At 39.6% G+C, this 72089-nt stretch overlaps 1 protein-coding gene across 1 annotated transcript; it reads left to right on the top strand.

Moving 5' to 3' along the window:
- The first annotated feature begins 42635 nt into the window (after window positions 1-42635).
- Window positions 42636-71639, top strand: LOC133539870 (homocysteine-responsive endoplasmic reticulum-resident ubiquitin-like domain member 2 protein). Its single transcript, XM_061882140.1, has 9 exons — window positions 42636-42742; window positions 43041-43250; window positions 52733-52810; window positions 54663-54776; window positions 54944-55059; window positions 60691-60804; window positions 60892-61170; window positions 64059-64179; window positions 70943-71639. The coding sequence occupies exons 2-9, from the start codon at window positions 43101-43103 to the stop codon at window positions 71114-71116; spliced, it is 1146 nt and encodes a 381-aa protein (XP_061738124.1). The 5' UTR covers window positions 42636-42742; window positions 43041-43100; the 3' UTR covers window positions 71117-71639.
- The last annotated feature ends 450 nt before the right edge of the window (window positions 71640-72089 follow it).

Genomic DNA, 72089 nt, shown 5'->3' with positions numbered 1-72089 from the left:
CAATATTAAAAACAATATTCAAAAACTATCCTGAGCGCCACCAATAACTGAAAGAAAACAAAAGATAAAAATAAAAATAAATATAGAACCAATATAAATGATTAAAAACGATTTGAAAGGGTAAAACCAATTAAAGGCCTACTGAAATGAGATTTTCTTATTTAAACGGGAATAGCAGATCCATTCTACGTGTCATACTTGATCATTTCGCGATATTGCCATATTTTTGCTGAAAGGATTTAGTAGAGAACATCGACGACAAAGTTCGCAACTTTTGGTCGCTAATAGAAAAGCCTTGCCTTTACCGGAAGTATGTGCACGTGACGTCACGAGTTGCAGGGCTCCACACCCCGCACATTGTTTATAATGTGAGCCACCAGCAGTAAGAGCAATTCGGACCGAGAAAGCGACAATTTCCCCATTGATTTGAGCTAGGATGAAAGATTCGTGAATTAGGATATTGAGAATGAAGGACTAGAAAAAAAATTTAAAAAGCGACGGCTCCGGGTGGCGGCAGTGTGAGCGTTTCAGATGTAATTAGACAAATTTACTAGGATAATTCTGGAAGATCCCTTATCCGCCTATTGTTTTAATAGTGTTTTAGTGAAATTGTAAAGATTGTAAAGTATACCTCAAAGTTGGATGGCTGCGGTGAACACGCAGTGTCTCAGAGAGAAGCCGAGGAGCCAAGCTCACAGCTGCCTTTTTTGACAGCTGCTGCAGGACGACGAATAATCCAATGATGTGTCCGGTAAGATATATATCAACATTTTCCCATCCAAAAACATGCTGGTTGACGTAGAGAAAACATGTTTGCTTGACTTCTCTGTGTTAAAGCTTCACAACAAACAAAGAAACACCGGCTGTGTCTCGGTGCTAAAGACAGCTGCAATCCACCGCTTGCCACCAACAGCATTGTTCTTTATAGTCTGCATTATTAAATGAACAAACTGCAAAAGATTCAGCAACACAGACGTCCAGAATACTGTGTAATTATGCGATTAAAGCAGACGACTTTTAGCTGCGAGTGGTGCAGCGCTAATATTTCCTGACAGTCCGTGACGTCACGCGCACGCGTCATCATTCCGCGACGTTTTCAACAAGAAACTCGCGGGAAATTTAAAATTGCAATTTAGTAAAATAAAAAGGCCGTATTGGCATGTGTTGCAATGTTAATATTTCATCATTGATATATAAACTATCAGACTGCGTGGTCGGTAGTTTAAAGCAGTAAATAGAAATCAACATTTTAAAAACACAGAGGACAACAGAGGACCACACAAGTCACGTAGTGTTAAAAGCCAGAGAAAAAAAAAGGGTCTTAAGACGAGACTTAAAACACTCCACAGTGGGAGCAGTTCGAATATGAAGGTGCAGGGTGTTCCAGAGCTTAGGGCCGACCACAGAGAAGGCCCTGTCTCCCCCTAGTTTTAAGTCTGGTCTTGGGCACCACGAGCTGGAGCTGGCTCTTGGACCTCAGAGCGCGCGCAGGATTATAAGTTTGGATGACGTCCGAGATATAATGAGGTGCCAATCCATGTAAAGCAGGGGTGCCCATTACGTCGATCGCGATCCACTGGTCGATCTCGGAGAGTGTGTCAGTCGATCTCAAGCCAGGCATTAAAAAATATACATAAAAATGAGCAATCATCAATCATACCAAGACTTCACTTTCGTCAGTTGTTTGACATTCTCGGCTCCCGAGGATCTTGTGAGATGACGCTGGCTGCTGCGAGCTCATATTTAAGAAAAAAATCACTAACAGGGCGGACGCAGAGAAACACATTTTATTTCTAGAGACTCCGTACCTACTGTCAAAACTCTAAAGACCGACTGCACAGTTCCTGTCTTCACCATAAAAGACCTGTTTCATCCTGCCTGTGCTAACAAAATAAGAGTCTCAGAAAGCTAGCGTGCACAAGCTAGCAAGCTACGGAGTTTGATGCCAATGTATTTCTCCCCCGCCCTCAGCGACCGCTTTCTCACTTGCTTGCCCACCCGCACAGTCACTGACGTCACTCACCTGCTGCCAGACATTAAAGGGCCACACACATATGCTACTCTCATAACAAAATGTTTAAAAACGAGTATGCAAGTTGGACAAATGAGATGCCAAATCCAACCACTTTCATGTGGTATTGGACAGAAAGGAGGACTTTTTTTTTCCTCCATTTGAAAATGCGGACGTTATCAGCACCACTGTCTAATTCCAATCAATGCAAGTCATCAGAATCAAATACACCAACTTATATTCTTGTCTTCATGAAAGAAAGGAATCTATGTGTGTTAAACATGCTTGTATTATCATTAAACACCATTAACTTGTTAACAAAAATGTCTCTTTCATAAATACATAAATATAAATTATAAATAGGAATGAGGTAGATCTCCTCGACTTGGTCAATTGAAAAGTAGCTCGCCTGCAGAAAAAGTGTGAGCGCCCCTGATGTAAAGCTTTAAAAACAAAGAGCAAGGTTTTAAAATCCATTCCAAGATGGACAGGGAGCCAGTGCAAACTCTCAAGGATTGGGGTTATATGCTGGCGTTTCCTTGCCCCTGTTAAAAGTCGTGCTGCCGCGTTCTGGACTAAGAGGAGCTTTTTGGCTAATGCCAGCATAAAGTGCATTGGAGTAGTCCAGGCGACTTGAAGTAAAAGCATGCACGACTTGTGCAAAAAGGTTAAAGGATAAAAACGGTTTCACCTTTGCTAAAAGACGAAGATGATAAAAAATACGATTTTAAAACGCCATTGACTTGTTTGTCAAATTTAAAATCGCTTTCTATAGTGACGCCAAGGCTGATGACCTTGGGACGCACATCTTTTTGTACCACTAGGTGTGGCAAAATTATTCTCTGCATTCGACCCATCGCCATTGATCACCCCCTGGGAGGTGAGTGAGCAGTGAGCAGCAACGGTGGCCACGCCCGGGAATCATTTTTGGTGATTTAACCCCCAATTTCAACCCTTGGCAGGGAGTTAATGGGTCCCATTTTTATAGGGTTGTATGGTTTTAACCTGACTCTCGCCAGATCCTTGTAGTTCGCTGAGGTCCACACATGGATCTGGGTTCAAAGGCAATGCAAACTCCTTCAAGACAGCAAAAAAATAATGAACCAATCAGGATCGCCAGGCAGCACAGTGGAACAGGGGTTAGTGTATGTGCCTCACAATACAAAGGTCCTGAGAGTCCTGAGTTCAATCCCCGGCTCAGGATCTTTCTGTGTGGAGTTTGCATGTTCTCCCTGTGACTGCGTGGGTTCCCCCCGGGTACTCCGGCTTCCTTCCACCTCCAAAGACATCCACCCAGGGATAGGTTGATTGCCCAGTAGTATTAGATACTGCTTTCGAAAAATACTGGTACTTTTTTTTTTTACGGACATGACTGTAAGGCGTCGTCACATTGATGGCAAAACGAGCAGGAGGCACTTGTTAGGCTCTGTAAGAGGTGCTTTAAAGGAGAACCAGCTAACTGCTAACGTCCATCCGTAGTGTGAGAATGAGATATGTTTAAGTCTTCTTTTTTAATCCATAGTCATGTTTGAAGCAGCTAATATTTTCCCATGTGAACACTTAGGGTCTTTATCTAATGTCTGCTAGTAAACTCTTTGTTTCACCTTGAAGGTACCGTACTGTCCTCTAGGAGTATACCATACTTTCTGTGGATAAGGCCTTATCTGTTTGGAACAACAGCTGTATTTCTCTCTGGGCCAGAGGGGCTGTTTTTGCTATTCATAAGCTGACCATTTTTGTTTGGGGTAGAGTAACCTACCACCATACTTGCCAGCCTGGAGTCCTCCGATTTCGGGAGGTGGGGGGCATGGTTGGGGGTGGGGCGTTGTTGGGGGCGTGGTTAAGAGGGGAGGAGTATATTTACAGCTATCCATAGTCTAGTAAGGTAGGTGACCAAGAACCCGATGGTCACTCTGTCAGAGCTACAGCATTCCTCTGCGGAGAAAGGAGAACCTTCCAGAAGGAAGCATTTCACCGATCACGCCTGTATAGTAGTGGCCAGACAAAAGCAATTTTTAAATAAAAAGTTTGCCAAAATGCACCTGAAAGACTGTCAGACCACGAGAAAGAAAGTTATCTGGTCTGATGAGACAAAGATTGAACTCTTTGGCATGAGTGGCAGGCATCATGTTTGAAGGAAACCCAGCCAATACCATCCCTACAGTGAAGTATGGTGGTGGCAGCATCATGCGGTGGGGATGTTTTTCAGCGGCAAGAACTAAGACTAGTCAGGATAGAGGGAAAGATAAATGCAGCAGGATGATCCATGGTTCTCCCGAGGAAAAAAGTGGAGTGCCATCTCTGGGTTGGGGAAGAGATATTGCCCCAAGTGGAGGAGTTTAAGTACCTCGGAGTCTTGCTCACTAGTGAGGGTAGGGTGGATCATAAGATCGACAGGTGGATCAGCGTGGCATTTAAAGTGATGCAAACTCTGTATCAATCTGTCGTAGTGAAGAAGGAGCTCAACCGAAAGGTAAAGCCCTCAATTTGTCGTTCAATCTACATTCCTGTCCTCACCTATGGTCATGAACTTTGGGTTACAACCCAGGGGACAACATCACGGGTACAAACAGCCAAAATGAGTCTCCTAAGGACTAAAGCCGCTGCTCCTTCACATCGAGAGAAGCCAGATGAGGTGGCCAGGGTGAACCCCGGACACCTCCCTGGGTGTCCAGGCACGACTGGCCGGTAGGAGACCACAAGGAACACCCTGGACTTGTTGGGGGGCCTATGTCTCCTAGCTGGCCTGGGAACTGCTCGGGATCCCGGGGGAAGAGCAGGACAAAGTGGCTGGGGAAGTTTTGTCTTCTCTGTTTAAAGTAGGCCGCTGCCCCCAACACCTAACCTCGGATAAGCGGAAGATGGATGGATAGTTTTGGGGGGTGTCCAAACACCAATTATATTGATTTTAATCCATGTCATGGTGGGACGCCGTATCGCAATACAAGTTTATAGAAGTACAAATGCGTCAAAGGACTAATTATACATATCTTTATATATTTTGTCCTACATCAGGTTGGGTTTCTGTGATGAGCCTATCTCAGCTGCCCGAATGCAGCTGAGATAGGTTCCAGCGACCCCTAAAGGGACAAGCGGTAGAAAATCAATGGATGGATGGGTTGGGTTTAGCTTGTTTAGACAACAAAGTTGCCCCCACACCTTTTTTTTCTGAATGTGACCCTTAATGGAAAATGTTTGGACACTCCAATTTTATGTGAATAAAAATGTACCGTATTTTCCAGACCATAGGGCGCAGCGGATTATAAAGTTAAAATTAAAGTACCAATGGTCGTCACACACATACAAGATGTGGCGAAATTATTCTCTGCATTTGACCCATCACCCCTTGATCACCCCCTAGGGGATGAGGGGAGCAGTGGGCAGCAGCGGTGGTGCGCCCGGGAATCATTTATGCTGACATAACCCCCAATTCCAACCCTTAATGCTGAGTGCCAAGCAGGGAGGTAATGGGTCAATGACTCGGCCGGGATTTTAACTCAAGACCTACCAATCTCAGGGCGGACATTCTAACCCAGGGGACGGTAACCTTTTTGGCTGAGAGAGCCATGAAAGCCAAATATTTCAAAATGTTTTTCCGTGGGAACCATAAAATATTTTTTAGCACTGAACACAAGTAAATGCGTGCATTTTTAAGTAAGACTAACATTTTTAGAGTATAATAAGTCTCTTATTCTTTTTAACAACATTGTTATGCTAAAATTAATCAATATTTGATATAATACTTCTTACCATTAATGCAACATTTTGAACAGGTGCGATAGAAAATGGATGGCTGGATTAAAATGCATGAGAATGTTTTATAATTTGAACGTTATTTTTAGCACTGTGATTACCAGCGGAATTATTAATTACTTATCGTGTTGAGCAATGTCAGCTAAGATTTATCTGAGAGCCAGATGCAGTCATCAAAAGAGCCACATCTGGCTCTAGAGCCATAAGTTCCCTACCCTTGCTCTAACCGCTAGGCCACTGAGTAGGTAGTAAGGCACACTGCCGAAGAATGGTCTATTTTCAAGCTTTTTTCACATATAAGGGGCATTAAAGGAGTCCTATTTTTTATTGTTTTTTCTAAATGTAAAACACTTCCTTGTGGTGTACATAACATGTAATGGTGGTTCTTTGGTCAAAATGTTGCATAGATTATGTTTTAGACTAGTGGTTCTTAACCGGGGTTCGATCGAACACTAGGGTTCGAGGAGTCGGTCTCAGGGGTTCGGCGGAGCTTCCGCCACGGAGGGCAAAACACACCCAACTCATCGTGTCAATTCTTGATGACACGCCCCGCTTGGCCATCCCTGGCTGCATATGAGGATGTAGCGGCTGGCTATGGGGGGTTAGCCAATAGCTTTTGCTGGGGGGAATGGACTTCCGGGGAAGTGACATTGTCGATAGGAAGTGGGGATTCAAGTTTTGCCGGGAAAGAGGAGAGACGCACATTGGGGCTGTTGTGTGGTTAAATTGCATCTTGTACAAAAAAGACAAGACAAATAAAGAAGAAGTATGAGCCTACATTCCTGGGATTATTAAAATACATTGTTTGGCCAATCAGTGCTGCGGGGAATTTATTACACTCCGTAGTCAACGTGTGACTGTCAATTCGTGATGACATTACTGGCTGCAGGTGATACATTGATTGGCCAATCAGTGCTGCGGGGAATTTATTACACTCCGTAGTCAACGTGTGACTGTCAATTCGTGATGACATTACTGGCTGCAGGTGATACATTGATTGGCCAATCAGTGCTGCGGGGAATTTAATCCATACTAACTATGTCGAGCAAAAAAAGAAAGTGGTCGGACGAACATGTACAACATGGATTCACATGTATCACGGAACGTGATGGGACCCAGCGTCCTATCTGCACGATTTGCAATGTCAAGTTGAGCAACTCTAATCTCGCACCGGCACGAGATTAGACGCTGCAACGACACGACACGACAGGAGCGACAATACAATACAGAAGCGACATGCAAACGTGGCAATAATCCAGCAGTGACTGGAGGATCAATGCAGGTACTAATAGGAGCGGGCTGATTGACACCAGGTGTGGCCAGGTGCCAATCAGCCGCAGCTGAGGGTAAACAGCGTCCAGGGAGACACACAGGAAACAGACGAAATAAGAGCGCTGACGGGAAACACTACACACACAGGAAACAAAGACAAATGCAGAGGGAAAAACTAAAACATAGACAAACTGTCAGGGGCAAGCCTGACACAGATTGCTTCAAAAATTCTGAGTTCATTCTCATTTTAGCATACATGGCTGATATATTCGCAGCTCTCAATCATTTCAATCAGCAGATGCATGGTGGTGGAGTCAACATCATGGAAGCGGAAGAAAACCTGTAGGTTTTTCAAAAAAAAGCTACCGTTATGGAAACGACGAACAGGGAACAATAACTTCGCAAACTTTCCCCTTCCGGACGACTGTGTAAGTAAGATCGGAGATGTGTCTGGATACGGAGAGATTTCTGTGCCCATGGAACTGAAGCAAACAATTGCTACGCACTTAGATGAGCTTGCAAAGTCTCTCGACAGATACTTCCCTACAAGAGAGTCATATGCAGCATGGGTGAGACAACCGTTCACGTTTGCTGTTGAGACAGCAGATGTCAATGATGAATACCTCGACGAAATCATTGAAATTCAGCACAGCCAGTTTCAACAGCAACACTACAGAACAACAACGCTCTCAACGTTTTGGTGTCAACAAATGGAAAAGTATCCAGTTATTGCTAAAAAAAAAGCCCTGGAGTTTTTTATACCATTTTTTTTACAACATATCTTTGCGAGCAATCATTTTTGAGGATGCTGGACATAAAAACGAAGAAAAGGAACAGACTTTGCTGTGAGAATGACATGAGAGTGGCACTTGCCAAGGTGAAGCCACGCATATCTGAACTGGTCTCTGAAAGGCAAACGCCAAAGTCACACTGATTTGCAGGTGTGTAATTTGTTGTGAGTTCATTCACTGTGTTGGTTTTGTTCTTTGAACAAGGTGATATTCATGCACGGTTCATTTTGTGCACCAGTAAAAAAACATATACCTATGTCTTGAATTTGAAAAAAATCCTTTTTTATATTTCACTAAAGAAGGGTTTGGTGACTGTGCATACGAAACTAGGTGGGGTTTGGTACCTCCAACAAGGTTAAGAACCACTATTTTAGACCATCTTCAAGCTGATTTATTAACCTTCCTCTTGTGTTAGCTTTCTGTTACCATCTCTTATGTTAATGGGTCGGTTTCGACCCATGTCTTAAATCAGCTGTAAAATACACTAAAAACAATGATCTATCATCCAATTTTTTTCTCATCTCTTGGTTACCTCGTTAGGCTTCCTTATCCTTGAAAATATTGGTTTTAATATTTTTGGTTTGGGCGGTTGGGCCTTTTTTTGTCAGTATACCCCTCGATTTCAATTTTTAAAAATGGTAAAACGAACCCCAAGAGAATCATATACATAAAAAAAAAGGTTGTTGTGTTACCTAACTATTACTAAGGGGTATTAGAACACATCTCTTAAATAAATGTGTTTTATTTATTTTTTCATTTTAAGAATTTTAACTATAGTAACATCTATGGTGTTACGGGTCAATTTCGACCCATATATATTTACTTCAAGAAAAAGGGTAAAAAGTATTTTTTTCAGCAACGGAAATCCAACATCAAACAAACAACCACCAATCAAACAAATGAAACCAAGAGAAATAGATTACTAGTTCTAAAACTAATAAAAAAAAAAAATCAGAGTGGCAAAAAGTGACACTTTTAGTGTCCGTCTTTTGTTTGTGTTTGTACAGGATAACAAGGTAAAATGAGAATCCACTAAAGCTTACATGATTTGGTGAGGAGCTGGCTGTCAGTGTGTTCAGTTTTGGCTCTTATCATTGCTTTATCATCTTATTTTTATAATCGGGTCGAAACCGACCCTAACAACACCAAGGGCATAATTTCTACCAGAGCATTTTATAATTCAGTGAAACAAATTAAAATGTTTTATTTTGTTGACAAAGAGGTTCCTGACAAAGTCAAAAAGCTTTGATGGAAAAAAATAAATGTATGTGGTGTTTTTATGCATTTAAAAACTAAAGCGGGTCGATGCCGACCCTAACACAAGACGAAGGTTAAAGTTTTCTTCAGGCTGTTCTGAAAACATCCTCGCGGCCACCTCAATGATGACGGTTTTGACCTCCCTCCCTCCTCGACACCTGGAGTCGAACTTTTGCTTGCATGCAGAACGGCTCCAGGCCTATGAACACTATATCATCACACCCAAGACAATGGGGATATACACACACAACCCCCCTCCCACACCCAACGCCTTCACCACTGCTTAATTTCCCCTCGGGGTGATGGATGGCTGGCACCGCTTCATAGCAGCAGTCGACCTCCAGAGCCCCAACTCCCCGCCACTCTGTTGCGAGTTGTCGTGATTATATGTAACATGGGAATGTGTGCATGGCATGGAGGTTTTTTCCCCACTCCAGACTAGGCACCCTTAGGGGCCCAGTCTAGATTGTATTTTTTTACTCATCTTCTTCCCCGGTGTTTTACGTTTTTCTCATCTTTTACGGGGCGCCTTTGACGACCCATCAGCGTTCCTGTTCTGTAACCCTCTACACTGTTTGTTTGTCTAATCTTCATTGGGTTTGTGCTGAAAACATAGTTTCGTTGTACTTCTGCCATAACAATGAAGTTCTATCCTATCCTATCCTATCCTTTCTGGAAATGTGTCCCAAGAAAATAACTTCTGACCGTAACTCTCTAATAACTAAAGTTCCTTGGGTGAATAATGTAAACTCACTACACATGTTTGAGCGCTTTCCTGGTAGATATAAGTAAGAACTTTACACTACTAGTAAGTGGTCATGTAAAAATACCCTATTTCCTCGTTAAATTGTTTCATACTATTGTCAAAAATGGAACCATTGAGCCTTAAGATTACACCTGTACATCGTCTTTTACAGGCGAGTGTGAAAGGAGCTTTAGACGCCATGCTCCAATAAATTATCAGGTCCATAATTTACTATATTTTGGTAACTTATCTACTGACATCCTGGCTTATTTAAAACATTTAAAAATGTGATGTTTTTGTAAGGATATTAAATACTCAAGTCTGTCAATCAAATAGTCAAAACAATCGTGTGAATGTATTATATTGAGCTTGCAATCGAAGTGGCATTTGAGGGGGAAAAAATGCCCATATATAAGTAAAAATTAACAGTTAATTTATTTATTTTTTAACTCCACAGAGAAGAAAAGTGCAGGCACACCATGGTAAGCGACGTAGCAAAAGTGCCGACTGACATGACTCTCAAGCAGGGGTGGGCAAACTTTTTGGCTCAGGGGCCAAATTGGCTTTTGAAATTTGACAAACGGGCCGAGCCAACACATGATGCAATTTAAAGCATATATCTGTTGGAACTAAGAGTAGACATTTATTTTCAATAATATATCAGAACCTCAAAAAAAAATAAGGTATTACAGGGTTAACACTAGGGTACGAGCATCGGTACCAAAATGTATTTAGATACTTTTTAAATAAAGGTGCCCACAAAAAATTGCACTACTGGCTTTAGTTTAACAAGAAATATTTCGGTACATTAAGCATGTGCTTTGTCCTTAAATAAAATAATGAACATGCAAGACAATTTGTCTTTTTAGTAGTAAGAGGCGAGACAAAGCAAATCACAAGTGTCTTCAGATGCGTCCTGACTCAGAACTATTTAACTGGTTTGGAGTTTGCCCATGAAGAAAAAAAAATACTTGTAAAAAAAATTTGGAAAGCAGCAGAACACTATAGAGCATATTTGTTTTGTTATTGACAAACTAACAGAACAAACACTAGTGTTTTAAAGTCAGTTCTTAAAAACAGCAGAGCGCTCCTGTCAAATAATCTTTGAAAAACAAAAAAATATATTTTTTTGACTATACTGTATTATCCATTTGATGAGATAAAAACTTGGAAGTCTTACCTTACATGTACAATTTTATTTATTTTTTAATACTTGAGGTTAAAGTCCTGCCTCCTATTCTCGGTCCTAACCCTTCGGAAAAAAGCTGTTCAGTTGCTTAGTCCCTGAAACTAGAATTATACTGTATATATTTTGATGTATTCTTTTTATATTTTATCATGTTTTTAATAAATTTGAATTTTTGTTATAGTTTTTTCACTTTTATTTCAATAGGATATTGTGTTTATAAACATTTGTGATTAAGGACTATACGGCGTGGCGCAGTGGAAGAGTGGCCATGCGCAACCCAAGGGTCCCTGGTTCAAATCCCACCTAGTACCAACCTCGTCACGTCCGTTGTGTCCTGAGCAAGACACTTCACCCTTGCTCCTGATGGGTGCTGGTTGGCGCCTTGCATGGCAGCTCCCTCCATCAGTGTGTGAATGTGTGTGTGAATGGGTAAATGTGGAAGTAGTGTCAAAGCGCTTTGAGTACCTTGAAGGTAGAAAAGCGCTATACAAGTACAACCCATTTATTTATTTATTATTTACTACTTTATATTAAAAATGGCAACAGCGGAGGAAGAATGTCCCATAACAAGAAGATAGTGAAAAAGAAGAAGCTTGTCAACTACGGTGTCAACACGGACTACAAAGGCAGAGGCGCACATTTTTTCAGGAATTATGCAAATCCCAAATACAGATCAGCAGGTACCAGAAGGTAAGAAAGGTTGCCTTTGCAAAAATATTGCGAAACAAAGTGTCAGATAATGTCTTACCTTATACACACACTATAATACTGTTGAAACACAGTACAATTCATCAAGCGGTGCGGGTTCATAGCTTACCAAAGTCGCACTAAACATGTTGATTGATTTTTGAGTGCTGTGTGTAATGTTCTATACTTTCAATGGAACATATAGAATGTTGGTGTTGTTGACTTGAGTCATATTGCAGTCTACACCTATCTCTTGTTTGTGGCTGCCATTATATTGCAGTCTACATGTATCTCTTATGTGTGACTGCCATCTACTGGTCACATTTACCATTACACCATGTACCAAATAAAATAGCTTCGAGGTCGGTAAGCAAAACTAGAATTATTCCTCACATTAGGCGCACCGGGTTATAAGGCGCACGGTCAAATTTTGAAGAAAAAAAAAAGGGATTTTGAGTGCGGTTTATAGTCCAGATTATACGGTACTCTTCCAATGTCCAAACAACGTTAAGCATGTTTTTTTCAGGAGCTGTTCCCAGCCTTGCATTTATATTCCTGATGAATGACATTGTAATAATTGTTCATCTTCAAAGAAGTTTGAATGTGTGACATTTTGTTTGTGAATAAACATTTGCTCATTGAAAGTGCTGTCTGCAGGAGGTTTACAACTTGTCACGCTTTCTACTACCAACACACTCGGTGGGTAAATGTTTTATTCATGGAGAAGAAAGATGGTAAACAAATTTATCGTGGTGATATTATTCATTTAATCAACTAAGGTACAGCCAAGTCATTTAAATGGAACCTAATACGACACCTAACGTCACCCACTGTTTATTTTCTGTACAGACCAGTGGCGTTTATATGCCTCTGTCTTCACCAAAGACTGAATTCACGCTCTAAACAATGCATTTAGATGTATACAGTCGTGGTCAAAAGTTTACATACACTTATAAAGAAGATAATGTCATGGCTGTCTAGAGTTTCCAAAAATTTCTACAACTCTTATTTTTTTGTGATGGAGTGATTGGAGCACATACTTGTTGGTCACATAAAACATTCATGAAGTTTGGTTCTTTTATGAATTTATTATGGGTCTACTTAAAATGTGACCAAATCTGCTGGGTCAAAAGTATACATACAGCAATGTTAATATTTGGTTACATGTCCCTTGGAAAGTTTCACTGTAATAAGGCGCTTTTGGGAGCCATCCACAAGCTTTTGGTAAGCGTCTGGTTGAATTTTTGACCACTCCTCTTGACAAAATTCGTGCAGTTCAGATAAATTTGTTGGTTGTCTGACATGGACTTATTTCTTCAGCATTGTGCACACATTTAAAGGCCTACTAAAACCCACTACTACCGACCGCGCAGTCTGATAGTTTATATATCAATGATGAATTATTAACATTGCAACACATGCCAATACGGCCTTTTTAGTTTACTAAAATGCAAATTTAAATTTCCCGCAAGTTTCTTGTTGAAAACGTCACGGAATGATGACGCGTGACGTCATGGACTGTCAGGAAATATTAGCACTGCACTACTAGCACCTAAAAGTCATCTGCTTTAATCCGATAATTACACAGTATTTTGGACATCTGTGTTGCTGAATATTTTGCAATTTGTTCATTTAATAATGGAGACTATAAAGAACAATGCTGTCGGTGGAAAGCGGTGGATTGCAGCTGTCTTTGTTTGTTGTGAAGCAGAGCGGTCAAGCGAACATGTTTTCTCTACGTCAGCCAGCATGTTTTTGGACGGGGAAATTGTGATATATATATCTTACCGGAGACATCAGTGGTATATTCGTCGTCCTGCAGCAGCTGTCAAAAAACGCAGCTGTGAGCTTGGCTCCTCGGCTTCTCTTTGAGACACTGCGTGTTCACCGCAGCCATCCGACCTCGGGGTATGTCTTTATAATCTTTAAATCTAACTAAAACACTATTAAAACAATAAGCAGATAAAGGATCTTCCAGAATTATCCTAGTAAATGTGCTAAATTACATCTGAAACGCTCACACTGCCGCCGCCCGGAGCCGTCGCTTTTTTTTTCTTTTTCTTTTTCTAGTCCATCACTATCAATATCCTAATTCACAAATCTTTCATCCTCGCTCAAAATAATGGGGAAATTGTCGCTTTCTCGGTCCGAATTGTTCTTACTGCTAGTGGCTCCCATTATAAACAATGTAAATATGTGTGGAGCCCTGCAACTCGTGACGTCACGTGCACATACTTCCGGTAAAGGCAGGGCTTTTCTATTAGTGACTAAAAGTTGCAAACTTTATCGTCGATGTTCTGTACTTAATCCTTTCAGCAAAAATATGGCAATGTCGCGAAATTATCAAGTATGACACATAGTATGGACCTGCTATTCAAGTTTAAATAAGAAAATCTCATTTCAGTAGGCCTTTAAGTCAGCACTTTCGGAAGGCCATTCTAAAACCTTAATTCTAGCCTGATTTAGCCATTATTTTACCACTTTTGACGTGTGTTTGGGGTCATTGTCCTGTTGGAACACCCAACTGCACCCAAGACCCAACCTCCTGGCTAAAGGTTTTAGGTTGTCCAGAAAAATGTCATTGTCTCGTTTACTCACTGTAAAGCACCAGTTCCATTGCCAGCAAAACGGGCCAAGAGTATAATACCACCACTACATTGCTTGACGGTAGGGTTGGTGTCCCTGGGATTAAAGGCCTCACCTCTTCTCCTCCAAACATATTGCTGGTATTGTGGCCAAATTGCTCAATGTTTTTGTTTCATCTGACATCACATGGACAAGGATAAGACCTTCTGGAAGGAAGTTCTGTGGTCAAAAGAAACAAAAAGGTATATTAACGTTTGATTACGACTGAATATATATTATATATATTATTTCAAAAGGTTCTGATAATTAAAAAACACATTTTGACAGGAATTTCAAGGATTAATCCAAAACAGAAATTATTCAGAACGGCAAAGCTCATTAAAAGCTGTGACAAATTGATAATGAACCTCATGTAGGTTTAATACGAAGAAGCATGTTTTGTGTTTGATTGCGTTTTAATTGTTTTACTGTATGTAAAAATGCTGCTGAAGTGGCAACTAGTGACGACTGTGCTCATGTTATCCTTTTTGTCTACTTTAAAGGGAAACTGCAACTTTTTCTTCAATTCTGCCTATTGTTCACATTCCTTAAATGTTGCCTATTGTTCACAATCCTCATGAGAAGAAGACAAAAGGTTTTGTCAGGTTCTGCTTTTAATTTTTAAAAATCGTATCATTCGAGGTGGCTAGCAATGTAGGAAATGTGTTTATTGTTTTGCCGTTTATATGTTTTGATCATGTTTTGTTTTAGACTTGGCCAATTCCTGTGTTTGTGCACTTCCTGATGTAGCTCGTTGCCATGGTTTCTTACCATTCCTTTGTCGCACACCTGATGGCAATTTTTAGTTGAGTATATAAGCCCGCGTTATTCCTTAGTTCGTCCTCGGCTCATTGTTTGCTTTCCGCAACATGTCACGGTTTGCATATGGTATTATAGATTATTTTGTGCTAAGTTCCGCCTTAGCTTCACGTGCGTTCGGCACGTCGTTTAGTCACTCTTCTGTTTCCTGCTAAGTTTTAGTATTAGCTTCCCGTGCATTGGCACGCGCTTTGTTTTTCCACTTTTGCACCAGTGTTCTTTTGTTTTATTATATTAAACTCCATTCTTACCTGCAATCCTGCTGACTGGTCGTGTGTGCATCCTCGAAGTGGCTACTCCGCACAGCAAGTGCGCCGTCGGACGCGTGACAGAATTAGCCGAGCCAAAAGCCACTTCGCACTCCTCCAGCCCCAGCCAGAGCAGGTGTTCCTCTCCGAGGAAGAAAAGATGGAGATCTTCAGGGAGCTCCGAGCAGAGTCTTGTCCATGGGAGAGCGGGGACGACATTGAGCTGCCGGAGGAGGATCTCCTGGCCGAAGCAGTGGTGGCCTGGGAGCTATTCATGGCGAGGATAGCGGACGCGGAGGAATGCTTTCGCTCCCAGTCTCAAACCACCCCGACGTTCCCCTCAGCGCGTTGCATGCTGCGCGGTGACGTCGCACCACCCAGGAGGAGAGGGCTCCAGCGGCGACCAGGCGCCGCGCAGGTACGTGCACAAAGAAAGTGCAGGACTTTTCCCCCAGCAGCGACTGCCAGGCGCTTTCCATGCGGCTTCTCCTCCCCGGCACCTGCTGTCAATCTACCTGAGGGACGCGTGCGGCGCACACGCACAAGGCCAACTCCCAGGCTTCCAAGCGCCCACCCTCCCATGCCCTCGACAGACTCCAAGTTTGCACAAATGCCCCCCCCACCCGCTCCTTCAGGCATCTGGAATCTGCTTCCTGAAGGGGGGGGGGCAAGGCTAATGGCGTGTCAGTGGGACAGGCAGACCTCCTCCCATCGAGGTTGCTGCCTGCCTTGCCACTGGCTCCGCCCGGCCCAACAGACGAGCCACCTGCACCAGAGATAACTCCCACGCCTGCGCCACGCCGAGCTCCCACGCCTGCGTCACGCCAAGCTCCCACGCCTGCGTCACCTTGAGCTGGACCGCCTAGTCCAGGTCTAAACCGGCCTTCAAGTCCAAACCGGCAACCTAGTCCAAGCCGGTCTCCAAGTCCAAGCCGGTCTCCAAGCCCAAGCCAGTCTCCAAGTCTCAGCCGGCCTCCAAGCCCAAGCCGGCCTCCGGGCCCGAGCCGGCCTCCAAGTCCACGTCCTAGGCCAAGTCCACGTCCAAGACGACACCCGGGTCCAGCTCGACGTCCGAGGCCAGGTCGACGTCGATGTCCAACTCGGGGTCCAGGTCCATGCCGAGCGTCAGGTCGTCCTCCTCACCGGGCGCATCTGCCTCCACGTCGGCCGTGGGTGTGGCCGTGCCCAGGTTGTCCTCCTCGCTGGGCGCTTCCACCTCCACGGGTGTGGCCGTACCACGGGCGTCCTCCTCGGCGGGTGCGCCCACCCCCACGCCGGCCATGGTGGTGGCCCTACCCAGGGCGTCTTCCTCCCGGGACGCGTCCTGGTCCTCGTCAGCCACGGATGCCTCTGCGGGCCCGCCCGCCTAGACTTTTGTGGCGGCGCCGCCTGTGGTGTCCTTGGTGGATTCGAGGACGCCGGACATGTCAGCCCTCCACCAGGTCCTCCCTCCGCCCTCCCTTCTCTTTTGGACTGTCTCGTTGTGGGGGGGGTGTTTGTACTTTGGGATTGTTGGGGATCTGCCCTTTGGGGGAGGGGTAGTGTTTTTTTTTGTTTTTTTTGTCCTGTCCAGCTTCTCAAGCAAATCATATAGTTGATGTAGATGCCCATATCGGCTGTTCAGATTTACTTTACAAAAGAGATGTGTAGGATACTTCTCTTGTTGCCTTATTTGAATTTGACTTTATTAAATGTATTTATATTATCATTTGGTGCAGCCGGGCCGGAGCAGGAGGGGATAGAAAGAGAAAAAAAGGAAGACAGAGGGGGAAATTGTGGGGATAAGAGGGGGATTAGACAGAGAGACAAAAACAACAGCAATCACAACAATAACAACAAAAACAACAACAACAATAGAACAACACCAGCACATACGATATGTACAAATATGATCGTAAAAGTGATAGCAAGGAAGCAGTTAGTGAAATAAATAATAATACAGAAATGACAATGAGCATTTTTACACTACAACTGGAGCAATACAAAAATACCAATAAAAAAAGCGCTACTGATCATGAACAATATCAATATTTTACCTCTATGATCAACAATACAGTTGTTAAAATGCAACAATACGTATACATAATGATAACTGCAAAGATTAAAAAATAAAAAAGGAATACCGAAAGATGGAGGGGAAGAGAGCGAGGCAACCTATATTAATCTTGTAGATTGTTATAGCAACAATGGGTTAAGCTTTGTCAGTATGCCATGTGTTACCCAGTTTACCCTAGGGCAACAACGTTGATATATGTTTGATGAAACGTGATTATGTGCATGAGTGTATGTATGTATATGTACTTGTATGTGAACATAATGTGTATATGAATGTTTGTACAGTAAATGTATATGTACAGTATGTGTATGTTTGTACAGTGAATGTATATGTACAGTATATGTATATTTGTACAGTGAATGTGTGTGTCTGACTCCAATCAATGCAAGTCATCTGAATCAGGTAATACTCCAACTTATATTCTTGTCTTCATGAAAGAAAGGACTCTATATGTGTTAAACATTATCGCCTCGGGATCCCCCGGGAAGAGCTAGACGAAGTGGCTGGGGAGAGGAAAGTCTGGGCTTCCATGCTTAGGCTGCTGCCCCCGCGACGCAACCTCGGATAAGCGGAAGATGATGGATGGATTATTGCATTATCATTAAAAACCTTTAATCTGTTAACAAAAACGTATGTTTCATAAATAAAAACATATAAATGATATATATGAATGAGGTAGATCCCCTCGACTTGGTCAATTGAAATGTAGCTCGCCTGCAGAAAGAGTGTGGGCACCCCTGATGTAGGGGGTGTATTTTTACATGATGGAACTACTAATTTAGCTGTGCAAGAGCCATTTCCTGTTTTAATGGTACATGTCCGCAGCCTGCTGACAACACTCTTCTATGTTCTTAAAAGGTTCCATTAGGACCAGAAATAGCATAGCACAGTTTTGCTGCGGCACGTGCTACACGGCTCGGTAATGGCGCCTTTGTACGTATTTTGCCTGGGGGTCGCCCTGCATTTCATGTATGACCCACTGCAAGATGTACCAGTCCAATACAGTCATCGTGATTAAAAGGTTATACTCACATCTTCACTTCCTTTCCATTTAAAGCAGCAGTTGGAGGGATTTTCTCTGCTTCGTAGCATGCAATTAAACCTTTTCTTCCTAAGTTAAGCAAAGGGTCCTTACAGGGTTGACAACCTTTGCAAATTTGTTCAGTCTTTCCTTCTTTTTTATTGTACGAGCATGCAATGCCAAAATACCAATGGCGAGAGGGGTGGTTTGATGTGACACAAAATCCTGACAAACCAAGGCTGGGTTGAACAGAACGTGACATATGCAAGCCTATATGTGCAGTGCAATAGACTGCCATAACCAGTAGTCAAACAGAACTTTGTCACTTTTCTTAGTGTGCCTCAGTTCAACACAAGCTCCTTCTGTTTTACAAGAGATCAGTTCAATAGCTCTCTAGCAATTCTTAGACACCACTTTCCATGGGGATTGCAGTCTGTGACAAGTCTCCAGCCGTCATCGTGTGGGTTGCAGTGACCATCGATGCAAGACGCATTGTAGCAGGTTTGACTCAAGTTTCAAGTTTCAAGTTTATTCACAATACCATATAACAATTACAGTAGTGGTGAAATGTCATCATTTAAAGATGTTGGTATGTGAAAAGGTCCCCCAAATAAGCTAAAAGAAGCTTTTGACAGGGGGTCCAGAGGACAGTATATATATATGGAAAGATGAAACATGGTAGCAAGCACAACAACAAAAAACAAAAACAAAACAACAACAACGCTACATAATAAACTCAAGATAGTAGTACCAAAGCAAGCATACACATACATACATACATTCATACAACCATGCAAAACCCAACAGTAGACTACCACACATGAGGCATTAGAGATATGTGGTTAATAGGTAAGTTTTCAGTTTTTTTTTTTGAAGTTGGAGAATGGATACAGCATCTTGAGGCTCTCATTAAGCTGGTTCCAAATCTTTGGTCCCCTGCATACAACACTGTGAGCGTTACAAGCCAGTAGACCAGGGGTGTCAAACTCAAATACAGAGTGGGCCAAAATTTAAAACTCAACAAAGCCGCAGGCCGAGGTTGAACAAATTATTAATAGGGAGCAAAACAAGTTTTACGTTGAATATTGAACAAGCAAGGCTTATATAACTTTATAGTGACATGGAACATCTAATTTAAAATAATAATAATAATAATAATAATAATAATAATAATGACTATTTAAAAATATCAATGGCATATCAAACAAAATTTAAATAAAAATCGTATGCCTCTTTTCTATTTACAGCCTTCTGAGGTACACATCAAAAATAAACTTTTTCCACAGGCTAATAATACATTTGAAAATAAAATAACAATGAATCAAACATTGAAGCCTTGAAGTAGCAAGAAAGAGTGCATGAATAAAACCTCAGTTTGCTACACTGATTTGCTTAAACACTGAATATGGAACAAGCACCGCTTACATAACTTAATCATGCAAAAGCAACCATCGAAAAACAAACGAAAAAACATCATTGGTACATTAAATAAAATTAAAAAAATAAAAATAAATAATGCCTCTTTTCCATTTGCAGCCCTCTGAGGTAAATATCAACATTAACGTGTTCACAGGCTAATAAATTTGAAAATAAAATAACAATGAGGTGGGCGGGGTTAGGGGGGGGCGGGGTGTGTATATTGTAGCATCACAGAAGAGCTAGTGCTGCAAAGGGTTCTGGGTATTTGTTCTGTATGTTGCGTTCGGTGCGGATGTGTCCGTCATTCTTGTTTGGTGTGGGTTCACAGTGTGGCGCATATTTGTAACAGTGTTAAAGTTGTTTATACGGCCACCCTCAGTGTGACCTATATAGCTGTTGACCAAGTATGCATTGCATTCAATTAAGTGTGTGTAAAAGCTGCATATATTACGTGGCTGTGCCGGCACGCAGTTTGTATGGAGGAAAAGTGGACGTGACGACAGGTTGTAGAGGACGCTAAAGGCAGTGCCTTTAAGGCATGCCCCCAATATTGTTGTCCAAGTGGAAATCGGTAGAAATTTGGGAGAATGGTTGCCCCGGGAGATTTTCGGGAGGGGCACTGAACTTCAGGAGTCTCCCGGGAAGTATTAGCGGTGAATGCAGTGTTACAGCGGCACTGCCGCTGTATTATACCGGCGGGCCAGCTCTAATGTTAATTTGATGTTGCCTCAAGGGCCAAATTAAATTACACGGCGGGCCCCGCTGGCCAGATTTGGCCCACGGGCCAGAGTTTGACACCCATGCAGTAGACAATGTTTACCTGTTATCAAATCTAAGTTACGAGTGTTGTGGGCATGCTGGGGATGGTAGATAGGAACCAAGCTACAGAGCCTAAGATTCAGCCTGTAAATGACTTGATAGGTTAAACAAGCATTTTGATAAACATTGAACTCTGTCAGTCTCAAGAGATGATATTTATGAAATAGATGACAAGTGGGGGCATTAAACTCGGACCATGACAGGGCCCGTATAATTTTCTTTTGCATGGATTCTAATATGTGAAGGTAGGTAGGGAAGGTGTTACACCAGATGATATTACAGAAGTTTAGATCAATCAATCAATCAATCAATGTTTATTTATATAGGCCTAAATCACAAATGTCTCAAAGGACTGCACAAACCATTACGACTACAACATCCTCGGAAGAACCCACATAAAGGCAAGAAAAACTCACACCCAGCGGGCAGGGAGAATTCACACCCAGTGGGATGCCAGTGACAATGCTGACTATGAGAAACTTTGGAGAGGACCTCAAATGTCAGGTGTGTCGTTTACACACCTGACTCTGATGGCTGCAGTGTCGCTCCAGGCGTGCCCCGCCTCGCCGCTCCGCTGCATGTTCCGCCTCCTGGCCGCCATCTTGGGCAGGACCGCTGTTTGTCCTAGCCTGCTCCGTCTCTCCACACAGTCGTTTACAATGGTTGAATGACTGCAAATCGTGTGTGAGTTACCTTCATACAAAACCCAAAACCAGTGAAGTTGGCACGTTGTGTAATTTGTAAATAAGAATAAAATACAATGATTTGCAAATCCTTTTCTACTTATATTAAATTGAATAGACTGCAGGGACAAGATATTTAATGTTCAAACTGAGAAACATAATTTTTTTTTTGCAAATCTTTAACTTAAAATTTAATGGCAGCAACACATTGCAAAAAAGTTGGCATGGGGGCATTTTTACCACTGTGTTACATGGCCTTTTCTTTTAACAACACTCATTTGGGAACTGTTTGGGAACTGGGGAGACCAATTTTTAAAGCGTTTTAGGTGGAATTATTTCCCATTCTTGCTTGATGTACAGCTTGAGTTGTTCAACAGTCCGAGGTCTCCGTTGTGGTGTTTTAGGCGTCATATTGCATCACACATTTTCAATGGCAGACAGGTCTGGACTACAGGCAGACCAGTCTAGTACCCGCACTCTTTTACTACGAAGCCACGCTGTTGTATCACGTGGCTTGGCATTGTCTTGCTGAAATAAGCAGGGGCGTCCATGATAACGTTTCTTGGATGGCAACATATGTTGCTCCAAAACCTGTATGTACCTTTCAGCATTAATGGTGCCTTCACAGATGAGTAAGTTACCCATGCCTCGGGCACTAATACACCTCCATACTATCACAGATGCTGTTTTTTTCACTTTGCGCCTATAATAATCCAGATGGTTATTTTTTTCTTTGTTCGAGAGGATACGACGTCCACAGTGGCCAAAAACAATTTGAAATGTGGAGTCGTCGGACCACAGAACACTTTTACACTTTGCATCAGTACATCTTACAAACCCCGTTTTCATATGAATTGGGAAATTGTGTTAGATGTAAATATAAACGGAATACAATGATTTGCAAATCCTTTTCAACCCATATTCAATTGAATACACTACAAAGACAAGATATTTGATTTTCAAACTCATAAACTTAATAGTTTTTTGCAAATAATAATTAACTTAGAATTTCATGGCTGCTACACGTGCCAAAGTATTTGGGAAAGGACATGTTCACCACTGTGTTGCATCACTTTTTCTTTTAACAACACTGAATAAACGTTTGGGAACTGAGGAAACTAATTGTTCAAACTATGAAAGTGGAACACTTTCCCATTCTTGTTTTATGTAGAGCTTCAGTGGTTCAACAGTCCGGGGTCTCCGCTGTCGTATTTTACGCTTCATAATGCGCCACGCATTTTCCATTGGAGACAGGTCTGGACTGCAGGCGGGCCAGGAAAGTACCCAAACTCATGTGTTACGCTGTTGTAACACATGGCTTGGCATTGTCTTGCTAAAATCAGCAGGGGCGTCCATGATAACGTTGCTTGGATGACAACATATATTGCTCCAAAACCCTTATGTACCTTTCAACATTAATGGTGCCAGATGTGTAAGTTACCCATGCCTTGGGCACTAATGCACCCCCATACCATCACAAATGCTGGCTTTTGAACTTCGCGCCTATAACAATACGGATGGGTATTTTTCTCTTTGTTCCGGAGGACACCACGTCCTCTGTTTCCGAATATAATTTGAAATGTGGACTCGTCAGACCACAGAACACTTGTCCACTTTGCATCAGTCCATTTTAGATGAGCTCGGGCCCAGCAAAGCTGGCAGCGTTCCTGGGTGTTGTTGATAAATGGGTTTTGCTTTGCATAGTAGAGTTTTAACTTGCACTTACAGATGTAGCGACTAACTGTAGTTACTGACAGTGGTTTTATGAAGTTTTCCTGAGCCCGTGTGGTGATATCCTTTACACGCTGATGTCTGTTTTTGATGCAGTACCGCCTGAGGGATAAAAAGTCCATAATATCATTGCTTACGTGCAGTGATTTCTCCAGATTCTCTGAACTTTTTGATGATTTTACGGACCGTAGATGGTGAAATCCCTAAATTCCTTGCAATAACTCGTTAAGAAATGTTGTTGTAAAACTGTTCGACAATTTGCTTACAAAGTGGTGACCCTTGCCCCATCCTTGTTTGTGAATTACTTAGCCTTTCATGGAAGCAGCTTTTATACCCAATCATGGCACCCACCTGTTCCCAATTTATCTGCACACCTGTGGGATGTTCCAAATAAGTGTTTGATGAGCATTCCTAAACTTTATCAGTATTTATTTCCACCTTTCCCAACTTCTTTGTCTCGTGTTGCTGGCATCAAATTCTAAAGTTAAGTTTATCAGTTTGAACATCAAATATGTTGTCTTTGTAGCATATTCAACTGAATTTGGGTTGAAAAGGATTTGCAAATCATTGTATTCCGTTTATATTTACATCTAACACAATTTCCCAACTCATATAAAAACAGGGTTTGTAGATGAGCTCGGGCCCAGCGAAGCCGGCAGCGTTTCTGGGTGTTGCTGATAAATGGCTTTTACTTTACATAGTATCAATCAATCAATAAATGATTATTTATATAGCCCTTAATCACTAGTGTCTCAAAGGGCTGCACAAACCACAACACAAACCACAATGACATCCTCGGTAGAGCCCACATAAGGGCAAGGAAAACTCACACCCAGTGGGACGTCGGTGACAATGATGACTATGAGAAACCTTGGAGAGGACCGCATATGTGGGCAAACCCCCATAGTGGATCCAACACAACCGTGAGAGTCCAGTCCAAAGTGGATCCAACACAGCAGAGAGAGTCCCGTCCACAGTGGAGCCAGCAAGGAAACCATCCCAAGCGGAGGCGGATCAGCAGCACAGAGATGTCCCAAGCCGATACACAGGCAAGCGGTCCATCCTGGGTCCCGGCTCTGGACAAGCGGTCCATCGTGGGTCCCGACTCAGGACAGCCAAGACCTCATCCATGGCCACCGGACCGGACCACTTCCAGTGGGACAGAGGAGAAAAAGAAAAGAAACGGCAGATCAACTGGTCTAAAAAGGGAGTCTTTTTAAAGGCAAGAGTGTACAAAAGAGTTTTAAGGTGAGACTTAAATGCTTCTACTGAGGTAGCATCTCGAACTGTTACTGGGAGGGCATTCCAGAGTACTCGAGCCCGAACGGAAAACGCTCTATAGCCCGCAGACTTTTTTTGGGCTCTGGGAATCACTAATAAGCCGGAGTCCTTTGAACGCAGATTTCTTGCCGGGACATATGGTACAATACAATCGGCAAGATAGGATGGAGCTAGACCGTGTAGTATTTTATACGTAAGTAGTAAAACCTTAAAGTCACATCTTTAGTGCACAGGAAGCCAGTGCAGGTGAGCCAGTACAGGCGTAATGTGATCAAACTTTCTTGTTCTTGTTAAAAGTCTAGCAGCTGCATTTTGTACCAACTGTAGTCTTTTAATGCTAGACATGGGGAGACCCGAAAATAATATGTTACAGTAATCGAGACGAGACGTAACAAAAGCATGGATAATGATCGCAGCGTCGTTAGTGGACAAAATTGAGCGAATTTTAGCGATTATACGGAGATGAAAGAAGGCCGTTTTAGTAACGCTTTTAATGTGTGACTCAAAGGAAAGAGTTGGGTCGAAGATAAAACCCAGATTCTTTACCGAGTCGCCTTGTTTAATTGTTTGGTTGTCAAATGTTAGAGTTGTATTATTAAATAGAGGTCGGTGTCTAGCAGGACCAATAATCAGCATTTGCGTTTTTTTGACGTTGAGTTGCAAAAAGTTAGCGGACATCCATTGTTTAATATCATTAAGACACGCCTCCAGCTGACTACAATCCTGCGTGTGGGTCAGCTTTAGGGGCATGTAGAGTTGGGTGTCATCAGCATAACAGTGAAAGCTAACACCGTATTTGCATATGATGTCACCTAGCGGCAGCATGTAGATGCTGAAGAGTGCAGGGTCAAGGACCGAACCCTGGGGAACTCCACACGTTACCTTAAGATAGTCCGAGGTCACATTGTTATGGGAGACTCACTGCATCCTGTCAGTAAGGTAAGAGTTAAACCAAGACACGGCTAAGTCTGAAAATACCAATTCGTGTTTTGATACGCTCTATTAAAATATTATGATCGACGGTTTAACTTACACTTACAGATGTAGCGATGAACTGTAGTTATTGACAATGGTTTTCTGAAGTCTTCCTGAGCCCATGTGGTGATATCTTTTACACACTGATGTCAGTTTTGAATGCAGCACTGCCTGAGGGATCGAAGGTCACGTGCAATCAATATTGGTTTTCAGCCTTGCTGCTTACGTCCAGATTTTCTGAACCTTTTGATGATATTACGGACCGTAGATGGTGAAATCCCTAAATTCCTTGCAATAGCTGATTGAGAACTGTTGTTCCTAAAAAATTTGCTCACGTGTTTTTTCACAAATTGGTGACCCTCGCCCTATCCTTGTTTGTGAATGACTGAGCATTTCGTAGACGCTCCTTGTATAACCAATCATGGCACCCACCTGTTCCCAATTAGCCTGTTCACCTGTGGGATGTTCCAAATAAGTGTTTGATGAGCATTCCTCAACTTGCTCAGTCTTTTTTTGCCACTTGTGCCAGCTTTTTTGAAACATGTTGCAGGCATCAGATTCCAAATGAGCAAATATTTGCAAAAAGAAACAAAGTTTTCCAGTTCGAACGTTAAGTATCTTGTCTTTGCAGTCTATTCAATAGACTATAGGTTGAAAATGATTTGCAAACCATTGTATTTTGTTTTTATTTACGATTTACACAACGTGCCAACTTCACTGGTTTTGGGATTTGTACAAGATAGAATGCATAAAAACATATTTGTACTCCGTTTTCCGCCCGAGTGCCGCTGGGATAGGCTCCAGCACCCCCCTGCTAACCTGAAAGACGCTGTGTTTTGTAGTCCCATTTTACATGTAAATCTGTTTATTATCTGTTCTCCATCTGATTTTTGTTTTTTAAGAACATAAAAAAAACCAATATATATCTTTGCTTTGTCATTTAGGTTTAGTCAGTGCGGCTGTTTTAAAGGGGAAAAAAAATATTATTATTATTTTATTTTTATTTTTTTCATTTAAGACACCTCTGAGACGTGTAAAATGTGTTGCACAAAAGTCCCTCATGGCATTTCGGATAAATATATGCATTTAATTTTGTAGAAAAAGCTTGGTGAAAGTCCAATTGTTTATTTCATATATTTGAATCCATGAGGGGGAACCTGACCTAAACCCCAACCAGGCACATGTGGGATGAACACAAGACAAACCTTGTGAGCCAGTAGTCAGACATCAACCTCTGACAAACTCAAATAGAATATCGACAAAACAAACTGTTTGATATCTTACTGCGTCAGTGCACATTTACCAGGTCGTGTGATGGAAAGTCAAGAACTGTGTTCTATCATAACCATAAAATAAAGTTTGTTCTTGCTGTTGTAGGTAAAATGCATGGATTGTCTTCTGCAGCACCCGGTTGTAAAAATGAATACACACTGTCCCCTAGTGGCGAGGAATGTTGTGTTTTTAATTCTCAAAAGCACTAGAACTCAAACAGTGTTTGCATCATTTAATCACAGTGTTTAAATTATTATTATTATTATTATTATTATAATATTTATTTACCCATTATTTGTTGGTGTTGCCCCTTAGTGCTTGTGTATGTACACTTTTGATATACATATTGTATATGGATGTTGGTGCCCCAAAATATTTTTATGCGAGATAAATATCATTAATAATATATTGAAATAAGATCAGTAAATTAATCATTGTATAGATCAGGGTTGTCAAAGTTTTTTTTTTTTTTTTTACCAAATACCAACTCAGAAAATACTCTGCTGTGCAAGTACCACCATAATGACTAACATTAGAATACAGTAGCGTAGTAGGCCTTAGTAGGCAGAGATTTTATTTGACAAATATATTTGATAATTGTGGCCTCTGTAATATTACACACGGTTTGACCAGTAACACTGTGTTTGCATATAGGAAAAGGAAACTTTAATCAAGTGATTCTTTCGATGAAGCTGTGTAACACTACAGTTTGAGAGTTCTTTAAAGTTTATGAATAAGGGATGGGAGTAAATAAGTCTCATTCTATGTATATAAAAATCTAATCATTAGGGTTATTTCACATTTTTAAGTCTTTTTTTATTTTATTTTTCATGCGTTTTATTGTTCAATATTTGTTTCCATATATGTCCTTTCATGCTATTGTCAATTTGTTTCTTTTTGATTATTATTCAATTGTTTTGTATTTAACATGAATTTTTAACACATAATAATTGAAACTATGATATTTTTTGAGTCGCTGTTCGTCATATTTGTGTGATCATGTTTTGTTTTTCTCAAAGTCATTATTGTCACTGTCACCGACGTCCCACTGGGGTGAGTTTTCCTTGCCCTTATGTGGGCTCTATCGAGGATGTCATTGTGGTTTGTGCAGCCCTTTGAGACAATTGTGATTTAGGGCTATATGAATAAACATTGATTGATTGATTGATTGTTTTTTGGACACTCAGTTCCTGTTCTTGCACTCACTGGTTTGTTTTGTTACCTTGACTACCCATTAGTTTTCACCTGTCTCAAGTTTTACACTCGCACACCTGTTTTCACTGATCATGTCAATGCTATTTAAGCCGGTCTTTTTCTGTTCTTCGTCCTGGCAACATCACTTTCTACCACCATCTATCTCCCTCAATACCTCTACTCACGTCACGTCATGTTTACGTTCCACGCTGCTTGTTTCTTAGTCCCATGTCTCATAAGTTTTAGGTTTATTTATGTCACAGTTATTGAGTTAGTTTTTTTGTCCATAGTTTTGCCTTTGTGCAAATCTTTGTTTTCATTAGTCAAGTTTGTTCTCCGCCATTGTGCACGCCTTTTGTTTGTTCCTGTTTTTTTAAGTTACAGTGTTAAAATAAAAAAATGTCTTTACCTTCACGCCGTTTCCACTCCTTTCGCTTTGCACCTCGGGAAAACAATCCACGACCAAGTCCTGGTTTTGACACTGTTAGCATTTTCTATGACAGCCCTCAAGTCATGTCTTTGATAGCAATTTTAAAGCTAAAAACCCTCATGCGATATTTTTAACAACTTTGTTTTTTAAATACATTAATTAAAAACTATAGTAAGAACAATTAAATTGTAATATTTGACACAGTACTCAATATTGAAATTGTTAAATGGGTTAAAAATTACAATTAACAGTAAAAAAATATGCGTTTCCAAACGAGCTACCTTATATAAATAACACTGTCATTTTGAGTAAGCCATACCTGGGTGAAGTCTCATGAAACTCAAAAATTGAAGTTTTCGGGATTTAAAGCGTGGTACCACGAGTTATTATGATGTCAATCCCCCTCCTGTTTATTCACCAAGCCAGGAAGTGAATCAGTGATTGCAGACAACAGCATGGACTACAAAGAAAGGGCAGCAATTCAATCACTTCAGCACAATGCAAATCCAGTGGCGGAGGCATTCAATTGTTAGATGTTGAATAAAAGCTAAATGTCACGCTCCCAAAGTTGATAAAGACATGGAGAAATCCCGATGAGTGTTCACATACTGCTCACAGATCACATGAATAGTTTACGAGATCACAGGGTTATATTTAATCATATCCACTTCAATACATTCAAACACTATGCCAGACCCTTTGAAGATTACAGTAGGTAAGGTATTCATATTCTTGGGTGGGGAATATAATTTTGCAATGCAGTCTGCTGAAAATGATGGCAAGCGCCACTCTCCATAGCAACCAACGATGTGGTCGAAGTTGGAATTGCGACAAAACACTTAATAAGATATTCATCACTCTATTGCCATCTGGGGGATAAAGTGGATAGTTAACCCCCCGCCCTCAAATGTGTCACATTTCATGTGTCAGGTACACCTACTGTAATTTGGCACCTCCCAAAATCACTTAGACATTATTTAGATATAAACAAACTTTATTATTCCACAAGAAAAATTGTTCCACACAGTAGCTCAGTTACAAAAGATGGAAAGGATAAGGATGGAAAGGATAATGCAGGTATAAAGGAGACAAAAAAGGTACCAAAGTAGCAATATAAAATATAACACATATGTAATATTTACATATTATATATATACAGTATATAATGTATCTGATATATTATATTTGTATATAATATATACAATATATAACATATCCCAATTATAATGTACAATATTACAGTATATCTAACATCTGCAGCAAAAAAGAAGGGGGCAGCATAAAATAGAGAATAGATCCAGCAGAAAATATACATAACAAATAAAGAGAGCTAGCTAACATAGAAGCGGTCAGGTAATAGACAGATATCATCTGCATCGAACGCTGTGGGATCGAAGCTGAAGGAGCCTGTTGGAGTTTGAGCTCAACTGTCCTTCAATTGTCTGGTGGAGTGGGTGGGAAGGATTATCCATGATGGCGAGCAGTTTCTCCAGTTTATTTTTTGCAAATAATCATTAACTTTAGAATTTGATGCCAGCAACACGTGACAAAGAAGTTGGGAAAGGTGGCAATAAATACTGATAAAGTTGAGGAATGCTCATCAAACACTTATATCAGGGGTGTCAAACTCAAATACAGAGTGGGCCAACATTCTAAACAGAACAAAGCCGCGGGCCAAAGTTGAACAACTTAACCTTTTAATAGGGACCCAAACAAGTTTTGCATTGAATATTGAACAAGCAAGGCTTATATAACTTTATAGTGACATGCAAAATCGAGGTTTGTTGGTAGCGGTGGTGTATATTGTAGTGTCCCGGAAGAGTTAGTCCTGCAAGGGGTTCTGGGCATTTGTTCTGTTGTGTTGATGTTGTGTTACAGTGCGGATGTTCTCCCGAAATGTGTTTGTCATTCTTGTTTGGTGTGGGTTCACAGTGTGGTGTAACAATTTTAAAGTTGTTTATAAGGCCACCCTCAGTGTGAGCTGTATGACTGTTGACCAAGTATGACGTGCATTCACTTGTGTGTGTGTGTAGAATCTGCATATATTACGTGACTGGGCTGGCACGCTGATTGTATGGCGGAAAAGCGAACATGACAACAGGTTGTAGAGGACGCTAAAAGCAGTACCTTTAAGGCACGCCCCCGATATTGTTGTCCGAGTGGAAATCGGGAGAAATTCGGGAGAATGGTTGTCCCGGTAGATTTTCGGGTCGGGGGGGGGCACCGAAATTCGGGAATCTCCTGGGAAAATCGTGAGGGTTGGCAAGTATTAGAATTAGCGGTGAATGCACCGCCACTGTATAATACCAGCGGACCAGCTCTAATGTTAATTTGATATAGTCTCAAGGGCCAAAATAAATTACATGGCAGGCCAAATTTGGCCCACGGGCCAGAGTTTAAAACCCATGACTTATATGGAACATCCCACAGGTGTGCAGGCTAATTGGGAACAGGTGGGTGCCATGATTGGGTATAAAAACAGCTTCCATGAAATGCTAAGTAATTCACAAACAAGGATGGGGTGAGGGTCACCGCTTTGTAAGCAAATTGTCAAACAGTTTTAGAACAACATTTCTCAACAAGCTATTGCAAGGAATTTAGGGATTACACCATCTACGGTCCGTAAAATCATCAAACATTTCAGAGAATCTGGAGAAATCACTGCACGTAAGCGATGATATCACGGACTTTTGACCCCTCAGGCGGTACTGCATCAATAACCGACATCAGCGTGTAAAGGATATCACCACATGGGCTCAGGAACACTTCATAAAACCACTGTCATTAACTACAGTTGGTCGCTATATCTGTGGTTGCAAGTTAAAACTCTACTATGCAAAGCCAAACCCATTTATCAACAATATCCTGAAACGCCGCCAGCTTCACTGGGCCCGAGCTCACCTAAGATGTACTGATGCAAAGTGGAAAGGTGTTCTGTGGTCTGACGACTCCACATTTCAAATTATATTTGGAAACAGAGGACGTGGTGTTCTCCAGAACAAAGAGGAAAATAACCGTTCGGATTGTTTTTGGCGCAAAGTTCAAAAGCCAGCATCTGTGATGGTATTGGGGTGTATTAGTGCCCAAAGCATGGGTAACTTACACATCTGTGAAGGCCCCATTAATGCTGAAAGGTCCATACAGGTTTTGGAGCAACATATGTTGTCATCCAAACAACGTTATCATGGACGCCCCTGCTTATTTCAGCAAGACAAGTGTTACAACGGCGTGGCTTCATAAAAAAAGAGTGCGGGTACTTTCCTGGCCCGCCTGCAGTCCAGACCTGTTTCCCATCGAAAATGTGTGGCGCATTATAAAGCGTAAAATACGACAGCGGCGACCCCGGACTGCTGAACGACTGAAGCTCTACATAAAACAAGAATGGGAAAAAATTCCACTTTCAAAGCTTCATCAATTAGTTTCCTCTGTTCCCAAACGTTTATTGAGTGTTGTTAAAAGAAAAGGTGATGTAACACAGTGGTGAACATGTCCTTTCCCAACTACTTTGGCACGTGTTGCAGCCATGAAATTCCAAGTTAATTATCATTTGCAAAAAAAAAATAAAGTTTATGAGTTTGAACATCAAATATTTTGTCCTTGTTGCGCATTCAAGTGAATATGGGTTGAAAAGGATTTGCAAATCATTGTATTCCGTTCATATTTACATCTAACACAATTTCCCAATTCATATGGAAACGGGGTTTGTTATGAATGAAACGGATAAATGAGCTTTTAACTTGACTTTGATCTTTATTGAAGATTTTTGTTGGCAAAGACCGCGATAAGCTGAGAGGAATGGAAGGGAAGCGCAAACCAGATGCCAACTTCATACTTTATAACAAGTGAATTCAGTTGTGTGTCAAACCTTCGTTATCAAAGTTTTGGCTCGCTTAACTTCCTTTAGTCCTATATTAGTTATTTTGAGTCCATATAGAAAAGAGACGTGTGGTAATATTGCAAGGGAATAATTTATTCTGGGTGTCATGACCTGTATGTAAAAATGGGTGTGAAGTTGATTTCCCATTTTCTGTGTTTGTTTCCTGTCTAGCGCTCCTATTTTTTTTTTTTTTTCCGGTATTGTTGTCCTGCAGTGACTTTACCACCGACTGAGCGCCAATCTCCACACCTGCCTTTGTTTGGTGATTAGGACACGCACTTGTTGCCAATCCCATTTGAACTTCTTTTTATGCCAGCCTCGCCACTCAGTAGGGGCTGGATTAATGCTAACCATTGCCTTCTGTTGTGAACAATTTGAGATGATGGTAACGGTTACCTTTGTTTTTTGCTTTGCTTCCGCCCGATTGTAGCTGAGATAGGCACCAGAAACCCAGCGACCCCAAAGGGAATAAGCGGTAGAAAATGGATGGATGAATGGATAAATAGCACAACTTTTCCTGTGCTTCCTGTGCGCTTCCCTTGCAGCATTAGTCATTTGTTTTGTCTTGTTCAGGATTAAAGACTATTCTCCAGTCTTAGGATCTTGAGTCTTCCTCACCGTTACAATGCCGATACGTAAAATTGGGAGAAAAACAGGCTCCGAAAACAGTTAGAGTCCCCAAATGGTGCCAAATGGGAAAATTCAAGTACACTTTTCTAGTTCAAATAGTTTGAATATTTTGATCCCATCTTTCTCATATTTAAATAATGCTCTTCACATTTGATGTAGAAATGAAATTGTGAATCTAAACATGAAATCTAAATCTAAATGTTAAACGTGTCTCTCAATGTTGAATTTAAATGTTTTAGTGTTTTTATTTTTATTTTTTTTCATAAATGGCTGTGATGATAATGTAAATGAGGGATTTCTATCCACTGCTATATTGGAATTATTGTTAATATTGATACTGTTGTTGATATTATTATTTTATTTTTTTTACTACTTTTGGATTGTTTTGTGTCATGTCTGTGTCCTCGATTGCGCTGTTGATTGCTATTCTAAATGTTGTTGGGCCATGTTTGGTTTTGGAATTAGGATTGTATTATTGTTGTGTATTAATTTTGTTGGACTAATTAAAAATAAATCAATAAATATCTAAATGTTAAATCTAAGTATTAAATCTAAATATTACATGCTTAATATAAACGCTATATCAAAATATTTCAACAAAAAATAAATATTATATCTAAATGTTAGATATAAATGTTAAATCCCAATCTAAATAATCCATTTAAATGCAAAATATAAATAAAATGTTTAGATCTAAATATTAAATAGTAAATTCAAAAGTTAAATGTAAATTTTACATCTAAAAATTAATTTTAAATCAAAATTTTAATGTTAAATCTAAATGCTGAATAAATAGAACAAGGTTTAATCTAAATATTAAATGCTAAATATAAACAATAAGTCCAAACATAAATATTAAATCTAAATGGTAAATTTAATACTCTCGGCAGGGTTCTTGAGGGTGCATGGGAGTTTACCCAACCAGTCTACATGTGCTTTGTGGACTTGGAGAAGGCATTCGACCGTGTCCCTCGGGAAGTCCTGTGGGGAGTGCTCAGAGAGTATGGGGTATCGGAATGTCTTATTGTGGCAGTCCGCTCCCTGTATGATCAGTGTCAGAGCTTGGTCCGCATTGGTGGCAGTAAGTCGGACACGTTTCCAGTGAAGGTTGGACTCCGCCAAGGCTGTCCTTTGTCACCGATTCTGTTCATAACTTTTATGGACAGAATTTCTAGGCGCAGTCAAGGCGTTGAGGGGTTCCGGTTTGGTGGCCACGGGATTAGGTCTCTGCTTTTTGCAGATGATGTAGTCCTGATGGCTTCATCTGGCCGGGATCTTCAGCTCTCACTGGATCGGTTCGCAGCCGAGTGTGAAGCGACCGGAATGAGAATCAGCACCTCCAAGTCAGAGTCCATGGTTCTCGCCCGGAAAAGGGTGGAGTGCCATCTCCGGGTTGGGGAGGAGACCCTGCCCCAAGTGGAGGAGTTCAAGTACCTAGGAGTCTTGTTCACGAGTGGGGGAAGAGTGGATCGTGAGATCGACAGGCGGATCGGTGCGGCGTCTTCAGTAATGCGGACGTTGTATCGATCCGTTGTGGTGAAGAAGGAGCTGAGCCGGAAGGCAAAGCTCTCAATTTACCGGTCGATCTACGTTCCCATCCTCACCTATGGTCATGAGCTTTGGGTCATGACCGAAAGGATAAGATCACGGGTACAAGCGGCCGAAATGAGTTTCCTCCGCCGGGTGGCGGGGCTCTCCCTTAGAGATAGGGTGAGAAGCTCTGCCATCCGGGAGGAGCTCAACGTAAAGCCGCTGCTCCTCCACATCGAGAGGAGCCAGATGAGGTGGTTCGGGCATCTGGTCAGGATGCCACCCGAACGCCTCCCTAGGGATGTGTTTAGGGCACGTCCAGCTGGTAGGAGGCCACGGGGAAGACCCAGGACACGTTGGAAAGACTATGTCTCCCGGCTGGCCTGGGAACGCCTCGGGATCCCCCGGGAAGAGCTAGACGAAGTGGCTGGAGATAGGGAAGTCTGGGCTTCCCTGCTTAGGCTGCTGCCCCCGCGACCCGACCTCGTATAAGCGGAAGATGATGGATGGATGGATGGATGGTAAATTTAAATGTTAAATCTAAATTAAATGTTAAATCTAAATGCTAAATACGAAAAAACGTTAAATCTAAATATTACATGCTTAATATAAACGCTACTTCTAGGTATAAATCAAAATTTTAGATATAAATATTAAATAGTCAATTCAAAAGTTGAATGTACATTTTGCATTTAAAAATGAATGTTACATCTAAATGTTAAATGTAAATTTTAAATTAAATGTTTGTGGTTTCAAAAAAAAAAAAAAAGAATCCAAATGCAGATCAGTAAAAAATCTAACAAAAAGCCACTGGAGAAGATAAATATAGCGAAAAATCAGCTCCAGTCAAACCAGGTCAAAAGTCTGTCCACCACCTGAAGAAATACAAAGGGTTCAGGGCAAAGGTCAGAGGACATGAGCTCAGGCTGGATTTTACCGCAGGCAACGGACAAACTGGCAAATCTAAATGTTGAATCCAAATTAAATGTTTGCATTGAAATTCTAAATATAGCTGGGTGGAGATCCAGGGTTTAAGTCAGGTGGTTGATTAAATGCAGGTAGGCATGGATGACAGGCAGCACACCTGCAACTGGGAGGGGACTTACAGACACAAGAGGTAAAAAGGCAGGAAAACCGCCCTCATGACAATGTTAAATCTAAATGCTGAATAAAAATCTAAATGTTGAATCTAAGTATCAAATGCAAAATATAAACAATACATCTAAACATAAATGTTAAATCTAAATGATACATTTTAATGTTAAATATAAATGTTGAATCCAAATTAAATGTTTGCATTGAAATTCTAAATACGAATAAAAATGTTAAATGCAGAATAAAAACGTTAAATTTAAAATACATGCAAAAAAGGACAGAGCCACCAATGTGGGGGATTGATTCTTTGTCAAGGCACTCAATTCTGCAGAATGATATGCGGGCAAAAAACTAGTCATTAGGAACAACATGGCTGAACAATAACCAAGATCATTTTTAACCAAAATTCAAATACTATGAAATGTAGGGATGTACCAAAACCACTAAAGCAGGCCTGGGCAATTATTTTGACTCGGGGGCTACATTTAGAGAATGAAATGTGTCTGGGGGCCGGTGTATCTACTTTTAGGAACACTAATACAAAACTTCACAATAATGTCTGATTGAATGCTAAAAACGTTATGACAGACCGCCTTAAAAACCAAAATGGAATTTTACATTTTTCTATGAACGATAAAACAAGGAATATTGACAAAACATGAATGTCACACCCCTTTTCGATCGACATATTTTACAATCAAGTGAAACGCAACAAAAATGAAACAGTGAAATATAACCACGAGGGGTACAAAATAAACCCACCTACAATCTGATATATCCGATGTATCACTAATCTTTAGAACTTTGTTGTGAACATCTTCTTGCGCGTCTGTGGGAACACTTCCCGCCCATGCTGCTTGGTGCCTCGTCTGAGCTGCTGTGACATAGATTACCATAGTAACTAATTAGATGACCATAATCACTAATTAGATTACCATAGTAACTGGTATATCAGCCATAAGCACAGATTCCAACCATTGAAATACTTTGTAAAGTTCAAAACTTACGGTCATTAGAAAACATCACTGGCAGCTACACTTTGGGAATGTCCGGCGGTCCAGATTGATTTGACCAGGTCTGCACTAAAGGTACCACTGTATTTATACATCAATAAAACAGATGTACAAATTATGTTTTCAGCCACGGTATATGCTATTAACACCTACTTGGTAAATGTGATTAGTAACTTTGAGCGTTTCTGGTTCTATGGTTATCATCACACTTTTACCCTTTGCCATTACCAATGATCTTCTGCAGTGGCATCACCAAAATAACATAAAAGGTCACTTTTCTCCACTTCACCTTTGCAGATCTGGTATATGTACCACATTGCTACGAATATTGAATGGCTCTGATTTTGACCGCTTCATTGCCATTGTCTTGAGACGTCGAGACAGCACACCTTGAGCTGGCAATCAAACGTCACATAACTGTGATGGACGTCATGGAAAAGGACAGTGCATCAGCCTCGCAACGAGTGGTCTCTTTTTTTTTTGTCATCACATTAAATACCAATGTTGTTGTATAACTGCGATGAATGGGAAAATCATCATAGCACAGGATATGATTCATGAGGCATTTGTTCTCTGAGCACAGTGACAACTGGTAAAACACATTTAGAAATGTTTTAATTGCAGCGGAAACAGAAGCAGACTCATTGTAATTACTACAAAGTTCCTGCTGAGGGAAAGTATGGGGCTATTCAGAATAACATCATTAATCCTTTGATTGACAGACCACCGGTGCAGAGTGTACCCTGCCTCTCACACCAAATCAGCTGGGATAGCCTCCGGCTCAGGATAAGTGGTAGAACCTGGTTATCTGTGGGAAAGTATTGCAAATTCAATATTTGAAGAGGTTCCAACAATTTTAGTGCAGTAGTACCTCAACCTACAAGCTTGACTCAATTAAATGCAGCCCATTGAAATCCATTGAAAGTGATTTAATTAAAAACAGCTCCATTTTAACATGCGACATGCCTTTTGAAAATAAAAACACATTTTCAGATGAGAAATTGTGTATAAGAACAATACAACCAAATGCATGACAAACAGGAAGTAATAAAGTACAGTATCTACTAGTGAAGTGAATTATATTTATATAGCGCTTTTTCTCTAGTGACTCAAAGCACTTTACAAAGTGAAACCCAATATCTAAGTTACATTTAAACCAGTGTGGGCGGCACTGGGACCAGGTGGGTAAAGTGTCTTGCCCAAGGACACGACGGCAGTGACTAGGATGGTGGAAGCGGGGATCGAACCTGCAACCCTCAAGTTGCTGGCACGGCCGCTCTTAAACCGAGCTATACCGCCACTAGGGAGGTGGAAAAAAAATCGATTCGAATACGAATCGATTCTCTTTTTTTTTTTTTATCAATTCAACAAACCTTCAGGGCTTCACGGTGGCAGAGGGGTTAGTGCGTCTGCCTCACAATACGAAGGTCCTGCAGTCCTGGGTTCAAATCCAGGCTCGGGATCTTTCTGTGTGGAGTTTGCATGTTCTCCCCGTGAATGCGTGGGTTACCTCCGGGTACTCCGGCTTCCTCCCACTTCCAAAGACATGCACCAGGGCATAGGTTGATTGGCAACGCTAAATTGGCCCTAGTGTGTGAATGTGAGTGTGAATGTTGTCTTTCTATCTGTGTTGGCCCTGCGATGAGGTGGCGGCTTGTCCAGGGTGTACCCCGCCTTCCGCCTGATTGTAGCTGAGATAGGCGCCAGCGCCCTCCGCGACCCCGACAGGGAATAAGCGGTAGAAAATGGATGGGATGGATGGATGGAATTCAACAAACCACTACACAGCAATACCATAACAATGCAATCCATTTCCAAAACCGAACCTGACCCAGCAACACTCAGAACTGCAATAAAAAGAGCAATTGAGAGGAGACACAAACACGACACAGAACAAACCAAAAGTAGTGAAACAAAAATGATTATCAACAACAGTATCAATCCGTCCATCCATCCATTTTCTATTAGTTATAATTTCAGCATAGCAGTGATTAAAAATCCCTCATTGAACTTTTCATCATTATAAATAAATTAGACATTTATAAAAATAAAAAAAAGAACAATAGTGTCACAGTGGCTTACACTTGCATCGCATCTCATAAGCTTGACAACACACTGTGTCCAATGTTTTCACAAAGATAAAGTAAGTCATATTTTTGGTTCGTTTAATAGTTAAAACAAATTTACATTATTGCAATCAGTTGATAAAACATTGTCCTTTACAAATATACAAGCTTTTTAAAAAAAATCTACTACTCTGCTAGCATGTCAGCAGACTAGGGTAGATCCTGCTGAAATCCTATGTATTGAATGAATACATAATCGTTTTGAATTGGAAAAATATCGTTTTTGAATCAAGAATCGCGTTGAATCGAAAAAGTCGATATATTATCGAATTGCGGCCCAAGAATCAATATTGAATCGAATCGTGGGATACCCAAAGATTGGCAGCCCTAGTATCTACCTTGGAGAGTGGAAATCCTTCGAGCTGTGTTTCTGACACACCATCAGCAGCTGGTCCTTATTGTTATGAATAAATGTGTGTTGTTTGGATATCATTTTAACATCCTTGACTGGGATTAGACTCCTCTGGCTTCAGTATGGTGCAGACTAGCAGTGCTGCGCCCGGATTGCTTCGCACACAAACACTGTCATGTTTTTTGATTATTTATTTATTTAATTAAATAATTAACATTACGTTCTCATCAGCCCTTTCCTTCACACCCACTTTCCTCATTCCCATGTAAAAAAAAAACCAACATTTCTGCCATCTCTAGCTATAAGTTAATGCTAGCAAATAAGACCAAATGTTTAGGTCAGATTTTACAGGCATTCACTATGCCAACTGATAGCGGGGATGCTTGTAACGCATCGAACTAACAGTCTGGATGTTTTTTTTACTCTTAGGTCCAGAGGACACAACGTCCACAGTTTCCAAAAACAATTTGAAGTGTGGACTCGTCAGACCACAGAAAATGTTTCCACTTTGCATCGGTCCATCTTAGATAAGCTCGGGCCCAGCTAAGCCGTCAACGTTTCTGGGTGTTGTTGATAAATGGCTTTTGCTTTGCATAGAAGAGTTTTAAATTGCACTTACAGATGTAGTGACCAACAGTAGTTACTGAAAGCGGTTTTCTGAAGTGTTTCTGAGCCCATGTGGTGATATCCTTTACACACTGATGTCGCTTTTTGATGCAGTACCGCCTGAGGGATCGAAAGTCATGGGCATTCAATGTTTATTACGCATACGTGCAGTGATTTCTCCAGATTCTCTGAACCTTTTGATGATATTACAGACATTATATGGTGAAATCCATACATTTTTTGCAATAGCTGGTTGAGAAATGTTGTTCTTAAACTTTTCAACAATTTGCTCACGCATTTGTTGACAAAGTGGTGACTCTCGCATTATTTGTGAATGACTGAGCATTTCATGGAAGCTGCTTTTATACCCAATCATGGTACCCACCTGTTTCAAATTAGCCTGTTCACCTGTGGGACGTTCCAAATAAGTGTTTGATGAGCATTCCCCAACTTTCTCAGTCTTTTTGCCACCTGTGCCAGCATTTTTGAAATATGTTACAAGCATCAAATTCCAAATGATCAAATATTTTCAAAAAATAACCAAGTTTTCCAGTTCGACTGTCTTTGCAGTCTATTCAATTGAATATGGTTGAAAAGGATTTGCAAATCATTGCATGTGCCTCACAGTAAAAAAGTCCTGGGTTCGATCACGAGCCCGGGGTCTTTCTGTGTGGAGTTTGCATGTTCTTGCCGTGACTGCGTGGGTTCCCTTCGGGTACTCCGGCTTCCTCCCACCTCCAAAAACATGCACCTGGGGATAGGTTGATTAGCAACACTAAATGGGCCCCAGTGTGTGAATGTGAGTGTGAATGTTGTCTGTCTATCTGTGTTGGCCCTGTGATGAGGTGGTGACTTGTCCAGGATGTAAACCGCCTTGATTGATTGATTGATTGATTGATAGATTGATTGATTGATTGATAGATTGATTGATTGATTGATTGATTGATTGATTGATTGATTGATTGATTGATTGATTGATTAAAACTTTTATTAGTAGATTGCACAGTACAGTACATATTCTGTACAATTGACCATTAAATGGTAACACCCGAATAAGTTTTTCAATTTGTTTAAGTCGGGGTCCACGTTCATCAATTCATGGTAATTCATCAGCTCATTCCGCCCGAATGCAGCTGAGATAGGCTCCAGCGACCCCGCGACCCAAAAGGTCAAGCGGTAGGAAATGGATGGATGGATTTCAGCATACAAATACAATGTATTATTTCATCATTTTATTACTTCAAAATACATTAAATGACTTCCCAATTTGGTCAGTGCCATTACCAGGCGATTCAGAGGGTTATAAAGTCTGCACACAAAATCATCGGCTGCCCCCTGCCCTCCCTGAAGGATTTACATAACTCCCGTTGCCTCAAGAAAGCAAAAAAAAACATCACCAAGGACTGCACACACCCTGGCTTCCACCTGTTCGACCTGCTATCATCGGGCAGGCGCTGCAGGTGCATCAGAGCCAAAACAAACAGGCTCAGAGACAGCTTTTTTCCCAGAGCTGTCACCATGTTGAACTCTAACTTATAATAATAATAATTCACCCCTATATAATATCCTGCCCCAATACCCTACTGTGCAATACTACTCTTCCAGTGCAATATGTTTGACACTGATTGTTATTTATTACTTCGGTACTCTTGTCTTGTTCTCTATATTGTACAGTATTTTGTATTTCTACAGTGTTTTTATATTGTAAAGCAGTGGTTCTCAACCTTTTTTCAGTGATGTACCCCCTGTGAACATATTTTTAATTCAAGTACCCCCTAATCAGAGCAAAGCATTTTTGGTTGAAAAAAAAAGAGATACAGAAGTAAAATACAGCACTATGTCATCAGTTTCTGATTTATTAAATTGTATAACAGTGCACAATATTGCTCATTTGTAGTGGTCTTTCTTGAATAATTTGGAAAAAAAGATATAAAGATAACTAAAAACTTGTTGAAAAATAAACAAATGATTCAATTATAAATAAAGATTTCTACACATAGAAGTAATCATCAACTTAAAGTGCCCTCTTTGGGGATTGTAATAGAGATCCATCTGGATTCATGAACTTAATGCTAAACATTTCTTCACAAAAAAATACATCTTTAACATCAATATTTATGCAAAATGTACACAAAAATGAATATTGCATTGTTGCATTTCTTTTCACAGTTTATGAACTTACATTCATATTTTGTTGAAGTATTATTCAATAAATATATTTATAAAGGATTTTTGAATTGTTGCTATTTTTAGAATATTTAAAAAAAAATCTCACGTACCCCTTGGCATACTTTCAAGTACCCCCCGGGGTAAGTGTACCCCCATTATATTTGCATATAACGAGATTAAAGACTCCAATTTAAGGTGCGGTTGTGGGAACAAATATGGGGTGAAATAAATAACACAAGAGGAAATAAAGGAAAAACTAACAATTGAAATAAACAGACTACTATCCAATAAAAATAACAAGCAATCCTGTACAACAGTGGTTCTCAAATGGCGGTACGCGTACCCCTGGGGGTACTTGAAGGTATGCCAAGGGGTACGTGAGATTTTTTTTTTAAATATCCTAAAAATAGCAACAATTCAAAAATCCTTTATAAATATATTTATTGAATACTACTTCAACAAAATATGAATGTAAGTTCATAAATTGTGAAATGAAATGCAACAATGCAATATTCATTTTTGTGGACATGTTGCAAAAATATTGATGTTAAATATTTCTTTTTTTGTGAAGAAATGTTTAAAATTAAGTTCATGAATCTAGATGGATCTCTATTACAATCCCCAAAGAGGGCACTTTAAGTTGATGATTACTTCTATGTGTAGAAATCTTTATTCATAATTGAATCACTTGTTTATTTTTCAACAGTTTTTAGTTATTTGTATATCTTTTTTCCAAATAGTTCAGGAAAGACCACTAGAAATGAGAAATATTTTGCACTGTTATGCAATTTAATAAATCAGAAACTGATGACATAGTGCTGTATTTTACTTCTTTATCTCTTTTTTTCAACCAAAAATGCTTTGCTCTGATTAGGGGGTACTTAAATTAAAAAAATGTTCACAGGGGGTACATCACTGAAAAAAGGTTGAGAACCACTGTTCTATTCTATTACCCCGCCAATACACCAGATGTCGCCGTGGAGCTTAAAGCGACTTCAAAGACGCTGTTAATGTGGAGAAAGTAAGAAGACAGCTGGGCTCGGTCGCTGGGGCATAAACACACAAGGTAAACCCGAATTATCTCTATTTATTTTAAGGTCACATGTCTTAAGATACTTGGTCAGCATATTTAGCTTTCGGACTTTGTCCATGCATGTTTTTCTCTCTGTTTAGCTTGACCAAAGGCAAACACGTTGCTTAATGTCCGAGCGAGGCTAATGTTATCGTGTGGGTATTATACATAAAATACTTGGCTCTCTTTGCTAGCTCTATAAGGTCATTTGTAGCGTCGTTATGACTCATTTTAGAACGTGCTCGGAATTTAATTGCCTGCATTTTCATCAGTTTCCATTTTTGTCTTCCAGCCGAAGATGAAGTTCACGTAGCGTTCAAGTGTTCCTCAGGTGTTTCCAGCTCACCTTTGAATGATGGCTCAAGGTGTAATGGGCAGTCCGGTCACCCTTGTCATCAAGGCGCCTAACCAGAAGTATGACGACCAGACTATTAATTGCTGCCAGAACTGGACTGTAGAGAAACTGAAAGCCCATTTGTCAGATGTGTACCCAAGCAAGCCAGTGAGTATTCCACTCCAATATCATTCCGTTTGATTGAACTTTTATTAGTAGATTGCCCAGTTCAGTACATATTCCGTACAATTGACCACTAAATGGTAACACCCGAATACATTTTTCAACCACGTTAATCAATTCATGGTACAAAAATATACTATCAGCATAATACAGTCATCACACAAGTTAATCATCATAGTATATACATTGAATTATTTACATTATTTACAATCCGGGGGGGTGGGATGAGAAGCTTTGGTTGATATCACTACTTCAGTCATCAACAATCGTCAACAGAGAAATGGACATTGAAACAGTGTAGGTCTTACTTAAAGGCCTACTGAAATTAGATTTTCTTATTTAAACGGGGATAGCAGGTCCATTCTATGTGTCATACTTGATCCTTTCGCGATATTGCCATATTTTTGCTGAAAGGATTTAGTAGAGAACATCCAAGATAAAGTTCGCGACTTTCGGTGCTAAGAGAAATGTCCTGCCTCTACCGGAAGTCGCAGACGATGACGTCACATGTTTGATGGCTCCTCACATATTCACATTGTTTTTAATAAGAGACTCCAACAAAAAGTGCTATTCGGACCGAGAAAACGACAATTTCCCCATTAATTTGAGCGAGGATGAAAGATTTGTGTTTGAGGATATTGATAGCGACGGACTAGAAAATATAAATAAAAAGTAAAAAAAAAAAAATAAAAAAAAACGCGATTGCATTGGGACGGATTCCGATGTTTTTAGAGACATTTACTCGGATAATTCTGGGAAATCACTAATCTTTCTATTGTGGTGTTAGTGTTTTAGTGAGTTAAATAGTACCTGATAGTCGGAGGTGTTTGTCCACGGGTGCGCGTCAATTTCTCACCGAAACCTGCTGGTTGACATTCGGTAGGATCCATGTTGGCTTGGCGCTCTGATCCATAGTGAAGTTTCACCTCCAGGAATTTTAAACAAGGAATCACCGTGTGTTTGTGTGGCTAAAGGCTAAAGCTTCCCAACTCCATCTTTCTACTGTGACTTCTCCAATATTAATTGAACAAATTGCAAAAGATTCAGCAAAACAGATCTCCAAAATAATGTGTAATTATGCCATTAAAGCAGACGACATTTAGCTGTGTGTGTGCGCAGCGCTCATACTTCCTGTGACGTCGTGCGTACACGTCATCATTACATGACGTTTCCAAGACGAAACTCCCGGGAAATTTAAAATTGTAATTTAGTAAACTAAAAAGGCCGTATTGGCATGTGTTGCAATGTTAATATTTCATCATTGATATATAAACTATCAGGCTGCAAGGTGGGTAGTAGTGGGTTTCAGTAGGCCTTTAAGTCAGAGTCCACATTAATCAATTCATGGTACAAACATATACAATCAGCATAATACAGTCATCACACAAGTTAATCATCATGGTATATACATTGAATTATTTACATTATTTACATTGCGGGGTTTGGGATGAGGAGGTTTGGTTGATATCACTACTTCAGTCATCAACAATTACATCAACAGAGAAATGGACATTGAAACAGTGTAGGTCTTACTTAGCAGGATATGTACAGCCAGCAGAGAATATAGTGAGTTCAGATAGCATAAGAACAAGTATATACATTAGAAAAAAATTTGATTATTTACAATCTGGGGAGATGGGATGTGAATGGAGGAGGGTATTAGGAAAGGGTTGAAGTTGCCTGGAGGTGTTGTTCTAGAGCGGTTTTGAAGGAGGATATAGATGCACTTACTTTAACACCTGTTGGGAGTGCATTCCACATTGACGTGGCATAGAAAGAGAATGAGTTAAGATCTTTGTTGGATCGGAATCTGGGTTTAAAGTGGTTTGTGGAGCTACCCCTGGTGTTGTGGTTATGGCGGCCATTTACGTTAATGAAGTAGTTTGACATGTACTTCGGTATCAGGGAGGTGTAGTGACTTTTATTGACTAGGCTCAGTGCAAGTTGTTTCACTCTGTCCTCCACCCTGAGGCAGCCCACTTTGGAGAAGTGGGTTGGAGTGAGGTGTGATCTGGGGTGGAGGTCTAAAAGTAACCGGACTAGCTTGTTCTGGGATGTTTGGAGTCTAGATTTGGGGGTTTTGGAGGTGCTGGGGTACCAGGAGGTGCAAGCGTGATCAAAAAAGGGTTGAATGAGAGTTCCCGCTAGAATCTTGAAGGTGCTTTTGTTGACCAGAGAGGAGATTCTGTAGAGGAATCTTGTTATTTGGTTGACCTTTTTGATTACCTACACAGCATCTCGTAGCGTCTGCAAAGTGCAAATGATTGCCGGCATCATCCATCAATTTTGTATTGCTTGTCCCTTTTGGGTTCGCAAAGGTAAATGGTTAGAATAGAAAAGAATGGACTTTATTGTCATTATATTTGCATATAACGCAGGGGTAGGGAACCTATGGCTCTTGAGCCAGACGTGGCTCTTTTGATGACCGCACCTGGCTCTCAGATAAATCTTAGCTGACGTTGTTTAACACGATAAGTAGTTAATAATTCCGCTGGTAATCACAGTGTTAAAAATAACGTTCAAAATATAAAACATTCTCGTGCATTTTAATCCATCCATCCGTTTCTATCGCACCTGTTCAAGAAGTCGCATTAATGGTCAAAAGTATTTTATTTACCGTATTTTCTTGAATTGCCGCCGGGGCGCTAATTAATTTAAAACCTCTCCTCACTCCTGCGCTTACCAAAGGCATGCGGTAATTATTTTAAATTCTCTTCTCACTCCGGCACTTACCAAGGGCATGCAGTAAAATTTTTAGTGTGATGTAGGCTTGGACCTTAAATCCTATTGAATAGCTCTTAATCGTCTTCCCTTTATGCGATTTCAAATTACCGGTATTGAAATCAGCCTCCTCCATTTTGAAAATGATGACAGGGGAAATGTCACTCGGGACGTCACGAGTTTGACCATGCGGTAATACTAAGCATGCGCTAATTATTTTGCGAAGTGAGTTCGACCCGGCAGTAATTCAAGGCAGGCTCATACTATATGCCCTGCGGCAATTCAAGGAAATACGGTATTATTGGTTACCTTCAGAATTACAATGTTATTAAAAAGAATAAGGGATCCGCGCATTTAGTTGTTGTAATCAGGGAAAGTCCAAATAAAAGAGGAGGCGTAGAATTCTCTTGTCAGAGCGTGGGATGACACTGTACAAGGGTACAGGTGTATGCGTTTATCCTCATTGAGCTAAATTGAATCCAGTCTCTGTTTAATTCCTTGCTTCTTGTCTGTTTAGTAGATGTCATCAGTGTTTGAACCTGGCCGTTGTATTCAGTGTTAAAAATATTATATAGCTCTCACGGAAATACATTTTAAAATATTTGGCTTTCATAGCTCTCTCAGCCAAAAAGGTTCCCGACCCCTGATATAACGAGATTAAGGACTCCAATTTAAGGTGTTGTAGTGGGAACAAATATGGGGTGAAAATAAATAACACAAGAGCTGATAAAGGAAAAATTAACAATTGAAATAAACGGACTACTATCCAATACAAATAATAAGCAATCCTGTACTATATTCAAAACACTATAGAAATAGAAAATACTGTACAATATACAGAACAAGACAAGAGTAGAGTTGGGCGATATGGCCTTTTTTTAATATCTTGATATTTTTAGGCCATATCGCGATACATGATATATATCTCGATATTTTGCCTTAGCCTTGAATGAACACTTGGTACATATAATCACAGCAGTATAATGATTCTATGTGTCTACATTAAAACATTCTTGTTCACACTGCATTAATAAATTCTCATTTTAAACTTTCATGCAGAGAAGGAAATCACAACTAAGTCAATTGATTAAAACTGTATTTATTGAACAGTTATTAGCAGGTGACTTTTCAAATTATGCTACATATTAGCAGTAATGCTACTCTTGGTAGCAACGCTTGTGCCCCACACTTGACAAATTAAAGTTGTCTATTCAACATATTACTGCTTGAAGCCGAACCCCCGCCAGGCGATGGACCCCCTGCTGTTTTTCTTGGGAATGAATTCTTCCTTCATTTTTTACCAGATTCGCACCTCCTTTCTCTCCTATTACCACTCGCACGGCTTCGCTAGCATCACAGCTAACGTTTCCCATGCTGCTACCTCTTTGCGCCGCGAGGGCGTATACGTATGTGACGTATGACGTGACAGTATGTGACCTATGTAAGAAGGTGCGCTTACACTCTGTGAGAAGGAGACACAAGAAGGAGTGGGAAGAGCCTGTAGTGTAATGCCCGCAGCTAAAAACAACTGCATGAGAACGTATACTCGAATATCACAATATAGTAATTTTCTATATCGCACAGAGACAAACCCCCGATATATCAACCAGCCCTATACCGGAGTAATAATTAACAATTGGTGTCGGACGTATTTCACTCGAAGGGTAGTATTGCACAATAAGGTATTAGGGTAGGATATTGTATAGGGGTGAATTATTATTATAAGTCAGATGTCAAAACGGTGACAGCTCTGGGAAAGAAGCTGTCTCTGAGCCTGTTTGTTCTGGCTCTGATGCACCTGTAGCGCCTGCCCGATGGTAGCAGGTCGAACAGGGGAAAGCCAGGGTGTGTACTGTCCTTGGTGATGCTTTTTGCTTTGTTGAGGCAACGGGAGTTGTGTTCAAGGAGGGGTGGGGGCAGCCGATTATTTTTTTTGTACTTGTATAGCGCTTTTCTACCTTTTTTTTAAGGAACTCAAAGCGCTTTGACACTAATTCCACATTCACCCATTCAGACACTGATGGCGGGAGCTGCCATGCAAGGCGCTAACCTGGTCCCATCAGGAGCAAGGGTGAAGTGTCCTGCTCAAGGACACAGTGGACGGATTGAACTAGTAACCCTCACGGCCACTCTCCCAACTTCGCCACGTATTTACAATGCACATAGCAGCACTATATGCTCATTGGGGGCGTGCCTTTAGCGTCCCCTCTCACCTGAAACCTTCACCCTATAACGGCCGCATGCTGTCCTCAGTCACATCTGCTTTTCCTCCATATAAATAGCGTGCCGGCCCAGTCATATATCATCTATGGCTTTTGGAACTCAGTACACACACAACAACCTATCTGGATTCGATAAGAGATTCTATAAGGAATCGGTTCAATAAGACGATTCGATAATGGGCTCGAACTTGATTATTTCTTAATGAACATCATCCCTAATTGTGAGTGTATCTTACTTTTCTGCATTTGTATCTGTCACAGTAATAGCTATTCTCCATGAAAACGTACATTGTATGATCACATTCATTTTGTCTTAGAGTCCAGTTTAGAGAAGTATTTCATCTTGGATACAGTATATAATCCTCCACATTGGCAGGCACATTCATGTTATTCCATTTCATTCCAGGCAATAAAACAATATTTTTGCATCTGGAAAAAAAAAAAATAACCACAAACGCTGGCTTACTCTAATAAAAATGCCATGTTTGTTATAAATACAGTTTAAAAAAAAAAAAAAAGGCTGGTTTCATCTGGAGAGACATGTGTCTGCTCGCTTGAGCGCCCCCACCTCTCCCAGTGTGGCGAGTCAGAGTACTGCTAAGGCATTAAACTGCAAGGTCACAATATATCGATCCAATCCAATCCCCTTCATTTATATAGCACATTTAAACAACAAAAACGTTTCCAACGTGCTGCACAGCCATGTTAAAAACAATATTAAAAACAATATTATGCTCCACCAATGACTGAATACAAATAAAACCAATATAAAAATAAATATGATTAAAAACAATTGTAAAGGCTAAAAGCAACTACAAAAGTAAAATAAACATCAAAATGTATAAAGACGACAGAGGACCACACAACTCTCCCCCTGACCACACAAATCGCCCCCTACTTTGAGGCAGAGGCACCTGCTGCCTCATGGCCTGCCTTTTCCCCACTTTTTAAGTTAAAGTTAAAGTATCCGTGATTGTCAGACACACACTAGGTGTGGCGAAAGTATTCTCTGCATATGACCAATCACCCTTGATCACCCACCCCCTAGGAGGTGAGCGGAGCAGTGGGCAGCAGAGGTGGCCGCGCCCGAGTATCATTTTTGGCGATTTAAGCCCCAATTTTTTAACCTTCGATGCTGAGTGCCAAGCAGGGAGGTAATGGTACCCATTTTATAGTCTTTGGTATGACTCGTATTTATATGATTCACTGTAAGAAATTGTTTAAACTTAGTGTTCACAAAGTACAAAAAAGAATCCTGATAAACATCTTGAACATTATTAAAAATTATATGATCTTATTCATCTCATGAACCATAAATTACCTAGCTATGTATTTATGATAACTTTAATTATTATTAATGTTTTTAATAATTATTTACTTACTCATTTGTCTATTAATTTATTTATTTTTACCTATTTATTGTTTTGTTACAGAATGAGTAGTAACAAATGTGTTAGCAACTGCTATGATACGAAAAGGGGTAGGATTAACAGAGCTCTACTTCTTACTTGTTTGTGCACGCGCGTGCATGCGCGTGTGTGAGTGTGTGCATGTTACTATCTTGGTACAATGTTAATCCTCCTGGTGAGTTCAGTAAGAAGTGATAAGAGCTGAATCTCTTGGCTCTTATTAGTAATCGTATCTTGCTTCTTGATGCTTTGACCTCCATTCAGAAGTCTATCTCATTCAACTATATATTACCAAGTACCCAGATATATAATATGATATACCGTAATGCAGTATATGTAAGCATCACTTCACAAACCTATTAATGAGTACAATAGATCTGGGTTGATACATTTTGCTGGACGATATATTGTACCACAAATTATTGCTGATAAACTATTAAAATATTTTTGTTATTGCCAATTCTGTTAGATCAAATTTAAGTACTAACGTTATCATGATAAAAATTATAGTGCAATATTTTTAACCCAAATAATGGGAAGGTCAATAGCTTTTAATTCATTCTAAATTAGTAAAAAAAATACATAGGACTCTCAATTTCTGCATAAAAAAATGTTGTTTTTGTCGTACATAAGAATTGTGAATGACAAGCACAATTCCAAAAAAATGTAGTTCCCCTTGAGGTAAATCTGTGCAATATGTTTAGTTTAATGGTCACCATGATTTTAACTGTATTTTAAATATGTAAAGAAAGCACCATGTTTAGGACCATGTGGTTCAGTCTTTTCAGAAATCACAATTTTCATTACTATTAGACTCCTCATTGTCTTATTCCAACTTACAATGGTCTTTTGTAATCAAAATGAATAAAGAGACCAAGATTCATCCATGAAATCAAAATAACAGCACACTCACTCACCCCACAGTTAGTCCATTCACGACGAGTCGTAAGAAAAGTACATTCATTAATGGGACTAATTGATGTGCGGCCTTATTCCTCACAAATATTCCCTCTTTTTTGTAGTAACTTGGTTTTGACGCACGTCATCTTTCATTGACGTCTCCATGAAACGACGGCACTGAGGGAAGAATGTCTCATTTCTCCAAACATCTCTGCCTTCTTGCTCCTTGCAGGCCATTTTAGGTGGGAGGAGCTTGCAGATAACAAATTCGGACAGATCCAAGATACCTACGCCTTTCTATTAACATCTACAAAACTACATGTTAGGATTTCATAATATAATGCCTATTTCAGTCCTATTGTGTACCCTATGCCCTTGAGTAAGAAACATACTTATTAAAGACCTGATTTAAAGCCATTGAGATTATGGTTGCCTTGTTTCGTTAAGCTGATTTTGTCCCCTGTTGCATTCCATTTTGCTCAAGACTGATGTAATCTTTGTAAACATATAAACGTTTTATTGTAATGTCATTAAAATAAATTATTTTAGTGGATTGTACGGGCTAGGTTGCTAGTACTGTAGATCACACATTTGTCTGTGCATTTAAACGGGGAACCAGCAAAATAAGACATTGCTGTAAATTTATGCACATTCACGGCGTGGCGCATTTGGGAGTGTGGCTGTGCCAGAAACCTGAGGATTCTTGGTTCAATCCCCACCTTCTACCATCCTAGTCACGCCCGTTGTGTCCTTAAGCGAGACACTTCACCCTTGCTCCTGATGGGCCCTGGTTAACGCCTTGCATGGCAGCTCCCGCCATCAGTGTGTGAATGGGTGAATGTGGAAATAGTGTCAAAGCGCTTTGAGTTCCTTAAAAAAGGTAGAAAAGCGCTATACAAGTACAACCCATTTACCATTTCACGCCAATATAAGGGACTGTTACATCTAATTTGCGCCATTTGTTCATTTAAACGCTTTAAAAGTGATATAACATATATGAAGGCTCAAAATGTGTATGGGCAACATTTATTTTTGTACAACATTGCTATGGCAAAGATGTTTCATTTGAATAACAGGACTAAAAGTAACAACGGTGAGTTTTGAATGATGCAACTTACTGTCGACCATAAGACTTGTGAAATATTCCACATTTTTCAGTGTTGGGGTCCAGTGACACAAGTGTCAATTATAAATACATTGATTAATTTTAAAACACAACAACATTTAAGTATATTTTTGGCAACACAAACATTTAAACACATTTTTGTATTTTACGGCAAAGTACTTTTCAAGACGCAGGGACAGGCAACAAATGTTAGTTTTCTAGAATTCAAGATAATAAAGCTTAGTCTTTTGATTAAATTTATGCAATCAGATCAATATGCAGGAAACTTGGCTTAAAACATATTTTACAGTACATTTTGTTCCCTAGGGATGCAAATGGCACAGAATTGATCGTATGGCCCATCTGGTGTTGTGCATAACATGCTTGTTTGATAGTGAAAATTGCTTTCAACAGGGTGGGAGAGGTGTTTGCTGTTAAAACATCACACTGGCAGTACCAACATTTCACTTCTATTACGTCTGGAAGTAAGCCAGAAAATCAATCTCCTTCACAGCAAACAGTGACACGGAAAAAACGTTTTTGAAACAAATGAGGCTATTGAATAGTGGGTTGTATTATGATTTAGTAACAACAACAAAAATCAAGCAATTAAGTGCAGGTCAAATGCATTAAAAAGTGAATCGGCACCAAAAATGTAATGCCGTCTTCCATGGTGCATAATGTTTTGTTCAAATTAATACATGTTCATGGGATATTTGTTGCACATAAGATCACAATAAGAAGGTCCCGGGTTTAATTCCGGGCTCTGGGTCTTTCTGTGTGGAGTTTGCATCTTCTCCTCATGACTGTGTGGGTTCTCTCCGGGAACTCCGTCTTCCTCCCGCTTTCAAAGACATGCACCTGGGGGTAGCTTAATTGGCAAAACTAAATTAGCCCTAGTGTGTGAATGTGAGTGTGAATGTTGTCTATCAGTGTTGGCCCTGCGATGAGGGTGTACTCCGCCCTCTGTCCGAATGCAGCTGGGATAGGCTCCAGCACCCCCCGTGACCCCGAGAGGGACAAGCGGTAGAAAATGGATGGATGGATGGAAGATCCAAACAAACATTGTAATATTGCTATATTTAACAATATATTCTAATGTGCTTATAGCGCTCCAAAGACCAGAGACTGGTGTATTCTGGAAAGCTGCTTTTGGATCACTTCACCTTAAAAGACGTGCTCAGAAAGGTAACTGTCCCACTTTTGTTTTTTTAAATCACTAAACACACACAATTGTTTGATTTCTGATTCGTCTAGCTAATTGTCTTTACTGGAGAAATAGTATTGTATTCTTTTCCAGTGCAGTGTCAAACTGTCACCCCCGCAAAGCCTTTCATTAACTGTACAAGTTGTGTTCCAGTTGACATTCTGAAGAAAATGTAACATATAAAGCCAACCACATGAAAATACTGAATCACAGTTAGGAATGTAACAATACGAAAATCAGTTATTGTGACCAAAATAATCACGGTTATCATTATCGCTGTGTTGAATGTGCTCAAAAAGTGCTTATATACATGCATTGGTGTCTTTTAATTGTATCTAAATAACTAAAAAATAAATAGACACACTGTTGGACAGCCCACTATTTTGGTTTTGTCAATTATAAGAGTGTTCTGGCTGGCGTTGTGGCGTCCTACTCTGTTCAGCGGTCCCTGAACGCACTGTGAAAACACCTGCTCGTCTTATTCCTTCGAGTATTGTATTTTTCCGGACTATATAGCGCACCGGGATATAAAACACACCCACTAAATTTTTGAAGAAAAAATACTTTTTACCTATATTAGCTGCAGTGGACTAGAAGCTGCAGATATATATACATGTTCCAAAAAAAGTTATTTACACAGTAAGATTATGTAAATGTTTATTTAAATACCTTGTTTCCAAACTGTTCGTGTAACGTGGCAGTAAAACCGGTGATCAAACAAAACAGAAGTTATCATCGTGGACCCACAAGCTGCAGAAGCTAGCTCCACAATCAGCTCAACAGACCAAATAACTCCCCAGTGATGTCTTTTTGAATTTACTAACAAATTTGTGAAACTGAAACAATATAAACAGGATGCCGTTGTAGGTTAATAATACTAACACAGACACTCGTAAATGTGCGAGCATACTAGGTAATGCTAACGACGCTAGCACTCCTACAGACATCACATTGGACGGTTTAGTAAGTACAAACAGTTTAAATTATATTGTAAGACTTACAAACTTTATTTGGAGCGATGAATGAAGAATCCATAGGATTAAAAACGCTACGGATGGCTAGAAGACTGAACTCTACTTCTTTCGGTTGTTGGAAGTACTAAGTGAAAAGACGCTACAGGACCTGCAGTAAGCAAATTTGTCCAAAAAATGGCGCCATAGCACAAACAATAAAACACTCGTATTTTTATTATGGCCATCAGCCAAAAAAATCCATACATTTGCTGCTCCGTTTTATAAGCCACCGGGTTCAAAGTGTAGTAAAAAAGTAGCGGCTAACAGTCCGGAATGTACGATATTAATCGATCACATAGCACAGGTTGTAGGTTCAGTGTGCACAATTAAATTGATCAGTTGCTCAAACAAAATGTGTCTATATATGTTTAGAATAGGGTAGGTAATTTGTCATTGGGGAAATATGTTAATGTCTCTCGTTCTCATGTCAGCATTAAAATAACAAGTTCGCGCCAGTTTGTCCGTGAGTTAATTATAATGTGGGTTTTCGATACATTTGATTCAAATCAGTACAACTGTAAATATTTTTACCGCAGTTATCATTAATACAGTTTATCGTTACATCCACATTCACAATGGAACACACTTGAGTCATATTGCTTTAAATGTAATGTTCTTTTTCTGTTGTTAAAACTGGTGGTCACTCTTTTGGAAAGAGTGGCACTAAAATGAAGTGAATCCTTTAAACCTCATCGACTTTTCAACTTTGTTGTATGATCTTTGTGAATCATTGTCAGTTGGTTCAAAACTGGAATTAGTACGAAGAGCAATAGTTAGAATTTTCTGCAAATCTAATATTCAGTTGTAATCACTTGTACAGCAGGATGAGTACCACATGCTTCACTTGGTCTGCCCGTCACCGACTCCTCCCAGCTCCCCAGGCCCTGCCCGCAGACACATTAACAAGCCTCAGGAGAATGCAACAGGACCTGCAGTGAGTTTTAAAAAAAAAAAGTATTTTCCATCATTTCATCATCGCCTATAATCCATGTCATCATCCACCCTCATGCTGTGATCTGCCGTGCCCCAAGTGGATGTCGAAACAAAGCCTACTCAACCATAAACAAAGGCTAAATGCTACCCCCCCTGCCCCGTTGACAGGTCTCTCCAACTGCTAGTCCTTCTTTCCCCGGCCAATCAGAGGACAGCAGTGATGGACTCAGACAACAAGCTGGATCTTTTCCTTACCACCAGTTGCATCAACAGTTTATTCACAGGTACAGTATAGGATTTTATTAAATGTATACTGAGGGTGAAAAATCAGCTACCACAATATTGTTGTAACAAACCTGTAGAAAGGTCTTACACTTTAGACTTAGACTTCCTTTTTATTGTCATTCAAATTTGAACTTTACAGCACAAATAAGAATGAAATTTTGTTACATAAGCTCATGGTAGTCCAGGATAAAAAAAAGCAATAAGGTGCATATATAATTAAATAAATACATATAAATGATACATAAATAATAATAATAATAATAATATTGGATTAGATTTATATCGCGCTTTTCTATTGTTAGATACTCAAAGCGCTCACAGTGAAGTGGGAACCCATTCATTCACACCTGGTGGTGGTAAGCTACATCAGTAGCCACAGCTGCCCTGGGGTAGACTGACGGAAGCGTGGCTGCCAGTTTGCGCCTACGGCCCCTCCGACCACCACCAATCATTCATTCATCATTCATTCACCAGTGTGAGCGGCACCGGGGGCAAGGGTGAAGTGTCCTGCCCAAGGACACACCGGCAGCGATTTGGATGTCAATAGGTGAGAAGCGAACCTGCAACCCTCAGCTTTCTGGCACGGCCGCTCTACCCACTACGCCATGCCGCCCCCTAAATAATAAATATATATATAAAATAAATGAATATATATAAATATATATACATAAATAAATAGATAACTGTACAGATAAAGGGTGCAAAATTCAGTCAAACCTGTAGAGATCACTCAAGGGAGACAACAAAAGTGGCCACTGTACACAAGTTGCCATGATGAACAAACACGTGGAACATTATGGTAGTAAACCATTTTACAAATAACAACTGATTTCTTAATTCCACCGAGTGCGCTTGTGTTGCTGCGGAACCAATGCTGTATGTTTCTAGTAGGGGTGCACCGAAATGAACGTTTTTGGCCCACACCAAAAACTGAAATGACAAATTATTATGCCAATTGAATTACTACTAGCCAATTGACTGTGTTCTAACATAACTAAATAATCTAGACTCTTAAGTTAATTCACGCCACAATTTCCAGGAACAGAAGAAGCTTTGACAAGAAGTCATGTTGTCTAACTGCACTTTTTTTTTTTTTTTTTTTTTTTTTTTTTTACAATACTGAATGCTTGTAATTGTTTTTCTTAATGTGTAAAAACTATAGTCAAAATGCTCTGCAATCAACCAAACAGACCAAATAACTCCACAGTGATGTCTTTGTGAACTTACTGAGGAATTTGTGAAACTGAAACAATGTAAACAGAATGCCTTGTAAGTTAATAATACTAACACAGACACTCGTAAATGTGGTAGCATATTAGCTAATGCTAACGACGCTAGCACTCCTACAGACATCATACGAGACGGTTTAATAAATATAAACTAGAGTTGTCCCGATACCAATATTATATTATTATAGGGTTTAGAGAAAGGGATTCTCAAACTGTGGTACGTGTACCACTAGTGGTACGCAGGAGCTATCTTGTGGTACGCCAAAGAATCACTTATTTACATATTCAAACACTTTCTTACTGTTCAAACTGGTGTGTAATGTTACAGTGGCGAATAATAAATATATTTGTTAAATAAAACCTCTTGCTTATTTTGATAAATATTTAGACTTACTATGCTACTATATTTTAAGGTTAGTGATATTGTAGCTGAGAGAGGCTCCAGCGCTCCCCGCATCCTCGAAGGGAATAAGCGGTAGAAAATGGATGGTTGGATTATGGTGGTACTTGGCCAGGCAAGTGTTTTCTGAGGTAGAACTTGGTGAACAAAATTCAAGAACCACTGTTTTAGTATTAAAATAGGTATTCTAAGGACTATTTATGGGTGTGTCCATTGTTTGCAGTTTTTGACACCATTGGGGATCTTGGTAACTTAACCCGTTTGAATAGCCGGTATCTTCTGTATATTAATGTAGAAATATCAAACATTTTACAATACGAGCAACACAACAAAAAACCCTGGTATTTAACAAATAAACAGAAAGAAACTAAAAAAGTGGTATTGATCCGATACTAATGCCTACTGGTGGTGTCCCAATCCGATATTGATATCAGATATTGGTCCGACATTAACAGAAAAAAAACAAGTATCGGATTATATTTGCTTGCATGTAAACTCCGGTATTAGCGCTCCTAGAGATGCGCGGATAGGCAATTATATCACCCGAAACCGCATCACAAAAGTCGTCATCCACCCGCAATCCACCCAAACCAACATTTCATCAAAGCCACACCCGCCCGCCACCCGGCCGTTGTGATACATCTAATATAGACGATGCAAGGCATTTGTGAGGTTAGAAAGTGTAACTCCCTCCAAATAGCACAGACACAATGGCTTTCTTGAACTGATTTATTTGAAGGCTTACTTTCCCTGCGATGAGGTGGCGACTTGTCCAGGGTGTACCCTGCCTTCCGCCCGATTGTAGCCGAGATAGGCGCCAGCGCCCCCCGCGACCCCGAAAGGGAATAAGCGGTAGAAAATGGATGGATGGATGGATACTTTCCCTTCAAATTCACAGTGAAAACTGTAATAAATTAAGCACGTTACAAACGTAAAAATAATAACATGCACAGCATGTGGAATAAACATTTTACCAAGTAAAATACCAACAATTGACAAATACCTCGTTGGCCACACCCGGAAGTAGCTTCCTTACATCCGTCGACAGACCAAACGAGACACTTCAAAATAAAAGTATGCCCACACACTGTTTCAAAGAGTGCTGCTCGTTTTTTCGTATGTGGGTAACAACATTTAACTATTTATAAATGGTTGATTTCTATAGGCTAGTAAGTTAAAGTGTTGTTCCTGACAAGTTTGGGCTACCTTGCTTCTGCAGCCTTCATCAGAGGTGTCACGTGATGTTAGAGTGACGTTGTCTGTGACGTGTTATATGGATTGTACCATCAAGAGTTGTCAGGTACAACACTTTACCTACTAGCCTATATAAATCAACCATTTATAAATACATGTCAGTAGGCTAAATGAACCTCTTCAACATAACATTTAACTATGTATAATGTAGCGGCTGGCTACGGGGTGTTAGGCAATGACTTTGGCTGGGGGGCGGGACTTCCGGGAGAGATAGGGAAGTGACGTTATCAACAGGAAGTGAGAGTTTGCGTTGTCCCGGGAAAAGCGTTAAAGACATGAGAGCTGTTGTGGTTGTATGACATCTTGTGCAATAAAGACAAGACAAACGAAGAAGTTTTATGAGCCTACATTCCTGGGATTATTACAATATATATTTCCGAATTGGTTCGACCGCCACCCGCCCGAATCTATTTAAAATCTATTTTTTCGTCATGTCACCCGCCCGACCCGCGGTTTATCTGTGGACTCCGCGGTTGTGACCGCAAACCGCGCATCTCTAAGCGCTCCGATACAGGCAATCCTGCAGCACCAGTTAAGAGCTAAATGTTTTTGAATAAGCACACAAAGTTTGTCTTTTCTTGTATTTCAGTGAAAGCATTCACACACTGTTGGCTATAGGTTACTAGGAGTTAGCAGCTACACAACAGCTAAGCACACAAGCCAGACATTCGTAAAGTTTACCCTTAATTTAACAATATTGAAGGCTAAAACACATTTGCCATTATAAACAGGTATCAAATAATTATATTTGCATATTACTTACACATACAAAGTGTCTAAGGCAGATGCCTATTAGAAAAGTATTCAGTAACAACCTTGTTTGCATCATTCAACTTACTGCATCATGAGTTTAACCTAATGAATTATTGCAGGGGTAACCAATCTTTTTGAAAACAAGAGCTACTTTTTGGGTACTGATTAATGCAAAGGGCTACCAACCAGCTTCATGCGCACTTAAATAAATTGCCAGAAATTTGCTCAATTTACCTTTAATAAATAAATCTATATACATACTGTATATAAATGGGTATTTGTGTCTGTCATTCCGTCGTACATTATTTTCCTTTTACGGAAGGTTTTTTGTAGAGAATAAATGATGAAAAAACACCTAATTAAACGGTTTAAAAGAGGAGAAAACACGAAAAAATTAAAATTTAATTTTGACACAGAGTTTATCTTCAACTTCGACTCTTTAAAATTCAAAATTCAACCGAAAAAAATTAGGAGAAAAACTAGTTAATTTGAATCTTTTTGAAAAAAAAAAAAAAGAATTTACGGAACATCATTAGTCATTTTTCCTGATTCAGATACATTTTTGAATTTGGATGACATGTTTTAAATAGGTTAAAATCCATCCATCCATCCATCCATTTTCTACTGCTTATTCCTTTTGAGGTCGTGGGGGGCGCTGGTGCCTATGTCAGCCACAATCGGGCGGAAGGCGGGGTACACCCTGGACAAGTCGCCACCTCATCGCAGCGGTTAAAATCCAATCCGCACTTTGTTAGAATATATAACAAATTGGACCAAGCTATATTTCTAACAAAGACAAATCATTATTTATTCTAGATTTTCCAGAACAAAAATTTTAAAAGAAAATCAAAAGACTTTGAAATAAGATTTAAATTTAATTCTACAGATTTTCTACATTTTTCAGAATAATTCTTTTGATTTTTAATCATTATAAATTTGAGGAAATATGTCACAAATATTCTTCGTCGAAAAAACAGAAGCTAAAATGAAGAATTAAATTAAAATGTATTTAGTATTCTTTACAATAAAAAAAAAATTCACTTGAACATTGATTTAAATGATCAGGAAAGAAGATGAAGGAATTTAAAAGGTAAAAAAGTTTGTGTTTAAAAATACTAAAATAATTATTAAGATTGTATTTTTTCTCTAAAATTTTCTTTCTGAAAGTTACTAGAAGCAAAGTAAAAAAAAAAAAAAGAATTTATTTAAACAAGTGAAGACCACGGGCTACCTGGTGCCCGCAGGCACCGTGTTGGTGACCCCTGAATTATTGTTACCACTAGTTGTCACCTAAAAAACAATTGCCTCAACGTTTCAACTTAAACACAGCCATATGCAGTCCATTCAGGACTGTTAATAACTAGGTTACTGTTTTTCTTACCTACCATTGTTTTCTTTGTAAGTAATTTTACTTGATCAAGCCTTTTTCAACAATCAGACTACAAAATAAAAGTATGTGTGATTCGTGCTGATATTGTATCGGATCAATATCGGTATCATCAAATATGCAAAATTCCAATATTGGCGGGAAACGTTTTCTCGGAACACCCCTACTGCTCTACTACCTATTGATACTTGCAATATTTTGATCAATTAGAAATAAGCTTATTGTTTTATTAAAATACCGTTAATTCAGTGAGTTGGTTGACAAACATCTCCTCTGGCAACCATTCTGCATAATACAACATGGCATAGAAACAATCACACACTGGACACAAACATAAATTAACACATGAACAATGTTTATTGTTACATAAGCGAACAAATGCAACTAAAGACAGTTCATTTAGAAAATTATTAGATTTTTGATTTTTTTTTTTTAAGTTGAGTGCAAGATGTTTAAAAGAAACGTTAGCAACACTAGCATAGCTTTATTAGCTGGAGTGGCAACAAACAGTCCAATTTAAGAAGGCTGTCATGCTAGGTTAGTAAAACAAAAACAAAATGATAACATTTGAAATGTTTCAATGATCTTTTTGTGGCATTTTTTCTAGCTGGAGTCAACTCTCTGCAGCATCGACACCTCCCACAAATGTGACGACCTATTACAACCACATGACGCTAATGTGGTGGCAGCAGCTGTATGCTCGACAACATTACATGCACTAGTATGCCTCTTAAATGTTGGAAAACCCCCAGAGCTACTGTCGAATTGACTTCTAACCTTGACGTCTCTCCATCTTTCCTCTCATCAGTCAGTCACTAGCAACCTCCTCACCAAACCTTAGTCCAGACCTGCCGAGGACTCCCTCGGTCCCGCAGAGCCGGCAAGCTCCAGCAAACCGCCGCGGCAACCCGGAAGTGGAGATGAACGCCCAAGGGGGGGAGATTGTGAATGAGGAGGAGCTAAACCAGGATTGGCTGGACTGGGTGTACACGTTCTCGCGGACCGTCATCTTACTTAGTATAGTGTACTTCTACTCCTCCTTCAGCCACTTTCTCTTGGTGATGACGGCCATGTTGGTGCTTTACCTGTGAGTACTTGCTCCTCTACTAATGTTGTCATGTTGGAGAATGTATGGTCAGTCTGGACCATGGGTGTCAAACTCTGGCCCACGGGCCAAATTTGGCCCGCCGTGTAATTTTATTTGGCCCTTGAGGCAGTGTCAAATTAACATTAGAGCTGGCCCGCCGGTATTATACAGCGGCGGTGCCGCTGTAACACCATATTCATCGCTAATACTCATACTTCCCAACCCTCCCAATTTTCCCGGGAGACTCCCGTTTTTTCAGTGCCCCTCTCGAAAATCTCCCAGGCAACCATTCTCCCGAATTTCTCCCGATTTCCACCCAGACAACAATATTGGGGGCGTGCCTTAAAGGCACTGCTTTTAGCGTCCTCTACAACCTCTCATTACGTCCGCTTTTCCTCCTTACAAACAGCGTGCCGGCCTAGTCACGTAAAATATGCGGCTTTTCACACACACAAGTGAATGCAAGGCATACTTGGTCAACAGCCATACAGGTCACACTGAGGGTGGCCGTATAAACAACTTTAACACTGTTACAAATATGCGCCACACTGTGAACCCACACCAAACAAGAATGACAAACACATTTCGGAAGAACATCCGCACAGTAACACAACATAAACACAACAGAACAAATACCCAGAGCCCCTTGCAGCACTAACTCTTCCGGGACACTACAAAATACACCACCCGCTACCAACAAAACAACAATTTTATTTTCAAATGTATTAGCCTGTGGAAAAAGTTAATGTTGATATTTACCTCAGAAGGCTGCAAATAGAAAAGAAGCATTCATTTTTAATTTTTAATTTTCTTTAATATGCCTTTGTTTTTTTGAAAGTTGATTTTGCACTATTAAGTTATATACGCGTTGCTTGTTCCATATTCAGTGTTAAAGCAAAATTAACGTTTTATTCATGCACTTTCTTTTGCTACTTCAAGGCTTGAATGTTTGATTCATTCATTATTATTTTATTTTCAAATTTATTATTAGCCTGTTGAAAAAGTTTATTTTGATCTTTACGTCAGAGGGCTGCAAATAGAAAAGAGGCAGTCAATTTTTACCATAATTTTATTTGATATGCCATTGATATTTTTCAATTATTATTGTTATTATTTGAAACCCGATTTTGCATGTCACTATAAAGTTATATAAGCCTTGCTTGTTCAATGTTCAATGCAAAACTTGTTTGGGTCCCTATTAAAAGGTTAATTTGTTCAACCTTGGCCCGCGGCTTCGTTCAGTTTTAAATTTTGGCCCACTCTGTATTTGAGTTTGACACCCCTGATCTGGACTCTTCAGACCAATCAGAGGGAAAACATCCCACCTTAGGAGAGAGGAATGCCAAAAATAATTGTTGTAACGCATTATTATGTTCCAGCCGCAATAAGACAGCCCCTCTTTTTTTTAATTAGCATGGTTCGCTCCAGCAAGGGAAGCTAACAAGCTAAATTATTGATTAGAGTTGTGGTTGTTAACAAAGTTGACCACCTAGCAGTGGTCCAAAGTGCAGCCCAGGGGCCATTTGCCACTTGTAGGTCGTTTTTGTATTTGTATGCAACATATTGTAGAAATAACATTAAACAAAAAAACCCTTAACTACCAAATTTTCCGTGCTAAAAATGCACCAGAATTTAAGCCGCATCCAACGAGTTTTAAAAGAAATAAATATTTTTTACGCATATTAGCTGCAGATATATAAAATCAGAAATAAAGGTGAAAAGCATATGTTTAACTATTTGTTTTTATCTCACAAAAATGGTTGTGCAATACAGTATATAATATTATAATTGGCATGATCAGATAATATTAAAGTTTAAAATGTGTTATTTTTCTGTCAAAATTGAAAGAACAAATGCATTTAGTAAAGGAATAAAAATAAGTATTTTATTGAAACCCGTTTTTGCGGGCCACATAGAATGATGTGGTGGGCCAGAACTGGACTCCGGTCCTTGAGTTTGACACCTGTGTTTTAGACTGTTTACATATCGTGTCCTATGGTGCCACACATTAGAACAATATGCAATAATCTACCCTACAAATATTTGGCTTTAAGCAGACAGACTGAAGGCTTTTTTCAACAATAAATCATGCTTTTAAACGGAAGAAATAACCGATAAATATACAGTGATTATTATGTAGTCATAATGTCCAATAATAATGCAAGTAACCATTTGAAATAATATCAAAACCGGTTTTTACCTTTCAGCATTAATGGTGTCTTCACAGATGTGTAAGTTACCCATGCCTTGGGCACTAATACACCCCCATACCATCACAGATGCTGAATTTTATAACTTTGCACCTATAACAGTCCGGGTGGTTATTTTCCTCTTTGGTCCGGAGGACAGGACGTCCACAGCTCAAGCCCAGCAAAGCCGACGGCGTTTCTGGGTGCTGTTGATAAATGGCTTTTGTTTTGCATAGTAGAGTTTTAACCTGCACTTACAGATGTAGCGACAAACTGTAGTTACTGACAGTGGTTTTCTGAAGTGTTCCTGAGCCCATGTGGTGATATTCTTTACACACTGATGTCGCTTTTTGATGTGGTACCGCCTGGGGGATCGAAGGTCATGGGCTTAGCCGCTTTCGTGCAGTGATTTCTCCAGATTCTCTGAACGAACATTGAAACATGTTGCAGGCATCAAATAAATGAGCTAAAATTTTAAAAAATAACAACTTTTTCCAGTTCAAACGTTACGTATCTTGTCTTTGCAGTTTATTCAATTGAATGTAAGTTGAAAAGGATTTGCAAATAATTGTATTCTGTTTTTATGTAAGATTTACACAACGTGCCAACTTCACTGGTTTTGGGTTTTGTAAAATACTTCAGTGCAAATTTTTAAAACTTTTTTTATTACATGTTCATTATTACTATTTTGTCTCGTAGGCAGGGAAACCAGCCAGGCTGGTTTCCCTTCAACTTCGAAAATGAACTCCAGCTTCCTGGAGATGGAGCCAACCAAGAGGAGATGGAGGCGGACCTACAGGAGAACGACCCCCACGAAACGGTTTGTTTGCTTCGTTATTATTGTTAAGGATTGATGGATTAAAGTAAACATTAATCATGTCTTCATATCAGTTAGTTCTAAACAAGGTAGCTAAAACTGTCAAGTAAACAACCAGAGGAACATGTGTCAGTTTGGTAGGTTCACATCTCACCTGATTGAAACCATTTCCACGTCAAAATGGTTAGGTCATTGAGTGCTACTTTGCTAGACATTAGCATTTTAGCAACTTTACTCATTCGAAGTAGAAACCTACATGGAATGACTAATCTGCCTTTACATTTTCAGTACTGAGTGTGTAGTTTAAGGGCTAGCATGCTAAATGTTAGCATTTTAACCATTGTCCTCCTCATGTTAAATAGCGTATCCTATATCAACATGACGAGATGTAAATTCACGATAGAAACTTTCTTAGCACGTTTAGTACTTTGGTGCTAGCATAACCACTGTTAGCATATTTGCATTTTAGCTAGTGTTTTCATGTTAAATTGCATAAACTGTATTCATAAAGTGAAATCACCTAAAATGTTCCTTACCTCTTTCATTACGTATTGCTAAAAAGCAAAGTGTTCTCATGCTAACTCTTAGCATATTAGATATCGTCGTTGTTTGACCTTGCATAAACTTACTTGGTATGATGCATGACCCCTATAAGACTGCCTCAGCACTTCTGATACTTAAATAAGTAAAGCTAGGTGCTGGAATGCTAATTGTTAGCATATTTGCCCTTATTCTCATGTTAAATAGCATATATCGTGTCAACATGGCGTGATAGGGATTCATTATGGAACAAACCTTTGTAAATTTGATACTTTGGTGCCAGAATACATTTCTCAGGTGCTAGTTTTACAACTTTAATGTGTTAGCATGGTCACATTTTCGCCATTTTACTCTTTTGAAATAGAAACTTACAAGGCCTAACCAATCTGTTTTAGTACTGTCAGGACTGAGCATGATCTTGTTAAGGGCTAGCTTTGCGAACTGTTAGCATGTTGGCATTTGCCATTATAGCATACTCTATATCAACATGGCATTCACAATAGAACATGCCTTAGCAAGTTTGCTTCTTTGGTGCTAGCATACATTTTTTCAGTCTATTATAGCATGGTAGCATTTTTGCCACTGGGATCAGGCTAGATTGCATATATTTACATGAAATGACATAAAATCGTTATAGATCTGACTAAACTCTCGGTAATAAGTGCTATCTAAGTTGTTGGCATATTAGCCTTCACTTACTTGAAATGGTGTAAACCTATTTGACATGATTGTAAAATCTTTATCAAACTGCCTTAACACTTAAATAAATAAATAGCTAACTGTTAGCATATTAAATAATGTACTGTTTGACTTATTATAAACCTACTTGGCATGATGGGGGGGATTCTTTTTTGGTCATGAAAAAGGGAGGTTTTTTGGGTTGGTGCACAAATTGTAAGTGTATATTGTGTTTTTTATGTTGATTTAATAAATATTAAAAAAATTATAAAAAATTATTCTGCAGCCCAGTACCAATCGACATTGATCCGATACAATATCAGCACGAATTATACATACTTTAATAATTGTGTAGTCTGTTTGTTAAAAAAGGCTTGATCAAGAAAAATTACTTACAAAGAAAACAATGGTAGGTAAGAAAAACAGTAACCTAGTTATTAACAGTCCTGAATGGACTGCATAGGGCTGTGTTTAAGTTGAAGCGGTGAGGCAATTGTTTTTTAGGTGACAACTACTGGTCACAATAATTTATTAGGCTAAACTCATGATGCAGTAAGTTGAATGATTCAAACACGGTTGTTACTGAATACTTTTCTAATAGGCTTCTGCCTTAGATACTTTGTATGTGTAAGTAATATGCAAATATTATTATTTGATACCAGTTTATAATGACAAATGTGTTTTAGCCTTCAATATTGTTCAATTAAGGGTAAACAATACGAATGTCTGGCTTGTGTGCTATTGTGTGCTTAGCTGTTGTGTAGCTGCTAGCTCCTAGTAGCCTGGAGCCAAACATGTTTACCTTGTGTGAATACTTTCACTGAAATTCAAGAAAAGACCATCTTTGTGTGCCTATTTAAAAACATTTAGCTCTAAACTGGTGCTGCAGGATTGCTTGTATCGGAGCGCTTATACCAGAGTTTACATGCAAACAAAATATAATCCGATACTTGTTTTTTTTCTGTTGATGTTGGACCAATATCTGATATCAATATCTGATTGGGACACCACCAGTAGGCATTAGTATCGGATCAATACCACTGTGAATAAATCTACATTTTTTTAGTTTATTTCTGTTTATTTCTTAAATACCAGGGTTGTGTTGTTCATATTGTAAAATTTTTGATATTTCTACATTAATATACAGAAGATGCCGTCCATTCAAACGGGTTGACTTACCGAGATCCCCAATGGTGTCAAAAACTGCAAACAATGGACTCACCCATAAAGAGTCCTAAGAATACCTATTTTAATACTAAACCAGTGGTTCTTGCCTGTCCAAGTACCACCATAATCCATCCATTTTCTACCGCTTATTCCCTTTGGGAATGCGGGGGGCGCTGGAGCCTCTCTCAGCTACAATATGACCAACCTTAAAATATAGTAGGCATAAATATTTATCAAACTAAGTAAGAGGTTTTATTTAACAAATATGTTTATTATTCACCACTGTAACATTACGCACCAGTTTGAACAGTAAGAAAGTGTTTGAATATGTAAATAAGTGATTCTTTGGCGTACCACAAGATAGCTCCTGCGTACCACTAGTGGTACATGTACCACAGTTTGAGAATCACTTCTCTAAACCCTATAATAATATAAAATTGGTATCGGGATAACCCTAGTTTATATTTACTAAACCGTCTCGTATGATGTCTGTAGTAGTGCTAGCATCATTGGCATTAGCTAATATGCTAGCACATGGGTGTCAAACTTTGGCCCGCCGTGTAATTTTATTTGGCCCTTGAGGCAGTGTCAAATTAACATTAGAGATGGCCCGCCGGTATTATACAGAAGCGGTGCCGCTGTAACACCATATACATCGCTAATACTCATAGTTCCCAACCCTCACAATTTTCCCAGGAGACTCCCGTTTTTTCAGTGCCCCTCTCGAAAACCATTCTCTCGAATTTCTCCCGATTTCCACCCAGACAACAATATTGGGGGCGTGCATTAAAGGCACTGCCTTTAGCGTCCTCTACAACCTGTCATCACGTCCGCTTTTCCTCCTTACAAACAGCGTGCCGGCCTAGTCACGTAATATATGCGGCTTTTCACACACACAAGTGAATGCAAGGCATACTTGGTCAACAGCCATACAGGTCACACTGAGGGTGGCCGTATAAACAACTTTAACACTTACAAATATGCCCCACACTGTGAACCCACACCAAACAAGAATGACAAACACATTTCGGAAGAACTTCCGCACCGTAACACAACATAAACACAACAGAACAAATACCCCCAGAGCCCCTTGCAGCACTAACTCTTCCGGGACACTACAAAATACACCACCCGCTGCCAACAAAACAACAATTTTATTTTCAAATGTTTTAGCCTGTGGAAAAAGTTAATGTTGATATTTACCTCAGAAGGCTGCAAATAGAAAAGAGGCATTCATTTTTTTTATTTAAATTTTCTTTAATATGCCATTGATATTTTTTCGTTTGTTTTTTGAAAGTTGATTTTGCACTATTAAGTTATATACGCGTTGCTTGTTCCATATTCAGTGTTAAAGCAAATCAGTGTAGCAAACTGAGCAATAATTAACGTTTTAGTTATGCACTTTCTTTTGCTACTCCAAGGCTTGAATGTTTGATTCATTCATTATTATTTTATTTTCAAATTTATTATTAGCCTGTTGAAAAAGTTTATTTTGATCTTTACGTCAAGAGGGCTGCAAATAGAAAAGAGGCATTCAATTTTTACTATAATTTTATTTGATATGCCATTTGAAATTTTTCACTTATTATTGTTATTATTTGAAACTCGATTTTGCATGTCACTATACAGTTATGTAAGCCTTGCTTGTTCAATATTCAATGCAAAACTTGTTTGGGTCCCTATTAAAAGGTTAATTTGTTCAAACTTGGCCCGTTGCTTCGTTCAGTTTTAAATTTTGGCCCACTCTGTATTTGAGTTTGACACCCCTGTGCTAGCACATTTACGAGTGTCTGTGTTAGTATTATTAACTTACAACGGCATTCTGTTTACATTGTTTCAGTTTCACAAATTCCTCAGTAAGTTCACCAAGACATCACTGTGGAGTTATTTGGTCTGTTTAGTTGATTGCAGAGCATTTTGACTACAGTTTTACACATTAAGAAAAAAAATTACAGGCATTAATGACATTAATGATATATACATACTATGCAAATATAAAAAAGCTTGTTGTAAAAAATTGAGTTGAAATTTTACAAGAAAAAGGTCACAGTGTCACAAGAAAAACTTGGACTTTTGGCAGTATTATAATAAAAGTCGTAATTTCACGCCACGCAAGTCAAAATTATACAAGAAAAACTAAACATTTGTGCAATATTATGATAAAAGTTGGAATTTTCTTAATTTTACAAGAAAAGCTTAACATTTTGGCAATTTTATGAAAAGAGTCTACATGTTACTCGACAAAAGTCACAATTTTATAAGAAAACTTAAAAATGTTGGCAATAATAAAATAATCTGAATTTTAATTGGCAAAATTATGAGAAATATCATCAGTTTACTCAAAATATGTCACTATTTTACAAGAACAACAAAATGGCAATCTTGTTATAAAAGTCTGATTTTTATGACAATTGTCACCATTCTGCATTAAAAAGTAAAACATTTTATATAAAAGTACAAGAAAATATTGCAATATTACAGAAACAGAAAGAATATGAGATATTGTTCACAAACTTTATAAGAAAAAGTCGACACAGTGTGAGGATGACTCCATTTAGTTAATTTTAAAGTTTTTGTTTGTAATTGGTTTTTAATTTTCATTATTTACTTGAAATTATTACAGAATGACTCTATAAACATACATATATATATATACATATATACATATATATATATATATATATATATATATATATATATATATATATATATATATATATATATATATATATATTTTTTTTTTTTTAAATACATTTTGGCCAAAGGAGGCACATTTCAATTGTGGGTTCCTGGTTCGATCCCCACCTTCTACCAACCTAGTCACATCCGTTGTGTCCTTGAGGAAGACACTTCACCTTGCTCCGGATGGGTCGTGGTTAGGGCTTTGCATGGCAGCTCCTGCCGTCAGTGTGTGAATGTGTGTGTGAATAGGTGAATGTGGAAATAGTGTCAAAGCGCTTTGAGTACCTTGAAGGTAGAAAAGCGCTATACAGGTATAACCCATTAACCATGCTTTCTGTACTTAGTGCTCGCTAGCTGTTAGTTATTTAACTTGCCATGATGTAAAATCGTCATCAAACTGCCTTAACACGTGTGGTTCTCACCATCCTACAGCTAGATGCTAGCATTCTTGTGCTCAGTGCCAGCACAAACACTGTTTGCATGTTTAATTCCATGAACTGTTCACAATAAAACATCACTAAAAATATGGTTAACCAATTTTAATACCTAGCTACTGTAGTTGTGCTCATGCTAACTATTAGCATGACATATTTTGGTCATTTGATCGAGTATAAACCCACTTGGCATGATGTGAACTAACTGTAAAACAACTTTCACTGTACTACTTTATAATGTACAGATAGGTGCTAGTATGCTAACTGCACCATGTTAGCATTTTAGCAATTTCTGCATGTTAAATAGACCAGTGTTTTTTAACGTTTTTTGAGCCAAGGAAAATATTTTGCTTTGAAAAAATTTGGAGGCACACCACCCGCAGAAATCCTTAAAAAACAAAACTCTGTTGACAATAAAAAGTCGTTGTCGCAATTGTTGGATATGACTTCAATCCATAACCAACCACGCATCACTATAGCTCCTGTCTCAAAGTAAGTGTACTGTCACCACCTGTTGAGTTTGTTGCTGTTTTCCCGTGTGTAGTGTATTAGTTTTTATCTTGCTCTCCTATTTTGGTGGCTTTTTCTTTTTTTGGGGTATTTTCCTGTTGCAGTTTCATGTCTTCCTTTGAGCGATATTTCCCGCGTCTACTTTTGTTTTAGCAATCAAAAATGATTTCAGTTACCCTTCTTTGTGGGGACATTGTTGATTGTCATGTCATATTCAGATGTACATTGTTTGCTCCACTGTAAGTTTTTGCTGTCCTCCAGCATTCTATTTTTGTTTACTTCTGTAGCTAGTTCAGTTTTAGTCTCTTTCTGCATAGCCTTCCCTAAGCTTCAATGCCTTTTCTTATCGGCACTCGCCTTTTGTTTATTTTTGGTTTAAGAATTAGACACCTTTTTACCTCTTCACTGCCTCCCGCTGTTTCCAGCATCTATAAAGCAATTGGCTACCGGCTGCCACCTACTGATATGGAAGAGTATTACACGGTTACTCTGCCGAGCTCGAGACAGCACAGACACTCAACAACAACAACACATCATTTGCAGACTATAATTAATGGTTTGCCAAAAATATTTTTTAACCCAAATACGTGAAATTAAATAATCTCACACGGCACAGTGGTTGAAAAACACTGAAATAGACTATACCCACATAGCATTGTTTAGTTATATTCAAAATTAGTTGTACCATTACTAGTTTTTCTTCAAACAGCAAACGTGTTACCTGTTGTGGACAATTTTCCCCCTGGTCTGGACAGGAAGCTGCTGGAGACGAGAGCACAGACGACGACGAAGGGGACAGCGGAGAGGAAGGAGCGGAGGATCCAAACGTCAACGTCGCCCAAACAGGTTTCCTGTCCTCCACCTGGTCGTTTGTCATCACCTTTTTCATGTCGCTCATACCAGAGGGAGCGCAAAATGCTGCTAACTGAGCCAGAACATTCTTTAGCTGTGTCGAAGAACACACATTACATTGTGTCCTACAAAAAGACATTATTTTCCCCTCTGCAGTTTAATTGAAGAGTTGTGTTCAATTGCTGCCATGAAATTTGTGCAACATTAGCTTATTTTGACGTCACATGGTCTCAAATGTGTTCAAAAGCAGCCACAGACATTTATTTGCGTATCAGGATTATTTCTGTGTACATTTTTTTAAAATTGTCTCAGTGATGCTAGTAAATGTGAGACTGGCTGGTGTCCACATGAAAGGGTTACATCAGGGGTGCCCATTACGTCGATCGCGAGCTACCAGTCGACCGCAGGGGGTGTGTCAGTCGATCTTGAGCCAGGCTTTTAAAAAAAATAGACCTAAAAATTAGTGATCATCTGTCTTCACCAAGACATCACTTAAATGACATTCACGGTACCGGAGGGTCTTGTGAGATGACGCTGGCTGCTGCAAGATCATTATTATTAATATATGACCGAGAGGAAGGCGAGAAACACTTTTTATTTCAACAGACTCTCGCGCCGTACCTTCCGTCAAAACTCTAAAGGCCGACTGCACATTTCCTATCTTCACAATAAAAGCCGTGCTTCATGCTGCCTGCGCTAACTAAATACAGAGTCTCGGAAAACTTGCGTGCACAAGCGATCCCTCAGAAAGCTGGCGTGCACATCACTTGTGCACGCCAGCTTTCCGAGACTCTTATTTTGTTAGCGCAGGCAGCATGAAGCAGGGCTTATATTGTGAAGATAGGAAATGTGCAGTCGGCCTTTAGAGTTTTGACGGAAGGGACGGCGCGAAAGTCTGTTGAAATAAAAAGTGTTTCTCGCCTTCCTCTCTGTCATTTTTTCATAATAATGAACTGGCAGCAGCCAGCGTCATCTCACAAGACCCTCGGTTGCCGTGAATGTCAATCAAGCAAGCTACGGAATTTGCCGCCAATGTTTTTCTTGTAAAGT

The sequence above is a fragment of the Nerophis ophidion genome, linkage group LG21 (genome assembly GCF_033978795.1).
Source record: "Nerophis ophidion isolate RoL-2023_Sa linkage group LG21, RoL_Noph_v1.0, whole genome shotgun sequence".
Classification (NCBI taxonomy): Eukaryota; Metazoa; Chordata; class Actinopteri; order Syngnathiformes; family Syngnathidae; genus Nerophis; species Nerophis ophidion.
Note: the sequence above shows the minus strand (reverse complement) of the source record. Positions and strands in the feature narration are given on the sequence as shown.

What these genes read in the sequence shown, in the direction of transcription:
- LOC133539870 (XM_061882140.1), top strand. Translation starts at nt 43,101, where the DNA reads ATGATGGCTCAAGGTGTAATGGGCAGTCCGGTCACCCTTGTCATCAAG. An exon ending in CGACAACATTACATGCACTA is followed by an intron (nt 60,805 to 60,891) that starts GTATGCCTCTTA and finishes TCCTCTCATCAG; the next exon opens with TCAGTCACTAGCAACCTCCT. An exon ending in GCCATGTTGGTGCTTTACCT is followed by an intron (nt 61,171 to 64,058) that starts GTGAGTACTTGC and finishes TTTGTCTCGTAG; the next exon opens with GCAGGGAAACCAGCCAGGCT.